We start from the raw sequence: 71,239 nt of genomic DNA on the forward strand, positions 1-71,239 counted from the left end.
GGTTATGCCAGCATTTATCCAATATTGGCAAGCCATTGGCTTTCACAGTCCAATATTGGACAGCTTATTCCAGTGCATCACCAATATTGGAAAAACATTGGCTATGATAGTCCATTATTGGCCCAGGTAATTCCAATATTGGTAAACACATGGCTCAGTTGGGCCATTGTTGAGCCATTCTTTGTCCCATCAATTCCAATGTTGGCCCAATATCGTGTGCTGCCTGGGATGTGCTGTTCAGGCAGAGCTCTTGTAGTCAGCAGGTCTCGTCAACCGATAGGCACGTTCTCTTCGGGAGTTTTTCGTCTGCCGAGAGAGCACTTCTTGCAGTAGATATCGCCAATGGCAACGGGATGCTGGTGAACAAAGACACCACGTCTAAGGAGACGAGGCTCTCGTCGTCACGTAGCTCTAAATCGGAAACAAGCTCTATGAAGTTACTAGAGCTCTGCACGTACGTTGGAGTCTTTCCGGTGAGGGGTGAGAGAAGCCTGTGGAGGTAGTTGGAAACGGCGCGCAAAGGTGACGTTGTGAAGTCCACAATAGGTCGAAGTGGTACACCGGCCTTGTGCATCTTGGGGAGACCGTACAACGCCGGGATGGATCCGTTCCTGCAGATGAGCCTTATGTAAAGCCTGCAGAAGTCAGGGTATTTCTGGAAGATGATTGCCAGTGTTTTGTTGAGCGTTTCTTGCACTTTTCTTGTGGGATCTCTTGGCAAGGAAGTGTAGGCACTGCTGCCAAGGAGCTCAAGCAGCTTTTGGTCGTACTTCACCATGGCCATAATGACGGTGGCGTTTCCCTTGTCTGCCCGCAACACTACGATGTCTGTGTCTTCCTTGAGGCGACGCAAGGCCTGGTTTTCCTCTGCCGAAATGTTGAGAGGTTTCCGCTGAACTGCCTGAGATATGACGCCGATTGCTTTCAAGCGAGCCTCCTCGCGAGTAGGCGGGTCCAACCCACGAAGACCGTCTTCGATGGACGCAACCATAGAGGAAAGGGGGAGCTTGCGAGTGGTTAAGTTAAAACCCTGGCCTCTTGCCAGTACCGATGTCTCTGAAGGGGAGAGCCCTCCCAAAGAAAAATTGCAGACGAACCTTGTGTCGACACCGCGGAGGCTGGAGGCTGAGTTGTTCGGCTAAAGTGCAGCCAGCTTCTTTGCATGCACCTGTTCTTTGGTCCGAGAGCACGTGGAAGCGGTGTCCCTGGCGAAAGCATTCAGGGCCTGGAACAACCTCAGGTACTTGATGTTCCAGCTGTCGTCGCATGAAGAAGAGTTCCATGTCTTTCCTTTTGATGGTGTCATGGCATTCGTTGATCCGGGCACACGAAAGGCGGCGTTCTGCCTGGTCGATGACGCGATGTCCCTCAGCGGTGTGGACAAAAGTTTGAGGCGGAGGCTCTTGGGCACAAAGCCGAGGTCTTTGCACTTCTTGTTGAACGTAAGATGAGACTTGAAGGTGGTGACGGAACACGTAAGATGTACATACCGCCTTGCAAGCTGACACGTGTCTGGACCGTAGTCATCGAATATTGAATTGAAGGTAAACGTTTGCCAGCCGTCTGCCTGGTTAGAAATAGACATGAAAATAAATAGGGACTCTAACCAAAAATTTAATTTAATAAACATTTACCCGACGTTTCGAGACCAGTTCGGTCCCTTTTTCACGGGTGAGTGACGAAAAGAAAAGACACGCGTCGCCTAAATGCACATACGGATGTAGGGGGATTCGCTCACATCGCGCAGTCCCAAGACATAGCTGCTGGGGAGGGAGCCGGAAGAACGATTCACGTTCCCCTTTGTGTGCTGGATAAACCAAGACTCAACGAAGATCCGCTTTCGCCAATTCCTCTCTAATGCCAGCACGGTGCTTCCTCCGAAGTCGACTGTGTGGCCGGCTGCCACTGCGTGCTCCGCGAGGGCGCTTGCTTCCACATCCTTCTTCCGGACATCATATTCGCGTCGCGAGAGTCTCTCTGCGAAGTTCTTAATTTTGCCAACGTATGAGGCCGGGCAATCACCACCCTCCTTCCTCCCTCTCTACCTCCCCGACGCCCCCGTCGAACTTCAGGTGGCGAAAGTCAAGCCAGTAAACGTTTCGTTGAAAGCGAACGTCTGTCTTGCCTGTTTGTCTTCGATGTCCCTCTTTCCAAATGGTAAACATCAACGGTGTTGTTCTTGTATTTTCAGTTTACTTCGAAAGCTTATTAATAGAAATCAAAATTTAACATTTAGCTTACAACCTCTACTTGGCGCTTTCTACCGCTATAGTACTTTTGATGACAGTCCATTAATACGGAGAGTAACCATAGGCAGCCGGCAATGTTTTGTTATTGGTAACCGTGTAGCGCAGTGCACGCCACCGACCACCAACTGTTCACCAATCTGCTATGCGGCGCTAATCATCCGCGTCTATAAGATGTACCTTTACCACACCCCTATTCAACTTTTATCTTGGTCACAGTCTTTCCAAAAAATTGTAGAGCCCTTCCACTTCACGTGTAGACGAAAAACCAGCCAAGCTTTTATCTTTACTAGAGCTTTACTACAACTTTACGACATCTATACGACTTACATATGATTGCAATGGAGACTCGTTCACGTCTTCGTCGTTTAATTGTCTTTATTTATTTCTTAGTGACTGAAGTGATCATTGCCTTATGGTTACTTATGGGCAAGTTCTAAACCCAATGTTTCCAGGAACACCTCGAGGACAGTTTTTTTTCGATGGAATTTAAGTCTTTTCATCAGCATCGCGGAAGCGAAAAAAAAAAGTTAGATCGGCACGTTCTGCCCTCAGTCTCGTCACAGCGTACCCTTAGCTGAGATAAGTCGCTGACCGTAGATAACAAGGTATCAGGACCTCACTATCTGCTAATGCCAAGGAAGGCGGCTGATTCACGCGGGTTGCACTCTCTTGTTATTTATACTTGCCACGACCGATAGGAACGAAGGAGCGCCGTTTAGACGGGAGTTTTAGGGCGCAGCTCTTAGGCGCCCGTTTCCGGCTTGAGCGGCGTCGGCGTCGCCGTCGGCGTAACCAAGGTCACCCCAAGGTCACGTGAACCCCCAAAGTCAACCCAAGGTCAGGTGATCCCCGAGGTCACGTGACCCCTCCCAAGGTCACGTGACCCCTCCCAAGGTCACCCAAGGTCACCTCAACGTCACGTGACCCCAAGGTGACCACCACGTGAGCCCCCGAGGTCATGTGGCCCCCCTCCCCCTCCCTCCCACCCGAGGTCACGTGACCCCCTCCCCCCGATTTCAGGTGACCCCCCGGAACATATTAAAGAATGAGGGGAGGAGGAGGAGGAGGGGTCTACCCTCCCCTCCAGTACCCTTCCCTCCTCCTCCTCAAGAGCTGCGCTCCAATTTGGCGTTACAGGGAGTTGTAAACGGCTTTCATTTTTTTTTGTTGACATCTATGAATGTATTGTTTTCCAGATCCTAGCCTCGCTGTAAGAAGATTCCATTTCAATACCTGCATTGTACATCGATATACCGAAATGAGATACATCGTCATGCTATCCCAAAACAGATATTTTTTAAATCCATCTTATCATTGTTTAGACTCACTTTGTCGATTACTTGCTTCCCCTCTCAGTCACCGACGAAAGAATAAAGTACGCCACGAGCAGTTCAAGTTATATTTGTGATACTTGAAAGGATATCGGCGCAAGAGACAACGTTAAAGAGCTTCTGCTTTATTGTTATCTCTCGGCAGTTTTATTGCTTTCATTTCTGTCATTTCAACCAACGGAAGTGTGTATATTTCAATAGTAGTTACTTATTTATGTATTAGACTACTCAACAACACAAGAACTCAAGTATTCCCAATCCCACCTTTCCAGATTTTTCGCTTCGAAACGTCATATGTCGTATAGTAATTCACAGCTAAAAAAATAAAACATTTCATTTATGAAAATACTGTCTATGTTTATTTTTTTAATTTATTGGCATTTATGTTTATTGTTACTCTCACTGAATTTATAGTTATAATTTTATTTATAGTACACGTATCCATCTTTATTTCTTCATGTCATATATTGTTCACTAAAAAACATTAAAACAAATGACCGCATCTCCACGCGGTGAATGATGTTGATTGAGGCGAAGCTCTGGTGGTGCTGATGATACTGATTTTGTTCATGGGTAGTCCTGATGGTGCTGATTTTTTTTTATTGCTCATAGGTAGTGCTGAGTTCCGGGTTGCGTTTCGATTTCATTATTACTGCTTTATGGTCGGTGAAATGCAGAGCCAGAGGTTCTTCTAGCGGATCAGCAGGGATCCGCTAGAAGCCGTGGGAGCGCATCTCACCCGCTTCCATGTCTGAAAGAGAATGTGTGGTATGGAACGTGGTTATATACGCATTTGAGCATTTCGCCGCAGCGCTTTCTCGTCTATAAACGTTGAGTCAATGCATGCAAAGTTTAACGCGATTATATACGCATTTGACCGCAGCGCCCCCTCCTGTATTGACATTGAATGACTACATGCAAAGTTCCATCCATGACATCCCCAGCTCTTGAGTTACTACCACATCTCAGAGCCCCCTACTTGTCCCGCAGTTGTGGCCGAGTGGTTAAGGCGATGGACTTAAAATCCATTGGGGTCTCCCTGCACAGATTCCAATCCTGTCGACTGCGCAAAGATTTTTTTCTTTTTTAAAAAACATAGATAAGACTGATGGGATGGCAATCGATGTGAGCACGGACGCCGGACAAGGCTAGACCTTGAGGAGCTTCGCCCCTAATAATAATCAAGCACCGTTCAGCTACTCCACTCACGGAAATAACAAGCAATCATATGGTCTGGCGCCGGTTCGGGCCGTCAACGTTCATCCAAGCCCCGCTCACACATGGCCGAAGCACACAGCGCCTGCTTTGATCCAGCCGTTTTGCAAATGTCCTTGTCATAGTGATTGATCACAAGCGCACTTTCAGAATCTTGACGGGGACCTGAGCTTACGGAGCCGCAAGCTGAACGATGACACAGTACTTCTGTCAAGTTTGTGAACTACATCTGGTGATGACTTGGCTAACCTTAGAGCGGAGCTGTCACCATTTGGTAAAACAGAATTGTCACCATAATGTCAAAAATGCCTAAAAAAAAGTTTTTTCTTTTTTTTAAGTAGGGTATTAGGTTTTATGCCTAGTTCTTATATTTCGTTTGCTGGTGTCGCACCTTAAGATAAAATTAAAAATGACCTAGAAGCGTTTCGCTCTAATTTAAAGAAAAAGAAAGTGCAGATAAGAAAGGTGTTGTTCACCCCAGTGTCATTGGAGCCATGCCCCTATCCTGTTGGCTGTCCTTTGATAAGTTGAGATAATCGGTGTCAGCCATGTTCTATCGCTATTAAGCACAACCGTACCGTCACATGTACGGATACAACGCGGGTGACATGTGTCGGCAACAATTCAGGATGGCTGTACTTGTTTTTCATGACGAGCTCAGCGAAACCTCTGTTAGTACGTTGTATGGGCTTTTATCATTAAGGCTTCATCACACAAGCTTTGCCGCGCCGTTGCAATTCATGAGCCGCCCCAATCAATAGTGCAAAGGTATTCCGAGAGATGTTACTTGCTGGCATGCAGCGAACGACGATGCAGTCGGATGCCCTCATAAAACCGATGGCTTTGGGGGGGTGGTGGATTTCTTGCCATTCAGGGTCCTAATTGTGGCACATTAAAATATTATTAGCTTATATCCGCTTCTTTACATATTCACCGCTGCATCAATGGATTTCGCAAGAATGGGATTCGCTCTATTCCAATGACACCCACAACTACAGCCAGACTAGTTCCTTCGCCTAGACCTACCCCAACCACCACAACAGCTCATCCGACCGCACCTACCCGAAGGAAAAATTCATCAATGTAACCCTGTTTGGCAGTCAATGTTTTCTAGTGGACCGCTGACTGTGCCTGACTGTACGTCAAGCATGTCTGATTGGCCAACAAGTTACTCTGATCATAATGTAGAAAACCCGAGACTGTGGTAAAAGCAAGTCTCGGGTTTTCTACATTATGATCAACATCCACCAGCTCGCCTGCGCACTCACAGTTTTTTCATAAGTTACTCTGACCGACAGTCAAACTCCAGTCAGACTCCAATTGTCGGCTTTCTGATGGTTTCCTGGTGGCAGTCGGCCGCCGCGAAATGCCATCAAGATGTCTTGATGGCGATTCTGATTGTACATCGATTGGCTCTGACTGTGCGTCAAAAAGCTTTGACGTGCAGACAGACGTACGGTCAAAGGACGTAAAGTTCGTTCGGATACCACTATTTCGTCAAATTTATGAATACGAAAAATAATCTATGCACAAGAAAACGATTTCGGGACGTGAGCCCATAAAACCGCTGATAGAGATATGACACGCAGTCGACCAACAACATTGATCAGAAGCCCGTCGAACACGCCACTTCGCTGACTTCGCTTCGCCGATAGAGGCTTCGCCGAGCTTTCATGAACGACCGCTCTCGACTCGTTTTGTTTGCCCGCTTGCTCCAACCTGTCGATCCTGCCCGGGCTCTACAGTGGCTTATGTTTTAGTAGAATTTCTACTCGACAAGACCCAGCCTGCTGTGAGTTCCGACGATGTAAGGGACTTTAGCGGTGTAGTTGAAGACGACAAGGTGTACCAGGTCTACTGGGCCGGAGGCTCGCGAACAAAAGGATCGTTCTACGGCGCGAAAGTACTCTACATGGCAGGTGAGTAGAACTGGAGTACGGCGAGTGATGTACGAGTGCTTTGCGTAACATGCTGAAGGCTTAACTGCATTTGCAGCCGAAGCATCTCGTATAAAACAGATGGTCAAATCGAGTTTCCTAAGCGGTGGCATAGCATAGGGGTTATGGTGTCCGATTTGTACGCAAGTGGTCGCGGGTTCGATCAACGGTAACCCTGGTGTTTTTTTTTTTGTTTTTTTTTTCTCGAACATTTTGTTTTATCGAGGCATTTGGCGATATTTATGAGTGCGTATAGCTTTATTCTTATATACATGCTGCCCTTGTCGATGAAATTCTCTTGGCAGTAGCAGTCAGACGCCATCTGATGGTCCATCCCGTTCCACCAAGGCTGTTGACTGGCAGTCAGTGTCCCAAATTACGTATCTTGATGGAATTTTCAATAGGGTACCTTAACATCCGCAACATCTATTCCGACGACACCCTCCCCAACCAACTCAACAGCTCCTCCCACCACACGCACCTCAACTACGACAGCAGCTTCACCGACCGAATCCCTACAAACCACCACAACAGGTCTTCCGACCACAGCCATCCCTAACACCGTCCACAGGTCCAACAACCAAACTCAATCCAATCACCACGACAGCTCCTCCAGTCAAATTCACTCCGATCACTACAACAACACCGAGCAAACCGACCACAACACCTCCTCATACCTAGGGTAACTTTATAGACAACAGTGCTGTACTTGCGGAGCAGAGTAGCAGAGGGGTCTCTTCTTTTTTTTTTCTTTGGTCTAACGTTAACGTGTTTGTGTTAGCTCTACCTGTGGTGCTTCGGCGGTAACCGTCATTCTCAGAAGCGCGTGTGCGTGCGCTGCATAACGTGTGGGGTCGTTATCTAACCATTCTTGGATTATGTTTGGCATGTGATGCTTTCTTCATCAATGACGAATTTGAGGTAAGAGAAAAGTAAATGCGCTACTTTGTTACCGCTGTTTAGTTACTCTACTCCGTCCAAAGAAACCTCTACAGCTAATCTCCCCCCAGACCACCTCCGTTTCGGATTCGAACCGCCCCTACACCGAAACAAATCTGCTCATTTATACTCAAACAACCCTGACCCCAATTGCGAACACGTCATGATGAGCCATTGCCACCACGGTCATTTAAACTTTGTGACCCGACCACAGACCACTATTGTGCAACATTGAGTAGCGTCAGTCATGGCATGACCATGGAAAAAACCAGAAGCTGGCTTCATGATGTTCAACATTCCAGGATCTCGAAAAAGCCACAGATTCAAAAAAAAAATATGTAAACATCAAATGAAAACACAATACGTTTTTGAAAAAGAACATATCGAAGGTGGATGTACAGTTTTCATAGCAATATTTGAAATATTAATGCAACGCAGGCACCAAATCTTAATGAATTTCAGCACCTAAAAAAACGGTGAGTTTGAAGAAGATTGCAATCACAGTGTGCCGGACGCACGACATGCCCAGCTCTAATTCTGGTCCATCAATTTGTGTCACACTCATTAAGCTGTAGATATCGGGCCGAGAAAATTCCCAAACCGTCTTTACGCTCGATGTAATATATAGGCGAATGAGAAGGCGGTGGGCATGTAGGTATGTTGGGGCTGGCAAATGTACATTAAATGACTCAGGGATCTTTGACTAGCGTTCGCCACCCTGTTTGCTGATAAAAGTTTTACAAAACATGGCGGTGAATGAAACTCTAGCGCACGCATAATGAAGTTCAGTAACCGCGTAAAAAAAATTGAGGGAAGTGGTGTCTGGATGGTTTCTATTCTGGCGTTCAATACTGTGAGGTGGATACCAAACATTGGCTTACCATTTCAAAGTATCTGCGTGTGACGTAACGTACAAGGAATACAGGGAGAAGCTTGTAACCACAAGGACGTTTTCTTGCTGTTTTCGTTTTACAGCGTTAACCAAACATTTAGACCCTGGAGAGAAACTCTCATATAAGCATTTGGAAACAACATGTCAAAGAAGACTTCCCTTGCTTTGTTTACACTGTGACTGACCTTCATTGTGTGAGTGCCTGAGTTTTAAGGCAATCTTTCATTCACAGCGTTCGCAACTGCCAGCAGCAGTGGCATCCGCCGACACTCCTTATGCCCGAGTCCTACTAGAGCGACAAGCAGAAACAAACGACAGCGACAAGCCCCAAACCAGAGTCTTCCGCGGTTTGACAGGCTTTGTAGAATAAATGAGGCCATGCTCAACCACGAGCATCATGCAACGCGAGGGTATCTTGGGCAGGCTCGCAATAACTCGTGCCTATTTCACGAGCACCGAACGACTAAACGCCTACAAAGGGTATCATCGCGAGCATGCCATCTGTGTTTCAGGCTTATCACTCTCGTCTGTTTCTGGTTGTCGCTCGAGTGGGACTCTGGCATTTTAAGATAAGAAAGAGGTTGGGGGGGGGGGGGGGGGGGGGGCAGTATGACTTTCTGAGAAGTCAACGCACGCAAACGAGCTGGTTAGGAAACATCACAATCTAAAACCCTGAGATTAGAAAGCTGGGCCGTTCTCGTAGTCTTGGCGGAGATTATTTTTGCGCATGAACATGGTTAGAAATGTGTCTAGTGTTGTTAAAATTTAGCCCCTCAAGCCACGTCTGGTCGAATTTTCGCAAGGCATGTTTTTTTATCTTTTCTTGTTTTGGTGTGATTAAATAAACTCAGCTATTCCTAAGATTTTATGTCGTGTTGTTCGTTTTTTTTTTAATTCTTTCTAGCCTAATGGTTTAAAGTTATGACGATTTTCTACGATCAGCAATAGAGCATGCTATCTGAACAGATTTTGTTGGTTCTCGAGATTATCTCTTTGAAGACGGCGTCGTGAAGCTAGCTCAGTTTGAGTGAAGGTCTGTTGTCGTTTTTCTATATTGGAAGTGCTGTGCTACTCAATATGTTGCCACCACAAATTGGTTCAAGTTACTGCAAGGAGTTAAGGAGGGTTTAAAAGAAATCAAAAGACGTCGTTTCTTTTGTTTTGTTTTCAATTGGCATAAAGTATTTCTTCTATAGAGAAATGGCACATTTTTGCAATAATAACAAAAGTACAATAATCGCTAAGCATATATTGTTGATATATACGTAAGCTGCATTTTAAGATGCACACTTCGATATATTTTGCTACGTTTTGCATTAAGTTGTTTGTTGGTAAATAATTTGTGTATAGGCCTCTAAAACGTGTTTTTTACCTGTTTCGTAATTAAAAATAATCGTAATTTTTATTATTTGCTTTGCATCTTGTAAATTGTCTATAAAATAAATTAAACAAAAATAAAGACGTTTACAATTCCTTGTAATGCCGAGTTAGATCGCAGCTCTTGAGGAGGAGGAGGAGATGTTACGGAGGGGAGGGTACGCCCCTCCTTCCCCTCTTCTGGTCCCCTCCCATTTAGCGGGAAATTGTCGGCTAAATTTAGTAGGGACTATATTCAGATAAACATTTTTCCCTCCAAATTTAAAGGGAAAAATGTTTCGTTATATTTTGCGGGGAATTTTTACCGCGAATTTTTACCCAGAAATTTGTTCAGCTAAATTTAGCGGGGAAGTTTTTTTAACTAAATTTAGCGGGGAATTTTTTCGGCTATTTTTTGTGGGGAATCTTGTCCGCTAGACTTAGCGGGAAAATTTTTCCGCTACACTAAGCGGGGGAAATATTTTGGCTCAATTTAGTGGGGAATTTATTTCGCTAAATTTAACAAGAAATTTGTTCGCTGAATTTAGGGGGGAAAATGTTCCGCGGGGATAGAGTTCCACTGTCCTACTATTCTGCAGCGTTTTAAAAGCCCTCAGATGTTGTCCCGTGTTTCTTGAAGTGATGCGTGGCAAATTTGTTCTATTTTTACTAATTGCTCAACATTTATACATTCCAGAATCTCGTCGTGTCTATCATAGGTCATTTATGCGCTTGCGCTTCTTCAACAATTTTTATATATATTTTAGCAGACCGATGTCACCCGATGTTTCATTGCACCGATGTTTCATTGCACAACCACTGCCGGCATGTATCAGGGGAACTGTAGTCCTGCACGCGCGACAACCCCTCTGCGGTTTAGCATGAGCAGAGCATGAGACGGCACGAGCTGCCTCGTGAACTGTCGCCTGCCCCCTCTGAACTACAATTATAGAGGCGTCACGCATGCGTGGAACGTTTAGTGAGATCGGCCTATAGGGGGTATTCATTGGATGCCATACTGGAGGGCGATGTTTCGAGCGCACGTTCAGAGCGAGCTCGCATTAATACCCTGCTAAGACCGGATGCACGTTGCTAAAGAACTGCGGAAGCTGGCCATCAGCACGTGCTCAGCAGCCCCGCACACAGCTATGGCCGCAGTGAATACCCCCTATTGGCTTTTGTGTGTGCACACCTCCCCGTTACACCAGGAGCAACGGGCACCATGCCGTATCGACGGGCCCCAGAAGGTAAGTGAACGTGAAGTTATTTTACTTGAATATATTGTATCATCGTGGTCACTTGAAGCATAGTATTCTGTCTCCTTTACGGCATATTTGCTGAAGTTTGGTTGTGCGAAACGTGTTATAAAATATTGCTGCCGTTTTATAATTTAGCTCTTACTCGTGGACCCAACGGGTGTACTTCTTCCCCTCCTCAAGCGCCTAAAGCGCAATATGGCATTGATGGTGGCATGCTGCTCGCACCGCTCACTCTACATCAGGCAGACCATGATCTGAAGGGGGCGGTAAAAATAATAATTTTGTTGCGAGCATGTTTAGGCGGCCGGAAGTTTGCAAGCCTCAATGAGCGTCAGGTACGATGCAGATGTAGCTGCCGATGAGAAATTTGGACAGTGCAGTTTTATTACTAGCCTGGGGTCTTTCACGCGCACCACGCAGTAATGACACGCGACCGCATGTTCGTAAGATGTTCATCTAAATCGAACCAGGCAGGGGTGTGGATTAAAGACAGCACCGCTGGGCTCAGCAGCAGCACGAGCTTTCACTACATCCGAACCCAGCGGTGGCGCGATAACACATACGGCCACCGATCCCCTTGAGCGATATAACTACGTAACGAAGATTCCTACCAGGAAACCGAGGCCACCTACACAGTTAGCGTCGATGTGAGGAAGTTTATCGAGCTTTTCTCTGTCAATATGTACATTCTCATATTACTCAAACAGCATTCACCTCTATGGAACTAAAAATAAACCATGTTTCCAACCAATTTGTTTTTTTGTGCAGCGGTTTCTGTGTCGGCTTTGGCGTGACCGCGCGCGTTGCATTATAGGACGTCAGTTTCCCCGCTGAATGTAGAGGGGGAACTGAATTGGTGTTGAGGTAACATGACGTCAACTTCCCCGCTAAATTTAGCGGGAAAATTCGGTCTAAATTTTCGCGCAAAATTTTGAGGGAAAGTTTTCGCTAGAAAGAGAGGAGAGAGGGGTGCGTAGCCTCCCCTCCTCTTCCTCCTCAAGGGTTGCACTCTAATTTCATCTTACAGGGAATTCTAAACATATTCAATTTTTTAAATATTGATAAATTAATTCAATCATAAAAATTGCAACATTGAAACTATTCTCTAACCTAATTTGAGAGATGTATATATTCACCCATCCCCTTTACAGTCCGTGACAACCGAAACAACGCAGAGTGCGCCAGGTTCCAGGGGCCGCTTGCTCGAAAGAGTTGAGACACAACTTGAGACAGTCTCAGCCGAGACCGAACGTGAGCCACTTGCTCGAAACGAAACTTAGTCTGGACTTGAGACTGAAACCGAGTCTCTGACTCAAGTCGTGTCTCAAGCCGGGAGACAGCCCCGTAGCAAATTAGCTGGCGGCCGATTTAAGACCCAAACTGAGACCCAAACGGAGACCCAAACTGAGACAGTCTCAGAGGTTAGCCACTTGCTCGAAACGAAGCTTAGTCTGGACTGGAGACCAAAACCGAGTCTCTGACTCAACTCTAGTCTCAGATCGTGAGACAGCCACGGAGAAGGCTCACTGGCGGTCTCAGAGTGAACAAAATGTCGGACGTGGCTACGACAAGTCGGGTCCAAGCCATCTTTGCCGCGTGGATGCTGTCGCGGGACCGTGTATTCCGCGACCGCTTTCACCCCTTCGACGTTTTCGACGAAGAGGGCCTCCAGCGTCGTTTTCGGTTTGGCCGCGATGGGATCATGTACATCGCCGACGTCTTGGCCAGCGACCTCATACGACCAACGAGACGCAGCCATGCAACCCCCGTCGTGATTCAAGTGCTCCTAGCGCTGAAATTCTTCGCTACCGGCACCTTCTTGATCACGGCGGGGGACTTTCTGCATCTGCATGAATCTACAGCGTCACGGTGCGTGCGACGAGTGGCCCTGGCTCTGGCAAAGCAAGCGCCGCACTTCATACGGTGAGAAAAAAAGAAGTCCTAACACTAGCGTTTCTTTTTGCCGGTGGGCCAGTCAGCTGCAACGTAATTTTGGATTTCGGGGAACAGAGACTTATTCAACTTGTTTCGTGAGAGAAAAGACTTCTTCAACTTGTTTTCGTTAAAGAAAACCTTTTTTTTTTTCACTAACATGCAGCGCCATTATTTAGCCCTCGATATGCGTGCTCAAAGCGATGTCTGGTTATTACTACGGTCCGTAATGGTGTGGTCCTCGGCACCCTCGGCACTATCTTTGTATTGTGGCGTGTTTCTCATTACGAAAAAACAACGTGTTTCACAACATGTTAGCGGAAGTAGCTGGTGGATACTGAAGAACGTTTCGGAAAGGAGGGTGCGTTTCAAAACAGTAGCGAATAATACGTACTGATTCACACTCGATCGTGACAAGCTTTATGCGAACGGTCCGACTACGTCCTAATCGAACATGTGCTAGATTCAACCAACGTTATAATTTAGGTTTCAACTGACAGTGTAAATCACATTTTCTACTTCAGGTGGCCAACAGCAGCGGAAGTCCCCGAACTGCAGCGGCAGTTCTACGCCGTGGACGGCTTTCCGGGCGTCGTAGGAGCCACCGACGGCACCCACGTTCGGATCCAAGGGCCACCGCTGCACGAGGAAGTGTTCGTGAACCGACACTTCTACCATTCCGTCAACGTGCAGCTGGTGGTCGACGCGCGCTCAAGGATTCTCAACGTGGTTGCCAAGTGGCCCGGAAGCGTCCACGACTCGTACGTGCTGTCGCAGAGCAGTGTCGGGGAGAACTTCGCAACGGGCGCGTACGGCGGCCTCCTCATCGGCGACAGCGGCTACCCGTGCAGGCCTTGGTTGATGGCGCCTTTTCGATCGCCGACCACGCCGGCCGAGTGTGCGTACAACCAGACGCACGCAACGACTCGGTCCGTGGTCGAAAGGTAGGCTTTAGAGCTAGCTGCTCTCAGAGAAGATTAAGGCTATACGCACGACGTCGTGCACCTCGACCAGAGAATGGTAAACGCACGACGTAAAACGGTTTGGTTCTCGTAGAAAAACACCACTGTCACAACGAGATTTTCAAAGTTACCATCGTGGCATTGCAGAGAGGGGCTACAGAGCCCAAGCACGCCGTTTCACTGCACAGCTAAATATAGTTCACCTAAAATAATTTGCTGGGTATACTTTCACGAGTAAAGCTATACACACTCCGGAGTGCACTTCAGACGGAAATGGCTATACGCACTCCGCTAAACTCGTATAAAACGAATGATCACGAGTTTTCTTAGCGATAGCATAGCATAGGGGTTAAGGTGTCTGCTTTGTATGCAAGTGGACGCGGGTTCGATCCGCAGTAGGTCTACTTTTGTTTTTCTTTTTTTCTTGAACATTTTGTTTTGTCGAGGCATTTGGCGATATTTACGACATTTCTTTCTTGCGATGATCACTAAGAAAACCGAATGTTGTCGACGAAACTTCGCAGAACTAAATGGTATGGGACCCCCTTTCCGGAGGTGCGATCGGGGACGGCGGGGCTTGGTTTGCAGACTGGACGCCGCGAAGTGGCATGTACTGGCTATGTTTTGTAATTAGCAACCGCACACTGTTGCCGCGAAGCGGCGTGAATGCAGGCAGGGGGCTGGCTTAACACGCTCCCCAGTGATACCGCGCCGTTAGAAAAGGGTGGCCCGATCGGCATGAGCTCTCTGCGGAGTGAGTATAGCCATTCCTTCCGAAATGCACTCCGGAGTGCATATAGCTTCACTCTACTTTCACCACCAAGTTAAAATTGTTCTTTTTAGCTTTCATTCCACAATGTTACTATAATATTAGTCAGGGTGGGCCAGACTTGTAGCATTTCTTTTTAGCTCCTTCGGGGTTTCTTGTTTTAAATTTGCCGCAGGTTTTCTTGTTCCCTGCAGAACAAACATGGCATCTTTCTCACGTACATTGGGCAGGGGTGGGAATTGAGCCACGACTTTTGAGCCCAGAATCTCTGGGTTCTGCAGCATGCGCTTTCGCTATATATTTTCAGGGCTGTGGTGCACCACCGAATCCCCCTAGGGCCAGCAGTAATTGAATGCGATCCGAATGGGATTTGACTTTGCGCCTTTGCTTGGGAATGTTCCTATTTCGGTATATTGCGTAAGCGCTATGATTTTTCAGCACCAGAAGAGTTAGCGTATCGATAACCTCAAAACTGCAGCACGGATGAACTTCATGGCATTTCTTAAATTGATGCCCCATATTCATGTCGGTCGCAAGACGCATATAATTCTACGAGATTGAAACCTGTGTAATTTACCTTGCAAGTCGGTCCGGGTGCTTCAGTCAAAGCGTTCGCTTGTGTTTAGAAACGGGTGAAATGTAGGAAAATATCTCGGCTGTTGCAGTTCAGTGCCCCCAACCGCAATTCTCATACGAAGGAGTGAACTGCAGGAAGTGCATGTCTGTTAATCCAGAACTTAACAGAACTGCTTGGTGTAATAACACAGAGCCGTTAGCTCCGCCCCTTTAGATTTCTCTTCATTGCACAGAAAGTTTATCCTAAGTATAGGAAGTCTTGTCAATAAAGAGATGCAAAATGAGTGCGGTACCTGATACAAACACTGATGACAGCTCAGCCCCAGTGCTTGTTTGTGGAGAACATTCTTTTTACCCACAGCCTATAGTGCGTGCTTGATGCCACGAGGGATGCACGTCTTGTTAGAAGATGTGAGTTGCTGTACATGTTGCAAGCCTAACTTGATTTTTTATTTATGTGGCACCCTCTTTCCACTGTCTGCTTAGAAAACACGGTGCAGCAAACACATTCAGGTGATGCACCTTGATTTGATGGAGTGTCCAGATTATGTTCGGCGTGCCTGGCAGTTTTATAAATGCGGATAGCTGGTGCCCGAATCAAGGGGTCCATCTATCCACTTCTTCTCCATTAAACCAGCATAAAGAGTTTTTTGAGAGGTCTGTTCACCTTCGCGGCATCACCGCACCATTCGCAAACTTGAGCCTCTCCTCCCTCTTTTTCTATTTAACTGTAGTCCTCTTGGATGGAGTGCCCTCTCTGTCGAAATGAACCAGTTCTCTTTCAAGGCTAGTTCAGAACACAATCTCTCCGTGCCTCCCCCTTCCTGGCGATAACGAGTGGCATCACTTAACTGTGTTTCTTGCAGTGTGGTACAGGAGAAGGTTGGCAGTTAAGCCTGCCTTAGGTTATATAAAATGTGCCAAGGGCCCAATGAAGTTTTTCAATCGCAGGACGATCGGGCAGCTGAAGCGCCGCTTCCACTGCCTGCACGCCGAGCTGAGGATGCTGCCAGAGCGCTGCTGCACCATCGCTGTGGCGTGCTGTGTGATGCACAACATTGCACAGCACTACACGTGCAGGGAAGGTGACTGTGACCTTCCACCAGAGGTTCCCGTGCCTCCATCGCCACCCGAAGCAGACGATGGGGTTGCGCGCCGACATGCGATTGTGCACCAACACTTTCGTGGTGAGATTTAAGCCTACAAACACAAGTTTATCCCTTATAAACTCGTGTAAGAGCAGCACTTTTTGTTACAAGATATCTTTTCAAGGTATTGGCCACATGGGATTTAAAAAATATATATATTTGTGCATCCAACACTTAATGTACTTGCAATCAAAATTATTGGTCTAATACACCTCCATTTCGAACCGGGAAAGAACAGAAGCATTTTAACAGACCTGGACTGCCATACATGTGCAAGCTTGTCACAATGTCTGTGGGCCCCTTTGTTGATTAATAGAAATAACGTAAAAAAGACACAGTCCACAGCTCACATAGGAAGAAAAGAAAAAAAAAAAGATGATTCAACTGGTCGACATACAAAACGGGCCACTCATGGTGTAAACGTGAGCAGGAAAGCGATGACAGGGTAGAGGGTGAAAATCAAAAGATATTTACTGCCTTCACCAAGATGGCAAAAACAGCTCACGCAAAAAAACTAGGCGATGCGCAGCACACGGTTGTGAGCAGACAAACAGAAAACCCAACAGTAGCTGAATACATAGCCACAGCCTCAAAGCGAACGGGCGCAGTACAGGTAAAAATGAGTCTTATCTGCCATCGACGCTGATCTAGGGGGCATGAATGCCTTTTTCATGGTTTTGGTCCAGTCAGTCGGACGATTTCATCTGGTGCACTTCCTCACCCACCTACGCCGCAACACAGGGACCAACAGAACTCGATGGGGAACAATGACTTTCCAGCGGCAGGCTCAACTCATTGCGTCTTCACGACCGCAGGACAGGAGAGCAGAGTCTCCGACTGCTCTCTGGATTCTGGCCTTTTTTCCTGCCAGTCCACTTCTATATACAAGAGCTAGCAGCATTCTGGAGACACTTGCTTTGACGAATCAGAAACAAGCTTCTTCGCTCCAATCAAAACTCAATTTTGTGGTTTTCAGAAAAACAACAAACACAACGCTACTTTCACACTTCATCCAGCTGGAACAGCGTCATTGGGCGGTGGTGTACGCGGTCAGCCAACATTCTCCGTTCAGCGCATACAAAAAGTTGCCTTTCCGCTAACGAGCTGTGCCCCTACCGTTTCCCTTTGGCTTCCCCACATGGTTGAACCGAACACAAGTCAAACACAAACAAAACAAACCTTTGATTCTGGGTGGTACACATACACAAGGCGGCCTTAACATAAACAAGCCAGACCGCAGGAAGTTTCTCTTAGATATATTCGGCGTGGCACAACAGAACATACACACAAAAAGCAATCGGTTCTCGGTAGGATGCGTACAGTACACAGTACACAAGGCGGAGTTGAGATAAGAGAGCAAGGACGTTTAAATAGGGCAGGACCTGGCATGACGTCGTACCCAGTGACGCCGGAAAAAGAACCCAAGCCCAGACCGCCTCGCGCACCGACGCGCTCTCATCCAAACTAAATTCAACCAGGCTCCCATCGTCTGCTCTCCGCTCGGTCGTTAGGCTTGGGCTATGTCTGCTCCGTGCCTGCGGTCTGCTTCGTCTGCTCGCTGTCGCGGCTGGCTTTCGATTCGATCGGCGCACCAAAAGATGTTTCGTTGCGAACGCGCATTCTCATATGGCGGAGTGAAACCAACATCTTCAGGAAGCAGGGTTTGTTTGGCTTTCTCAACCCGCGATGCCATTCTCAACGTTTTTGTGTACGACGACTGACACGCGATCGCTTGCCAAAGCCGCGCTACGACGGCTCGTTCTAGACGACGCTCCAGGCACGGTCGCGGGGTGTCGAGAGCGTGCGCTACACACCCACTTCCTACTGGTCAGGCAACTGTTGGGTACCAAATCTCGCCTGTTCGACACCGATTCAGTGGACGCTGCCATCGCTGTCTTGAAATATTGGGGCAAACAACAGCGTTGCCACGGAAATGCCATGGCGACGAGGCTTGTTTGCCCCAAAAATCAATTTGACGAGCTCCCCATTGGGTGAGAAGAGTTCATGGTCACGCCTACTTCCGTTACACTTCGCTCCATGTATGGAGAATACGGGCGCCACCTCCTGCCCCTTATAACCTCCTTGTAAGCGAGCCAGTCCCCGGTCGCTTCTTTTTGGGATTCACGGCCTGTTTTGACAGACCACTCCCACTAAAGAAATGTAGCAACAACAAAACAAAACAAAAAAATAAAAATCGAAGGGATTCGTTACACTGAATCGCAATCTTGGTTTTGAAATGTGCCTTTCTTGCAGTATCTCTTGTTCTGTGGAAGCACATTCCTGAGTGGCAGTCTTGCGTAAAGGCCCATACAGGCAATAGACCGATCTCACCAGCCAGTTTGACTACACCACCACTGCTGCAATGCATCAAGGGAACTTCAGTCTTTCTGCTTGTGTAAGCACGAGATGGTACGAGTCCTCTCGTGCATTGTCCTGGCACCGCCGTCTGCCTCCTCTGAACTAAAGTTATGGTGGCGCCACGCATGTGCCGAATTCTCAGTCAGATCAGTCTGTTGCGTTAGACTGCGTTGCGACTGCAGGTAACAAGGAAATATATCCTTTGTATGCCGCGTGATAAGCAAATTAGGTGCTTCGTTTTATGTGAACTACAGACAATCCGCCGACTCATGCCTACTTTTCGATGTAATGCAGTCAAACACACTAAAACGCAACTGCGTGTATGAGCGTTTACGACGTTGCACTGCCATTTTGCAGCTGCATTTTGTACTTTCTTTCATTCTCACTCCCACTCAGCTTTGACATCAGCAAATGGTGGATGCATTTGTCGTCTTCTTGAAATGCAAAAAGAAGACAAATGTGCTGGGATTTTGGCTCAAAGTACCTCAAGGAACTTTGACAAAAGGCAGCAAGAAGGGAAAGATTGTAACGAGTCCAAAGAGAAGAAAAGCATTGACGCTAACTGCATGGGGTGACATTGCACAAGGCTGTACAAATGCGGTGGTGTGGAAGGCAAACATTTTTCTTGAAGTGGGGCCCTTGCATGTGTTTATACAGTAATGATGTTCGCTTTTACTTGGCTGAGTGTGTAAAAGTTGCTGCATACCTTTTATGAAGCCATCATTTCTTTAGTTCTGCAGGCTGCCAAACGAGATAATGCAGTGGAAGATTTGTGCATGCTAGATACTAAAGGTGGAGACATCGACAAGCACTAACCAGAAAACATATGCTTATTATATCTACAATCCCCTCCTTTAGGGCCTTCTTCTTAAGCAGCTAGTCCAAGCAGGGCAAAAACAGTCTTGCACCATTCTCTAAACAAATAGGGTCGCATTCTGCGTCTCTTTTGATGCTTTGCGCTCTGCCTGTGCCGTTCTGAGCTCTTCAAGGGCTGTATTTTGCCAAACAAGGACGCATTGCTGCTTGAGTGGCACGTTTTCTGGCTTGTGCGAGCAGGTCTTTATAATACTGCCTGTCTGCAGCCCGTGTGCCGGCTGCCGCACCTGCAGGCGGTGTGCTGGGGCTTCAGGCTGGTCGTGGACGAGGGGGTCCCGGCCGTCGTCGGCCCGGTGGTACTGGTCGCCCTTCAGCAGCAGCAGCTGCTGCCTCAGGCTCAGGTGGTCCCTCCGCCATTGGCAGAGGCCTTTCCCGGCGTGGCAGAGGCCTTTCCCGGCGTGGCAGAAGCCCTTCCCGGCGTAGCAGAGGCCCTTCCCGGCGTGGCAGAGCAGCTGCTGCACCAGACTCCAGGGACGTCTTGTCCTCTTCCAGCAACCAGTCCGAAGGCTGGTAGTCTCGTTCCCTCAAACTCCGGCACCTCGAGGAAAATGACCCCGGAGTCCACATCGACCTTGTGGCTGAAAGCCCAACTTCTGGCCCAGCCTCATCAGTTGCTAGCCGCACATTGGCTGGGGCTGTGTTGACCCTGAGGACAATCCGCAAGGTTGTGTGTCATGTCACCCCTGTACATATTTTGCAAGCACTCTTATTTATTTATTTATTTTTGTTTCAGGAAATCTTTTTGTGTGCTTGTGGATCAAGCTTGATCCCTCAGGTCTTGGCCGTTGTGGCTATTGTAAAAGTAGCTAGGCTCGAGCAGAGCCAAAATACGTTGTGCAGGTCAAGCCCAATATTAGCTGTCGTGGCTATCAGTTGTGAATGCAGCTGGCTTCAAGTGGAGCCAGTGTGCAGTGTTGATGCTGATATGTTGTGTTCTAGTAGGAATGTCAGAAAGACACGTTGGTTGCGAAGGTAAGAGCGTGGCATTGCTGCATGGCCGCGTGGCTAGCTCTAATGGGGCTGGCCTTTTATTGGGAATGTATGCGACAGCATAGATGGCGTTAGGAACCATACAAAACAAGTCGTAACAGGTCCAAGCCACCCAATTTTCTGGTTGCTTGTCCCTGTGTTTCTTTCCAATGGTGAAAAGACTACTATGCTAAGTCTCAGATGTGCTTGTGGTGATGCAAATTTAGGGGGTATGCTTGTCAGTGCTCATTGGACACCATATTCAAGCTTACGGCTCAGGATGACTTCTTATTGATATACCAAAAAAGACATTCTTCGTGTGGGCAATGTGCGTGTTGCAATTGTTGTGGAAGCTTGCCGTCGGCATTTGCTCAGCAGCAACGAGCTCAGCTATGGCCACCAGTTGTCAAGGATCTTTTTCAGTCAAGAATTAAATAGTCCGAGCAGTAAATGTCGTACCGTTTAATCGGCCGTTCTTATAGTTCAAGGTATACAACAAAAAAACCTCCTGCCTCCTCCGCTGCTGCGTTGTTTGGAGCCTTGTATGAAACTTGTCTGTAGTATTGCACCACAATGTCATGAGGCATCGATGTGATGAGGATATCGCAAAGCATGGCCGCGAAACTTCCGGTCGGCACGTTTAGTGAGTTGAGAGCTCGAATGTTCAGCTGCATAGTGTCGTACAAGTTCCTCAGACCCATGGTGTCTGTAGAAGATCGAACACGGGGAAGATTTCGAAGGGCCGCCAGGTGTACTTGCTCTATCCTCTTTTGATCACCAAAACGTTGCTTTAGTAGTTGAATGGCATCAGCATAGCACGCTTCCGTTGTGGGTAGCCCTGCTATTGCAGCTGCTGCGTCTCCAGTCAAGTAGCGGCGCAAATAATGAAATTTATCCATCGTTGACAACGTGCGATTTGAGTGATTTGTTCCTTCATACTGTTCCCAAAACGTCTGCCACTGGGTGACGTCCCCTCTGAAAGTAGTGATGTCCAGTTTTGGTAGTCTGGATCCACTCATCCTGAAGACTGTGTCATGCGCATTGGGCGTAGTCGTTGCTGTCGCCTGAACCATGGGGCGTCTACTGTTCTCCAGTTCCGCAATCTTGAAGCCAAGCTGCGCAATAAGCATGACGGCATGGCCTTGACATTCGGCAGCAGCAGCGTACTCGTCCTCCAACTCTGCTGATAGCAGCGGCTCTAACTCCTCGTTAATTCTATCAAGCTCCGCGTTGCTCGTAGTCAGGCGTTCTTTGAATCCGATGAGCCTGCTCAGGTCTATATCAGGGCTGTTCAGCAGTGTGGTAGCGTCGTTTATCATCCTGGTATTTTGGGCTTGTCAAGTGGTACGCTTCGCCTTCAGTCTGTCCATTGCGATTCGTTAGAGTCGATTGGCTTTCGCTTGGTTGGCAGGAATCCCTCTTGAAAGATCTTCGCGTTACAATCCCGATGATTTGCCTCCGTCGTTAAAGTCTCAGAGTTCCACTGTTAGGGTTAGCAACGAAAGTCCTGGTACATTTGCAGCTTCGTCTGGGCTCGGAGGTGATGTCGTGAAGCAGTTTCCCGGGTTTCGGCTCCAAAATGTCGAGGATCCTTCTCAGTTAAGAATTAAATAGTCCGAGCAGTAAATGTCGTACCGTTTAATCGGCCGTTCTTATGGTTCAAGGTATACAACAAAAAAAACCTCCTGCCTCCTCGTTGTCTTCCAAGTATCGCTGTCGTTTTCACTTCATCCTTCTCGATTTTCCGCACCAGTAAACATTAACTGTTAAATGAGTGAGATAGGCCAATCTTATACATATTCGTGGCAGACTCTCAGCTTTGTCTTTGCATTGATTTAACTTGGCATCTCAATACAATGAACCCAAAGAAAAGTAGTTCGAAGTGTTGTGTTTGTGACCTTCGTATCTACCCAGATGTAGTTTTCGATACAAAACAAATTTGTGTTGCTGCTTGTCATGTTTCGGCTTCACTTCGCAAAACTTCTAGCCTGTGTATTTTGTAATGATGGTGTGGTGGAAACACAATCACCTTTGTATCGTTAGCATTGCATAACTCTTGGAAAATGTGCCCTCTAGCATTTCAACAGTGTAGCAGACTAAGTCTGCTATCCATAAGTGCAGTGGCCTTTCACTGGAATGCCGACCTTGAATTTTAACTTGAGTAACATGGCTCTAAGTTTTAGTGTTCTTGGATGTGCATGGATTCTTCTTGCTCTGGATGGAACATGCCGGAATGTTTCCTCCATTGGGCTTAGTATTTACTACTGCATACCCAAGATATGATTATAAATACAATGTTAGCTTTGCTAGTAGAACCGCTATTTGTGTAAACCTGAAGGCTCTAGACTTGACTGCATCAAATGGCACATCATGAATTCAAGTGTAACCGTAGAAACAGCAGTAACATGACAGCTCGCTAATTGGTGTCGCTGCCCCCTTCTATGCCAGCAAAGGTTTGGGCTTGTACTGACGACTGCCAGCGCAGCTTCAGCCAGTGGTGCGAGTTGGTGGTTGTTGCGCCCTGTGCCTGTGGAAGACAAGGCTCTTTTTATATTTTGTTGATGCATTGGATCTCGGCTGATTGCGGCAAGCGCATTCATTGTTTTAACTTGATTGTATTAAATGGTTGAAATACACAACTCTTGACTGCTTCTATAATTTATTTTGGGGAATGAGAAGTGAATAAAATTTCCTTCAGCACAGAATTTTGCTTGATTGTGGTAAAATCCAGAACTCTTCATTACTTATATAATTTAGCCGGGAAAATAAGAAGCAAACAAAATTCCTTCAGCACAAAGAATGTTTCATTTTTATGTGCAGTAAGACGTATAACTCGCTGGTCGTGGAGTGTGCCTTCGTAGAAACTGTCAACTCTGCAGCTGCAAAATGCATGTTTTGGGCATGTAGTGCCCACTTCTTTCGTCGTTAAATAAAAACGTTTCAAAGGAAGCATTATGCAAAGCGTCAATGGATGCCGCGAGTTTTCTCCTGACATTCTTTCTTAGCAACTTATGTAATCTTGTAAAATATCTCTCGAATTACGCGTTTTCGTTTCTCCATTTCCTTCACCCATTGAAACTTTTCATCTACGTACCAAATTACTTTCTTCTTTACCTTGGAAGGGATTCGTGATGGACCGGCGACGTACAGAGCTATTCCTTTTTCTTAAAAAAATGGGGCACCTTAGCTCGAGCAAACATTTTGTAGACACCTTTATTCGGCGTATGCGCTGGATGGTGGTGACAGACGACACGTTCAGAACCGCGGCTCGCTGTCGCTTTTCGCATGTAAGCGAGGTTTGCACGAAATACATGACGCAGTTAAGGCTGAACCGCATGTAAGCGATGCGTCGCTCGATTTTTGGATTTCTAGAGAGGCCACGTCGCTCATCACCTTCGTCGCTTGCCCACGCCGCTTTGATGCGGTTTGCCTTGTCGCGAGAGTGACCGAGCAACAGCAAAAGGGGTTGCCGTCGTTTGTCTCGTCACTCGCCAAATGGCTTACATCGCTTAAACGAGTGTCGTCGTTCGTCGCTGCCCACCCAGGCGAAAATCAGTCCACTTCCAGCTGGATTATGGAACTGGAAATGAGGCAGTCAAGCTGGATTCCAGCTGGACCCAGCTGGACCCAGCTGGAATCCAGCTGGACTGCCCCATTTCCAGTTCCATAATCCAGCTGGAGGTAGACTGATTTTCGCCTGGGCAAAACGATCGCGGCGTAGCTGAAGCAGACGACCCCGTGTCGCCATCCACGTCTGTATTCTTCGTTTTCCCCTGTTTTCCCCAGATTCCCTCTCGAGGTACTGCTCACTCCGTTGTAGGTACCGAACTCAAGTTCTGACTTGGCTGAGACGGTTCCGATTTCGTTTCGAGCAAGCGGCTCAACCGGCGTCTTACGCTGGGTCTCAGCTGAGACCCAAGATGAGACCACACGAGAAAACAAAATGTCGGACGTGGCTACCACCAGCCACTACGCACCGGCTACAAGTCATTTTTACCGGGTGAATGCTTTCGTTAAAGCGAGTTTAGACTACTTCTACGCCATCGACGTCTTCGACAGGAAAGTGAGGAAAGCCTGCCACGACTGTTTCGTTTTCGGTTTGGTGGTTTCGCAATCGCTTGTTTTCCTGTGAGCTTGACTGGTCACCCACGTCCTGGTGCAAGTGCTCAGGTAAGAAATAATATCAATAACACCACTGTTTAATTGTGCTGTTTCGTAAAGGCAAATGTGAATAAGTTTGGCATAATTATAACTTATTTTTGCGGTTCAGTTCCTGACACAAATGCAGCGCCATCCATTCAAGAAGGAACGGAAAGCAAGACGTAGTACGTAGTCTTATTGTTCAGACGATTTTCAACCCGAGGAAGACGGAGTTTGCCGAGGTACAGTTCCGAGGCAATCCTTTCTTTGTAAAATGATGTGTTTCGTGTTTAAAAACAGTCGGAAAAGCAAACAGTTTCTCAAAATGTCAGCGTCAACTCCCGACGGACGTCATGTTCCAAAACATTTTGGAAGATAGCGAGTAGCTTGATACGTTATAGCAGTGTTTATGAACCTTCGCTAGGAATTGTTATGGCGTGGCTATATATATTTGATTCGAAACTGCGCTAGAATTTTTATTGTCTGTCATGAACGAATCTCAGACATATTTCTCCACTTCAGGTGGTCACCAGCAGCGAAGCTCCTCGGAACCAACGCCGGACAAGTAGGTAGTCCTCTTGGTGTTCGGCATATGCTCACAGATGGTGAGGTGGTCGCCAAGTGGCAAGGAAGCACCCATGACCTCCACATGCTATCGCAGAGCTGTATCAGAGACAACTTCGGAGGAGGGGGTCCATATCACAAGAGCGAATGACATTTTAGCGAACGGCGACGTTTGAGCGAATGGTCGTTTTAGCGAATAACGGGGGCGCGCGTTAACCCATCCGTCGCGCTGCGCTTTACGCCGCTTCGCGGCGACAGTCTGCGGCAACTCATTACAAAAGTATGAACTCACTTGGCCCACCCGAAAACGCCGCTTCGCGGCGTCCGACTATTCGCTAAACTGTCGTTCGATGAAACGTGGGCGTTCGCTAAAACGTCATTCGATCAAGTGAGTGCCTCCCCCGCTGGGTAGACACGCCAGCGGAGTGCGCATACAACCAGGTGCACAGAAAACTGGAAAAAAAAAAGTAAGGGTTAGAGGTAAGGGTTGTTTTTGAATTAGTTAGGTACAAGTACTAATCATGCTGTCTACGAATATCTCGGGGCCAACTTTTTTTAAACGGTCTGATCATACTGTGCCTGAAATAATGAGGCCGTAACTAACAAACTTTTTTCAGTACACTTCAAGTATAGTCACTGCTAGATCCTGGCCGGTAGATGACGACAAGATACAATTAACTATTTATTAACTCAAGATACAAAGGCTACATGACAACGTGACAGGTTTGTTGACTGGTGTAGGCCGTTGACTGCATGCTTTGCAATGTTCGCGCGGTGTGGCATGGTCTTCTAGGTTTGGCATCTGTTTCCAGATGGTACCACCACTCAATACACAACACTCCTTCCCCCTAAGTGAACTCTTTCTCGAAGAGCTCGAGCCCCGTCTGATCTCTTCTGCCTGGCCACATCCACATCTTGCACTGGGCCCATCACCAACGTTTGCACTGCGCTGCCTGTATCCGGGTGCCCGGGTGGTTTAGGACGAGCAGCTTGCCGTTCTCCATGGCTGATGCTGTCTGTTGTAACTCTCAATGCACCGCTCCTACACACCGTGTCGACAGAACGTCGCATGATAATGCTCTCCTGGGTGCGGGTTTTGTAGGAAACTGGACCCGTCATTTCAACCACTGTCGCCAGTATCCATGAAGGGCCACTGCTGTAGCTGCATATAAATACTGGGTCTTCTGTTCGAAACATTCGTGACTTCGGTTGGGCTCCTTCGCTGGAATTTTCATCAGCTCCCTTCCTCATGCTCTCAGTCAGGTCTGGGTGCAGTCGGTCAAGTAATGTCTTCGACCTCCTGTTCATCAGCATATCCACTGGGCTCTTGCCTGTCATCATGCATGGTGTTACATGCTCCTGTAGCAGAAAACTGGTCAGATGCTGCCCTCATGTTCCCTTTTACAATATGCTGTAGCGAATCTTTCGTTGTGTGCACCATGCGCTCTGCTTGTCCGTTAGTTGACGGGTGGAAGGGTGCTGACGTGATGTGTCTGATGAGACCGGCTTTCAAGAATGTGCGGAATTCTTCGGAGGTGAACTGAGCCCCGTCATCCGAGACCACGGTGCTGGAGTTGCATTTCATGCGTCTACTGAGGCACGAGGAGGTGCAGGTCGTGACTCTTGGCATGCCATGCACTTCATCACATGCTCTTCTATGCTTCTGTCCATCTTGGGCCACCACACATAGCTGCGAGCCAGAGCCTTCATTTGGTCGATGCCAGGATGTCCGACATGGAGGGCCTCCAGCAACACCTTCCTGCCTTCTGGGGGAATTACGACCCTGTTCCCCCAAAGTATACATCCTTTGTGAACCGGCATCTCATGTTGTCGAATCTTGAATGGCTGGAAATTTGCCTCAAGGCCGCCTGGCAGCTAACCCTTCAGAGCCCAGTTGAGAACCCTTCAAACGGTGTTCTTTGCTGTCATTTGTGCGCCGTCCTTGGCGTGGAGCGGTGGATTGGATGTGTTCTCCAGAAACAAAACTTCTAGAGGAGGTGGCACCACAAACTCTGGAATGGTAAGTGAGAGGAAACTAAATGCATCGGCATGTTGTATGTCCTTCCGAGGTCAATGATCCAAACTGTAGTTATAAGCATTCTGTAGGATCGTCCAACGCAACATTCGTGGAGACAAGATGTATGGCATTTGCTTTGCAGGTGTGAACAGTCCCAAAGGTGGTTTGTGGTGTTATGATCTCGAAGGCAATACGTGTAGTCATGGAACTTCTTTACGCTTGCCAGCACTGCAAAGGCTTCTTTGTTGATTTGAACATAGTTTGGCTTGGTAGATGTCAATGTGCGGGAGTAAAATGCGACGGGGACCTCTTTGTCATCTTCCGGTCGACGGCCAAGTACAGCTTTAATGTATGTCTTATGGCGAGGCATCACAAGTGTGCACAAAGGGCTTTGTTTCATCATAATGGTGCAGCACACTTGCTGAGGACAGCAGCTGCTTGCGTTCGTTGAAAACTTGTTCATGAAGAGGCGTCCACTCCCACCGTGCCTCTTTGTCAAGTAGCTGACGTAGTGGCTCGGCCACTGCTGCCTTTTTCGTAGAAAGATGCAATAGAAGTTTAGCAGTCTTAGGAAAGCCTGTAGCTCCTGTTTGCTTGTTGGTACTGGTGCCTCATGAATCGCCTTCACCTTTTCTTTTGTTGGGTGCACACCCGTCTCGTCAATAAGAAATCCCAGGAACTCGAGCTGCGACACTTCAAAATGGCACTTTTCACTTCTTACCCTGAGTCCAGCATCAGCAAGACGGTGCAGGACTTCCTCGAGGTGGCCTGCCAACTCTTCTTTGGTGCTTGCAGCAATTAGAACGTTATCGAATTATGACACAACCCCGGTGATCCCCTTCAGGAGGTCGTCCATGAAGCTCTGAAAGATCCCAAGAGCAACATTTACTCCAAACCGTAGCCACTTCACTCGAAATGCTCCTTGATGGGTTGTGATCGTTTGTGCCTCCGCCGCTTCTTCATCAACCACCAGCTGCTGGTAAGCTTCTGCCAAATCCAGTTTTTCAAACAGCCTCCCCCCCCCCGAGAGTGATGTCAGGAGGTGCTGTACCATGGGGATCAGGTACGGGTGTTGAGCCAGTGCCTTGTTGAAAGTGCACTTGTAGGCGCCGCATATTCTAATGTTTCCAGTTGCCTTCATGGGCGTCACAATCGGGGTCTCCCACTTTGGTTGCATGACCGGCTCGAAAATGCCTTGTTCAATAAAGCAATCAAGTTCAGCGTCAATTTTAAGCGTGAGCGCATTTGCTAGGGTTTCATGCGGATTGGCATCATTGTAAAGTCAAGGTGCTGCGATACTGGGGGTCCCTCAAACTTCTCAATCTTTTACCCAAAAACGCCATCATACTTTGCAAGCACACCTTCAATAGACAGCCCTGTGACCTTATTTACCCCTAGCAGCCTGATTCCCAATGGTTTAAACCAGTCCATGCCAAGGAGGGTTGTCCACTGTCCCTGTGTTACTGGCAGTTTCTGGTCTCCTTCGAAACTGCTGTGCTTGACATGGACCTTATACACCCCCTTGATCTGCACCGTATTGCAATGGAAATCTGACTTGCGATTGAAATGGCTCACCCGGTGCAGCATCTTCTTCATGACCTCATTTGTTTGTTCTGGGATGATCAATAACTCTGACCCCTAGTCAACTTCCATCATTGCCGACGTCCGGTGCTTACGTGTCTGCGATGCCTGTGGCGGGGCCAGTTGGTTAGTATCGTACACATCATCAGATTGTGTGTTCAAGTTCAGAATGTTCGCCATGGTTTTGGATCCTCTTGTTCCCATGGCCCGCTCTGCGCTCAATGTTTCATGCGACACACACAGTCGATGCGGCCGATTTTTCTGCATAAGTGACTCTGGGCATCCTTAAATTGACAATACTCCCGTGCGTGAGCTCCTCTGCACCCATTGCAAGGCTTTGTTTTCCCGTGGTATACTGTTTCCTTGTCGGTTGCCTAAGCGTGTTTTCTCCTTCCTCTTAGTCCTGATGTATGGCAACGTTGGTTGCCACAGTTGGTTCTCCTCCCCTCACATCGTGGTGCTTTGAGCCGCCGCTTCAGCTGCCAGCACTTCTTCCTGAGCGATCTTGAACGAGAGTTTTTTTTTTGCGAAAAGTCGAGCTTCAAGAGTTTCATCCCTCAGGTCACACACGAGTAGATCTCACAGTGTTTCCGTGAGATTTGGAAAGTTGCAGTTTTGTGACAACTGCCGTAGTTCCACAATGAATAAGGCCACAGACTTCTCGGGACCCTGATTCCGCCGGTAAAGGCATTCTGGCGTACAATCTCCGACGGTTGCCTGAAGGTCTTCGTTTTGGGAGTTGCCAACGCGAGTATACTATAGTGACTGTACTAAGTCAAAAGTGGCAGCACTGCAAACGCTAAAAAAAAAAAGCACGTTTTCTGGTTGGGTTGGTGATATCGTTTGCCTCGAGGTGGAAGTTCAATCTTGCCTCGTAGGCGTCCCACTTCTCCGGAAACGCAGGGTTGAATTCTCCTATCTGTCCCAGGGTCGCCATTTCTTGTCGAGGGTACAAGGGGGGTACCCGAACAAAGGGCGATGTTCACAAACCTTCTGCCTCACCTGTACGTTCCAATGTGGGGCCGTAGAGTGCGGCAGTCTCTATGCAATCTTATCCTCATCACCACATGATAGATCCTGGCCAGTAGATGATGACCGGATAACATGAACTATTTATTGACTCAAGATACAAAGGCTACGTAATGAAGACATGATAGGTTCACTGGCTGGCGTTGGCCGTTGACTGCGTGCGTTGCATTTTTTCCGCGGTGTGGCGTAATCTTCTAGGATTGCGGTCCGTGTCCCCGATGGTGCCACCACTCTACACACAACAGTCACCATGAACAGTCTGTTGAAACTGTGGCTATTGCCAGAAACTTTCGAATAGGACACTGAAGTAAAAGTTTTTGTCAGAAAAAATGGGTGATTACAAGCACAGAGACATCAGGACCATTCAGCAGATGGGGAGGGCGACAGTGGTGGGGGGCAAGGGCAAGTTTGCACTCCTCCCCCATATCTTTTCCATTAAATTTCTGACCTGTCGGGGGGGCAGTCTCTCCCCCGCCCCCCTATTTCGTTTCGACGCCACTGTACAAGCAGAATGTGATTACAACCATCATGTCTGTAGTCGACTGTATACTGTTGGTTGAGGCGACGGCCATTTGCAGCGAGAGCTATGGTAAAATGCGCCTGATTCAGCTGTAGCACTTGCTATGTATCGCGGCGATAGTTTCATTGAGTCGCCCCGCAACAGAGTAACCGTCAAAGAAAAGAAAGTCCGAGTGGCAGAGGAGGGCTGCGGCTGCACAGTTGGCAGGACTCTTCGTGGCGGTGCATTGACAACACTTTTTAACATTTATGTTCACACACTCTTTGCATCAGCCTTGCCTGTTCGTGATAACGATGCCCTTTGCCTTTATCTTCATGATGTAGTTTCCATGTTTTGAGCGCACCTTCGGGGCCTCCTCGCCGAGTACGGGAAGCATGCCTCGCCGCGAGCTCGGCCAGGCAGTGATCAGTCGGCAGTGGCCCCCAAATGCATGCTCGCTGAAACGCTGCCACCGAAACATCGGCCTTTGCGGTCCATGACATATGGATCCTTGCATTGTTTATCAATACTTCACTAACTCATAACTTTACTATGAGTGGCGTCTAGAGCCGCTGGTCAAATAATTGCAGGATTCCAGTTATGCCTTGAACCGCATATTTAAATTTGTTCTTCCGACACAATAGCCTTTCGCATCAAAACTTTGTCGGTGGCATATTGGAACTTTCTGCTCGTAGCACACTTTACCAACGCCGAAATATCCCGTACAGGCTGGTTGAATGTCGTCATCGTAAGTTTGGCACAGTTTTTCAAGTTCGCATGCCAAAAACCAGATAGTTTTGTAGAAAGTATGGTGCACATCAGTGCATGTCCGGGCAATTTGTGGCATCCTATGCCTTGGTAAGTGCTTCCATGTGGTGGGAAGTCAATCACCAGCATGGTGCGGGGCCCCCGTTTGTTTGCCGTCTGATAAGCAAGTTAGTTGCTTTGTTTTATATGAACCACAGGCAGCCCAAGGAGTTGTGGCTACTTTTCGATACAGTGCAGTCAAACGCACTGAAACGAAACTGTGTGTATGGGCCTTTACGCCGCTGCGCTTCCATTTTGGACCTGCAGTTTTTACTTTCTTTCGTTGTCGCTCCCACTCGGCTTTGACGTCCGTGGATCATAGATGAAGGTTGCTCAAACATAAAAAGGGAGATGAATAGTTAGGTGTTTTGGCTGAATATGCCTTAAGCAACTTCGACAAAGGCAGCAAGAAGGGAGATGATTGTAAGGATTGCAAAGGAAAAAAAAGCTTTGATGCTGACTGCATGCCACGTCGGCGGTGACATCGCTCAGGCCTGTACAAATGCAATGGTGCGCAAGGCAAACATTTTTTTTTGCGGGTGCGGTCTTTACGCGTGTTTATTACACTAATGACTTTCACTTTTACTTAGCTGAGTGTGTAAAAGTCGTTGCATTTTTTTATGATGCATCATTTCTTTAGTTTTTCATGTTGCTAAATAAAATACATAATGCAGTGGAATTTTTTTGCATACTTGGAACCAAAAAGACATTGAAGAGAACTAACCAGAAAAAAACTGTTTATTGTATTTACAAAGTAAAGCTAAAACGGCAGTGCCTCTTTGCCAAACTGAAGGCCCCTCCTCCCCTTTAAGGGTCTTGTTGTAGGGCCTTCCCAAGTAACATGAAAATTTTTTCTCCCTGTTCAATATAAAAGTTTGCAGCCTTTTTCATCATTTCGGCAGCCTCGCAGGCTGCCCTTGCTGCCCTTGCCTGCTCTTCCGTCGCCTTCAGTTTGGCAAGGAGGCACTGCCGTTCTAACTTTACGTTCTCGTGTTGTTGCTCCATGATGTCCTTATAAAACTGTTTGTCTGCAGCCCGTGTGCTGGCTGCCGAGCCTGCGGGTGGTGCGCTGGGCCTCCAGACCGGTCGTGAACGAGGTGGTCCCTGCCGGCCCAGTGGTGCCGGTCGCCCTTCAGCAGCAGCTGCTGCCTCAGGCGGTCCCCCTGCCACAGGAGGAGGCCCCTCCCGACGTAGCAGCGCAGCTGCTGCACCGGGCTCCACGGGTGGCTCATCCTCGTCCATCGGCCAGTCCGGAGGCTCGTAGTCCTGCGTTTCTTCAGACTCCGGCACCTCGAGGAATGCGACCCCGGGGTCCACTTCAACTTCGTAGTTCAGGACTCTGTCCTCTCCAACCTCCTCATCAGTAATTGGCTGCACGCTGACTGGTGCTGTGCTGGCCCTAAGGAAAATACACCAGAATGTCAGTCTTGTCACCCTTGTACATAATTTGAAACACTCTTATTTGTATTTCATTCATGCTTTTTGTGTGCATGTGGATCAAGCTCGACTCCTCAGCTCTCGGCCATTGCTGCTATTAGTTGTGAAAGTATGTGGGCTTTAGTAAAGCCAGCCTACAGTGTGCAGGTCAAGCCCGATCTTGACTGTTGCGGCTATTAGTTGTGAAAACAGCTGGCTTCATGGAGATCCAGTGTGCAGTGTTGATGCCGGCCAGATATTTCTGGTTGCTTGTCCCTACAATTCTGTTTTATGTCAAAGACTACCATGTTGAGCAACAGATCTGCTCAGGGTGATTCCAAATTTAGTGGTAGTGTCTACTGGTCGGTGCTTAATAAATTGTACTCACTGTACACCATATTTGAACTGACTGCTCAGGATTACTTCTGATTTCTTTTATTTATCAATACTGTTCACCCTTTCAAGGTGGTTTTATTTCAGAAAAGACATTCCTCATGGTATGCAATGTGCATGTTGGAAGTGTTGCAAGAGCTTGACGTCAGCATATGCTCAGCAGCAGCGAACTCAGCTGTGACAGTGAATGCTACCTACGAAATGAGCGAGATTTCAGAGCACTAATCTCGCACAAATATGTTTATGCAACAGACTGTCTCAGCTTTGTGCCTTCATTCATTTGACTTGCCACCTCAATACAACGGACCTGAAGCAAATGAGGTCCAAGCTTTGTGTTTGTGACCTTTGGGTCTACGTAGCAGTAGAATTTTCAACAAAACAATATATATTTTTGCTGTTTGTCATAGTTCAGCTTGACTTCATAAAAGTCTAGCCTGTATACGGTAGTCTTGCGATAATTCAAACTCGGATATTATACTTCTGGTTAATTCAAACAAATTTCCTAAGTTTGGTTGTCTCGCTATGTTCTTAGTGTATCCATATGCCACCTAAACCGAATTCCGTTTTCCTGTAATTCATATTTTTTGTTCTTGCAGCCCTTTTGTTGAGTGTGCTTCTTTCCGAGCACCGGTACACTGCAGAGGGAACACCCATGGAGCTGTTGCTTCTTTGCAATGCACCGGTGCTCGGTGATAAGCGCACTCAACGGGGCTCATGCGGAAATTTCTGCAGCAACTTGCGCAGACGCTGTGATCTGGTAGCATGGCGTACACCGAGCGCTGGCACATTGCGGAGAAGCAACAGATCCATGGGTGTTCCCTCTGCAGTGCACCGATGCTTGGAAAGAAGTGTACTAAACAAAAGGGCTGCAAGAACAAAAAATATGAATTACAGGACAACGGCATTGAATTTAAGTGGCATAGCATGGGCAAGTCACAACGTCCTCACAAGTTGCTATGAAAACTGTGGTGCAGTGCCCGCTTTTATTGTTCACGTGTCCCCCGTTTAATAGTTCACACTAGACAACTTCTTGACCCGATGAACAAACTGAATTTCATTTTGAGTTGTCATGTGCTCTTTGAACAGCCCACAACAATGAACATTTTTGAGGGATAAATAAACTTTTGTCTTACATTTCACGAATTTTTCATGTGTAGCATACCTGGTTATGATCAGTAGGCCTATCTAAAGGAAAGCATGAAATATCTTCTGTGTATGTGAAGCCACTCGTAAGGCAAATCATATATTTATCTTGCATCATTATTTAGATAAATTTCTGATAAATCAAACAAAATTCATGGCTTCCTGGAGTTTGAAATCATGAGAGTATAATGTATTTTGTAATGGTAGTGTAGTAGAAACACAATCCCCTTTGTCTTGTTCGGATTGCATGATACCTTTTTAAGATATACCTTCTACCATGTCAGCAGTGTACCAGCCTAAGTCTGCTATCATTTTTCTTTCCCAAACTTTCAAGACTCGGCCAACGGCGCTTGCGATGTTCAGAAGACTGCGTCGTCCTCCCCATGTACATGTCGGCTCATAATCACCATCATTTTAATCTTGCATCTCACAAGATTAGGTCGTGATCTTACATCATCACATAATCACCATCAGAAGATGTGGCATTGCGGGCGTACTTTGCACGGGCTGCTGCTTTTCTGCAGTGCCGTGGCTCTCCTAATCCAATAATTACTATTATTATTATTGTTGTTTATATTATTTTTATGATCATCATTGATGAGCGCAGTGGTCTTTCATTGACATGCCTAGCTCGACTTTAAATTTAGGTAACATGGCTCGAAGTTTTAGAGTTCTTGGATGTGCACGGTTCTTTCTTGCTCTGGAGAGAACACACCAGAACATTTCTTTGAGTGGCCCAGTATTTAGTACTTGCGAACTTCAGATATGATTATGAATACAATATTAGCTTTGCTAGTAGAACCCCCAATCGTGTGAATCTCGAAAGGCTAGACTTCGTAGAAATAGCAGTAACATGACAGCTCACTCGTCGGTGTCTACGCCTCCTTCGATACCCAGAAGGTTGGGGCTTGTGGAACCGATGACCGCCAGCACAGCCTCAGCCAGCGGTGTCAGCGTGTGGTCGTTGCGCCCTGCGCCTGTGGAAGACAAGGTTCTCTCTATATTTTGTTTGAGCATTAAATTTTATCTGATTGCAGCAAGCACATTCATTGTTTTGATTTTATTGTATTAATAGCTTGATATCTTAATTTCTTCTATAATTTAGCCAAGAAAATGAGAAAGTGGATAAAAAACTTCTTTAGCCAACAGAATGTGTGCTTCATTTTTATGTGTAGTAAAAACATGTATAGTAAACTCACCGGTCGTGGAGTGTGCTTTCTTCGAGAGGGTCAGTTCCGCGCGGCTGCGAGATTTGAGGTTCTGCCACTGCTTTTTGAGTTGCGGCACAGTGCGCAGCGTCGATGGATGCCGCGAATTCATCACGGATGCGATCTCCTGCCACACTTTTCTTTTAGCAGCTTTTGTAATATTGTTGTTAAATTTGTTCTTAATTATACGTTTTCGTTTCTCGATTTCGTAAACCAATTGAAACTTATCATCTTCGGACCAATTTGATTTCTTTACCTTGGGAGGCATCCGTGATGGACCGGCAACATCCATGTCTGCGTGCAGCAAACTCAGACGGTCGTCTGCTAACTTAATGATCGAAACATAATTATCAACTTTTATTGCAAATGCTTCCGAGAAAATACGTCCAGCGCATTTTTTTTTCTTAAAAAATTGGGCGTTAAGGACACGCAGGCAGTTATGTAAACAACTTTATTCGGCGTACGCACTGGACGTCGACGACGGTGGTGACAGACGATCGCGATACGAAGCAATATGACAGCGTTGGTGCGCACTAAACTCTACCCAAAACCGCGCATCGCTGACTCTTTTTTTTTTCTTTCTTCTATTTTGCACGGAACCACGGTATGTACGAGACATGTGTCGCAGTTTTGCGACTGTCGTCGTTTCTCTTTGCCCAAACCGATCGCAGCGTAGCAGAAGCAGACGATCTCTCGCTTGCCGCCTCGCGTCGCCGGCGCTTTCTTATTGGACAGGAGGTCACAACTCGTCACTTCCACGTCCGGAATCTTCGGCCGTGTTCCAAAATTTACTCGGTCTCACTCTAGGGTAAAGGTTTTGTACCTTTGCGATCGAAAACCTACCCGAATCCGGCATTACTCGATTTTTGTTGTCACGTGACATGATCTGCCAGGGTAACTCGGATCCACTCGAGTAGATTTGGAACGCACCCTCTGTTTTCTCCGGTATTTCTTCAGTTTTCCCTAGATTCCCTCTCTAGGTACTGCTCACTCCGTTCTTGGCGGTCTGGGTGCCAGACTCAAGTCCGGACTTGAGTCAAGACCGCGCCGGATACCGTGCTGGATCCGTCTTGGTCTCAGTCACGGTCTCAGCCGAGACCGCCAGGCGCCTGAGTCAAGACTTGAGCCAAGACTTCAGTCAAGACTTTCTAGCAAGCGGCCCCAGATATCTTATCGTCGCTGGGCAGCTCGTAAAATGGCGGCATAAGTCGAAGACCGAAAAAAAAATCACGAAACAAAAAGCATGAACATAATAAACCATACTTTGAACTTTTAAGTTGTCAGCGACTGTTGGTGACTTCAGCGATATTGAAGGCACCTAGCGGTTAGAACAGTAAGTTATGGCGACAGCCTTCTCGATCGAATCAGATATTCACAGCACCTGGCGGTGAAAACACGAAGCCGTGAAAGTGGGTTCAAAAACCAAGGATAAAATCCCTCACTAGGACGTAGAGCTCAATCTTCGGCGTCACCTAGAGAAAAAAGGCTAAATCAGAGACCGGATTAATACGTCGGCGTTCGGGTGGAACCCGTGTCCAATCAATGCGAACACGAGTCACGGCCGTCCACTGATGAAGACCTCGCGTCCAATCTGCATCCAGTCTTATCGCTCTTTAGATGCCGCCAAACACTTGTGGCTACATCTCTGCCATCTAGAAGATGTTGGTAGGTTGCTTCGTAGCAATCATATTGCCTAGCCTTTGTCACGTATGTACTGGCTACTCACTCGCTGACCATACTTCTGGTATCACCGAATGGTACTGCGATTGCATTGCGGCGATGTCTGCAAGGCAGCCTTAAGGATGAAAATAAAACGACGAAATAATAATTCTCACTTCATCAGAAGTTCAGTTTAATTGCGAACGTCATAAAAACTCCTAAATTACCGTTGGATGCGTTTTTGTTTGTATATTCCAAAAAAGGCCACTGATTAGAAGTGTTTGTAAGCCTAAAATCGCTTTTTTTTTAATTAAATATGTCTCCAAGTCGGCACACTTACCGCGTTTTGAAGACAAATAACAAAAAAATACTTGGGAATAAACGTTAATTTTTGAAATGCTTGCACATTAAGACTGCATTGTCTAAAATTCGAGATGAGTAAGGCCTGCACAGTCATACTTACAAAAGCCCGAAACAAAGGAAAAAGACAACAAAGAAGAAAAAAAAGACAGCACAACTACGTCACATTTTTCCTTCTTGTCTACTGGATTTATAAGTTTCACCGTTTACCATCCTATCCTGCACTATATTACCCTATTTTCAGAAAGTCTGGAAGCTTTTATATTTACTTTGAGGTATCGAAAAAGCACTACAATTTTTTTCTAGAAGCCTCACACACGCTTGCTCCATTTAAGACAAGCCATACATCTCATTTAGGACAGGTTTTAGTTTCGGCATTCATGTTTTAATGCGAAAGCAATAACTGCCCCATGAAACGCAGCCGGCGCTGACTGTGACCACAAAAAAACGGCTACCAATTTTCCTCCCACACGGCCGTTCAAAGAGAAGATTGAGCGCGCTAAATTCCCTTTTAAACGGCAGTTAAAATGGCTGCGATGCTTATTCCAAAGAACCATACTGGCGAGAGCGCAAAGTTCCTTCCCAGACGGCGAATAAGATAGCTGGAATGCAGCCACCATGGCCCCCTAGATCGCGAAGCGCGCGTGTTCACGTGCTTCGCTATCCGCGTGGTGGCCATGCCGCCACGCGGATAGTTCCAAAGAACGCCACCCACAGAGGAGCCCTCTTCATGGCGTTACGGCCCGAACACAGGAAACGGGTGAGGGTTGCCGGGCTCAGCGCGGCGCGCAGCTTCTACGAATTCGCTACGTTTACATTACCTAAACGCTTGTTCTATTCCTTCCAAACTTTTAATTTCAGCTCATACCAGCTTAATGCTGGTTTCTCTCAAAAGGGCGATGCAACAATTTTTGTACTTTGCGCAAATACCGCTTAGAACGGATCCCTGACATTAATGGCCCATGAAACACGTGTTCGTTTTTCACCCCACGCAATAGAAGTACCAGAAAAAAAAATTAAAGAAAACCGATCACCGTTCACCCCCTCAACTCGCAGCCAGAACAAACAGCCACGTGATCTGGAGCCGATTATACGCTGCCAACGTTGGTCAGAGCCACGCGCTGGGCTTGGCAAAGCACAGGACACGCGCTGAGCTCCAGACATTGCGATTGCTCGGCTATTGTGGTCGTTGCAACGATCGTTGCAGCGATGCATGCCGAGGCATCGATTGTCACGAGCTGAGATCGAATGCAGAACCGGTCTTTGCGTCCACTGTGTGCGCAGTATTTAAATATTGTCACCGAAGAGCTCGATGACGCCTTCCCGGGGATCGTTCTGTTGCCATTGTCCCCACAGCCCCGTCATCAAATTTCGCGAAGGAGCAAAAGGCGGCTTTCGAAGGAGAGACTGAAAGAAAAGCTCCGCTTTCATCCTTTGAATTCCGCCACGACGAAGACGCTTCTTGGTCAGTAATGTTGCGTTCGAGTATTCTTCGGTCCCACTAGTGCCAGGAAGCTGGAGTAAGGCAACAAAATATTCCCACCCAATGTCGTTGGACAGCCTCTCCAAATGACAGCACACGACGTGTGCTTCATGTTATACAAGGTGATTGATTACCCAAGGAAAGTTGCTCGATTGGCATCCTAACACGATCTGTCACAAAGCTGATTTTCAAAAAAAAAATGGTTGTAAAGACGTTCTTACTTCCAAGCACAATTAAAACATTTCTGTATGTAGGCCTATTCACCGTAATGTATGATAGTATTTTTGTGTGTTTTTATTTACATAAAAACCAGAGCAATAATCTTAATTTTTTTGCGAAATGGGATATGTTTCCGTACCTTTTACAAGTATTTCTTATTTTTTATTTTTATATCTGTTGGATATATTAGTCGAAATTACGCCTTGTGGACGCAAGTGCTCTAAAGTTAGCAAAAATCTAAATAGATGACGTCATAACCATACCCTTCTGTAAGCAAACTTATTTTGTATGAAAATATATATAACCTCAATTGCAAAGGCATAAACAAAAGAAGTCAACTATTATTTGCAAGACCTTTTCACAAAAAATTCAACATTTATAAAAATGTTAGCGAAAAAAGCATAATTTCCAACAGATACATTTTGTTTAACTGGAAAGCGATATTTAGAAATCGTTCGTTATCTTAAGTAACAATTGTTTTACCTCAAATCTGCCCGGGTTATTTAGGAGTGCCAACTTTTCCAATGGACTAAGAACTTCCCCACAGGCAAAACCTTCAGTTCACAAAAAATTGCTATCTCACATCACGTTCTTACGCTTGTACCCCCAAAAAACTGTTTATATTTCAAAATCTAAAAACCATAAACAGTCAAACCAGACCAATATTTCGTCTTTAGATAACCGAGGCTAGCTGACGGTGTGAACTGCTATTTGGTTGTATTTCACTGCACTTCTTAACACTTCGCCTGCTAGAAAAATATGCAACAGGAGTTGCAGTTTCAATGTCCGATCCCCATCATTGTTTTAGAACCTCCTTATTTTTACACTACAATTCTTCCTCTCTAATAGTACAAATTTCTGTTCTTAGTAATAACAAAAGTAACACCTAAATAAAAATATTATGCAATCGTATTTCTGAACGTGCACACGCTCAACCGCAAGCAGTCTGAACTTTTAAACAAATGTTGGCGAATCAACACATAATCAATAATAGGTTTAACTGCGTGGCACATAGCCAAGGCACTTTCTTCAAGATCCTGCAGACATGCTGTCCGCATATTACATTTCGCTTCCATTCGTCAGATAAAAAACACGCGTCAAAGCCAGGCAACGTGTAGGCGATGATTAACGTGATTAACGTCAAGCGTCAAAACCAGGCAACGTGTAGGCGATGATTAAGTGATTAATATCAACCAGAATGAGCTTTCGCGTCACGTGCTTCACGTCAGCTCGCTTCTGAAAATGTCATTCCAGTCCACTATATAAAAGAAGTCTCCGAAACATCCGTTTGTACACTACACCTGTAGTCTAACTCCAAGCGCCAAGATGGTGTCCAGTTTCACCGTCGTCGTCCTTGGGGTGTTCATTGCTGGTAAGTTATGTAGACCACCTTCGATAGACGAAGTGACAGTTTATTTCGCCCTGCTTATTGATATAGCTTCAGCACAAGTGGTCTACATTTCAGAAGTTACTGCTACCAAAATATTTCTAAATATTGACCGAGTTATGCAGCACAGAAGACAAAGACGAACGAAGGCTAGATCACAACACTTGTTAATTGCACCCTCATTGGTATGCCCCAGGTGATACTTTCACAGTGTTCTGTGCATGTATCCCACGCACGCTAACTGCGAACCCAGCGGAATCAGTACGTCTTAACATTTTGTATATGCTGGACTAGACTTAAAAAAGAGGAGTCTACAAAATGTATTTTTCGGATTTACAGATTTCTGTTTTTAGTCGGCTCTACTGTAGCAAATATTGTCTGTATTTTTTTTTCTAACTCTTACAATCAATGATTGAAACCGTTCCCGAGAGAGTATCACAAATGCATCTACTGCGAAATCAGTATTAACACCACTGTGATAGCCTATCGTTTTTTATGTATTCTTGAAGTGTCGTGGGGAGATGTTCCTATTTTGCTCTGTGTTCTGTTTACCTTTCTTTTTGTATGCTCACCCTTGACTTGCCTACCAAATGGTGGCTAGTAGTGTTTTTAAAGAAAAAAGAACAGCTACACTAATGGTCAATCTGGTCTTTGCAGGTGAATTATAAGGTTTGGGAGACGTAATAAAGTTTCAATTGCCCGATAAGTATAATAACCAACTAAAAGTAGTTTGTTATTTTTTTTATTTAGTGTAAAAAATTATATGCTTTTAGTTAGAACCTTGCTGAGCACAATTGAAAACCACTAAATAAGTACATTTTAGAAATATTTGCGGTACATGGTAAGCACAGTGGAGCGTTAAATTGATTAATCCTGCAACGGGCCCAATGCTGGCAGGGGAAATCGCGGGTGATAAGAGACGAAAAAACAGCAACATTTCTACTCCCTTCCTGTACCAGCAAAATCAAAATTGTTCCGTTATTTGCTTTGTACGATATGTAGCGACGAGAAGAAAAAAGTACTTACTGCATCGCACTTAAGTTTAGAGAAATCGACCCCGAGGTGAGCAATGGAGATGCAGAAACAAAAGCACACAACTAACGCACACACGTCGAAACCGAAATCGAAACTACCCGTTGAAAGTCTACTGCTCCCACAGTGCACCTGAATTGCTAGGTGCGCTACAATTTTGAATATTGGACATTACAGCACTTACATGTCGTTTTAGCTGGAGGTTGTGAATACACACACAATGTGTTTTCGACCGAGCGAATCGATTAGGAGGATAAAATGGGCGAACGAGGGTTTTTGTCACGATGCAGAGCAAAGTGCCGCTGGCGCTACCTGCCACCTCCTTTCGCTCCTAAATGTTCATTCTAGGACTGTGTGATAAGCATATGTGAAATAAAACGGTAATATTTAAATATGATTTTCCTACCTGTTAACCAAAAAATTAAGCCTGCTTTTTTATTAACCAGAAAAAATTAACCAAAAATTAAACCTGTTAACCAAAAAATCACAAATAAGCAATGTGCACGAAAAGCACAGGTTATGTTTTTAAAATAAAAATATCATCTACGAAATTAATTGATAAGTGTTCCAAATTCCACCTTTATTGCACTCCCAAATTTTGCAAGTAAAAAACAAAACTTGAGTTCATCTTTTTCAGTGTAACTTTCTTAGTGATTACTTCTCATCATAATTTATTTTCTTTGCGGGCCTGTGGGGCATTATACAAAGGGTGGCAAGAAAACAAAACATAGAAATGGAAACCCAAATATAACACTTTAAGCTAGTTAGCTATATTAGATTGAAGGAGGGAAATAAATTAAAACAATTTACTAGTATCATTTATAGAAACGATGCTGCGACTTCCAATCCTTGATAGCCAAAGGTAGAGTGCGTAATCTGTTAGAAACAGTTGATTTTCGAATTGGAATTTACATGGGTGATCTAAACAAGGGGAAATACGGTGGGGCGGGGATTGTAAAAATATTCTGAGGTGAGAACTGTGATAAACAAATCGATGAAGGGAGAGAGGCGTGACACTACACGGCGAAAGAAAAGTGAATGATAATTAGCTTGTTATCATTATTATCATGGTTCAAGATGCATTGCTTTATCCTATTGTTCAGGATAATCAGTGTGATGAAATTTTCCGGTTTACCTGTTTTTGTTTGAAGTTATTCTTTGAAGCGAAAATGTTGCTCACAAAATTTTGTCAGTGTAGGCAAACCACGTTATATGTGTAACACGGCGTAGATATTTTGGTATACAAATGGGAAAATTATTTGCCGTGGCAAAGAAATCAATCAAGCGCTTCATTGAAAAACGTCTCAACCTCTTCAGAAAAAGCAGCAACGTGTTATTATAAACCCGCCTCTTCAAGAGTTGGCGCTAATTTACTCTGATGTTAAAAATAATTTCAAGTCAGTCGTTTCGCCAGTACGACTTTGTACCTCCAGTCACTGCTTTACCTCGCTTAATGCTAAAAACATATTCATTTTTTTCTTGTAGTATTGGCCGCTGCAGAAATAGGTTCCAGCTTTCCGGACAACATAGAATCGCAGGTAAGGCTTGCATATCATCCCATAACTTCCAGAAATGTTACATTTGTATTCTTGACAATGCGTAATACTATTTGTATGTACAGCGCTCTCCAGATTACAGTTCAACATTTCACGAATCGAAAAATGTGTAGTTAAACCAAAACACAAAAGTAAATGACTTTCATGAACTATTCACATGAATAAACTTAAAGCTGTTTCGTTCTGAGTCAGCAGTACCAACAATAAATTACTTATATGTCTATATACATATACATATATATATATATATATATATATATATATATATATATATATATATATATATATATATATATATATATAACTGAGAAGAAAGACCCTTAGTGGAAAAACAACAACGTGACGAAGGCCGGACTCCGGCCGAAACGTCGAAGTATAAATCGTCCGCTGTTGCTGTTTTCACTAAGGGTTTTTTCTTCTCAGTTATATACCCACGCCTTCGGCCTCCCGCCACCATGGCCGTTGTATATATGTATATATATATATATATATATATATATATATATATATATATATATATATATATATATATATATATATATATATATATATATATATATATTCACCAGCATAACAAAAAAAAGTAAATATTTGACATATTCCTTCAAGTTATGCTGCGGAGGCTTATAACAGTCAATTCAATTTTCCAATAAGAGTATAGTGGACTGCACAACAGAATTTTATGTACTAAAAAAATATTTGAACGTGTTACTTAAAATTCAGCTACCGAACCTATATCCCCCAAATGTGACAAATATCATATGCCCAGGGCACATGCAATAAAAGAATTACAGCGAACACATGAACACGAACTCAACGTACACCGGTCAAACAAACGGATGAAAGCGCATAGGTTTAGTGCAGATACGAATTAAAGAATGACAGCTCTAAACAGCCTCTGACAGGCAAAGTGTGACATTTCAAATAATTGCAGCATTAAACAGTACCGATAGTCAAAACCCTGGTTTACACAAAACACGATATTGTAAGCAGTGATAGAGTCCAGGCGAGCTGGTAATTAATCGGCATCTTGTACACCCTGAGACGGGGAACGATATTCCTGTTTGTAGTAGTTTAGCATTTTTATTACTTATGCACGATGTTAATTAGGTAATCAGCAGTGATTATTTCCGAAAGTTTTGGGGTCGCCCATTTTAGACATATTTTTATTGTTTGTTGTCAATGCTACAGCCTTGTTTCAAATGTCTTGCGTGATCGTCGTAAAGGTTTATGTAATCGTGCTATATATCTGTTTTGTATCATTTTACCGAGGCATAACCCCAAACTACTCACTTTTTATTCAAATAATATTTAAGCAATTGCACTATACATTTAGTATATCTGAGGTAGAGATCCGTAAAATATTGTCCTTATGAAACCAGATGTGACCAGATATAAACGTAACATATATCCTAACGCATGACTCAATGCTCTATATAATTCTACGAGAAACGTGCACATATATTTTTAACATAGTTTGTAATCAAAGCCACTTTCATGCTTTTAATATAGTTTTTTATTTAAGATTTTGAAAAAATGTCTTATCAACATGATGGAGTTTATAGCTGCATGATTTAATTTCTAGACGTTAACCTGGCATCCACTCAGTGCCATGCTATTACTCATCGGTTCTCATAAAAGGGGGGGGGGGGGTGGGGGGGGGGGGCTCTCTAGCTATTTTTGTAAAAGCTTGTTTTTATTGCACAATGTTTGTTGAGCTTCAGTCAATAAATATTATCAGTTCTAAATGGTAAGACACCTCAGTATACTCGCAGCGATTGAAATACACGGGCACTACTTTTCTGTTGGGAGTGGGTGACTTTTTGTGTGCTCTACCACTTCTATAAAATTTGACCAATTAAAACAGTAATTGCGCGCATATTCTGACCGATTCTAATATTGATAATTTTACGCACGTCGCGCATTATATTTTAATAACAACTTAAAATCTTTGAGTGTAAGAGACGTAATACCGCAATTATTGTTTAAAAACTCCTTGCGACGGCCCCTTCAGGTGTCTGACCCAAGACTCAGAAAAAGGGGCCTGTCACATACATTAGAATTTTTAATGAAAACAATTGGCCGCCCATGAGTGTAATTTTAAATTTGTTGAATAGTCCTAGAGCCCGTAGATTGAGTTGGCATCATTAATAGATGATTTCAGGATCCACTTGAATGCTCCTTTTAAGAGTCGCGTTTCTCATCACCAACTCAACTGCATGTTGATTTTAGTGGTGTTATTCGTATGTCTTATTTTCTCAAAAGTTAAAATTCTAAAATAGATCACAACACTTTATTCCCCTCTCAAATTTGATTTCAGAACGTTAGAGAAAAATCGTTTCTTCAACCTCGTACCTATGTGAAATACTGTACCTATGGACGTTGGAGGTGGCCAGACGGAACTCTTTGCAAGGTAAGTGTATCTACATCTGCCGACATTCATAGCCAAAGCTACATTAACACGATTCATCGAAACGTTTCAGCAGCTCAAATAATCTCCTTGGACTACTCCAAAGGCATACACACCGAATTCAAATAAAAAATGCAATGTTCTTCAAACTTCATACTGTAAAACTGTTATTTATCTATCTCAACTCTAAACTGATGTCAAAGCAAACAATTGTAGTGTAAAGGTTCAACCACATGTTTTCATTAGTAAATTTTAAGACAACAGACTGGGCTGAATATGCAAAAATAGCAAAATACTCGTACAATGAATTCCACAAAGTAGACTAGACGCCTCGAAGCAGCAACCATTGCTCTGCACAGAGATTTATATAAGCAATATTTCTTTTCGCGAATCGCCGGTAGTTCTTCAACCCGGTAATTTTGGAATATAAATTAGTTTCATAGGAACAAATTAATGCAATTACCTGCTTAAACCTTTAGATAAACACGAATAGAAAAACACAAATGGTCTCAACCCTTTTGCACTGACATGTGATTTTAATCTCTGCAGAAGAGGGGGAGAACGATACTTGTTAAGTTTTTCATTATTGCTCCTTGTAGCAAAAACGTTGTAAAGCGTTTTGTATTACAATGCAACAAAAATTACATATCAATTTGTGGCTATCTCATAAATGTGGGACGTCTCTCGGAAAACGATTTTTGTACACCGTTATTCCAAACAAATAACTCAGTTGTGAGTGATCGACAGACATAATCGTCTTATAAACTGCGTATTCGTTTCTATATACAGCAGTGAAAATATGCTTTGTAGTTGCTGAGCTTTCAACATTCTATAATCCTCGTATATTTTCGTATTGATTGCAGAGTAAGTGACGAATCCCAGCAATTATAATACCGACTCTAGTTTGAAATATTTCTTCCTGAAAGCAAACTTTTAAGCTCAAGGCTTGAACATTTACTTGTACACACACTTTCAAAACGCAAATGAACTAACGGAAGGAGCACCCTATTGACAAATTACGTATACTTTAAGGGTCCCACATGCGGCACATTAAAATTATATTAGCTCATTTGCGCTTCTTTACAGATTCGCCACTGGGTCTATGGATATTGCAAGAATGGGGTTTGCTCTATTCCGACGCCATCCACAACTACAGCCAGACCAGTTCCTCCGCCTGGACCTACCCCAACCCCACGCACCCCAACTACGACAGCAGGTTGAGCAGCCAAACTCAATCCAATCACCACAACAGCTCCTCCGGTCAAATCCACTACGATCCTCAAAACCACTCCGATTAAAACCACCACAACAGCTTTTAATACCTACGGTAACTGTATAGACCGTTGTGCTACTCTCCTGCGCTTGCGGAGCAGAGTAGTAGAATGGTCTCTTTTTTTTCGTCTTTTTTTTTTTTCTTTTGTCCAAAATCAACGTGGCAGCGTAAGTCCTACAGGTGGTGCTTCGGCGGTAACTGTCATCCTCAAAATCCTGTTTGCGTACGCTGCCTAATGTGTGTGGTCGTTGTCTGCTCAACCTTGGATTATTTTTGGCACGTGATAATTTCTTCACCAATGAAGGGTTTGCGGTAAGAATAAAAGAAATGCACTACTTTGTTACTGTTATTTAGTTACTCTACTCCAACCGAAGACACCGCTACACCTCCTGTCCCCCAAACCATCTCCGTATCGAATTGGAGCCACACCCATACCGAAGCAAATCCGATCATCTATTCCAAAACAACCCTGACTCCAAATCCAAATAATGAAACATTGCCACCAAAGTTTTATAAAAGCTTTGTGACGCGGCCAGAAACCACTATTGTGCAACATCGAGTAGCGTCAGTCACGGCGCGACCACGGGGGAAAAGCAGCATCTGGCTTCACGACGTACAGCAGTCCAGGATCTCAAGTCTCTTGCACCACACTGAAAAACAGAAGGCACAGATGAAAAATAAAATTGTAAGCATTAACAGAAAACACTTTTTTCCAAAGGATATATCAAAATTACATGTAGAGTTTTTATAGCAATGTTCGAAATCTTAATGCAACGCAGGTACCAAATCTTTATAGATTTGAGCACCTAAGAGAATGGTGAATTTGAAGGAGACTGCAATCATAGTGTGCAGGACGCATGACATCAGGCACGTAGCTAAGGGGGATAGAAAGATGAGGCCCGCCCCCCCCCCCCCCCTGGAATCTTCGATTTTGCTGGGGCCCGGTCCCCCCTCCCCCACCCCCTCATACAGCATTTTGTCACGTGCGGGCCCCCCCCCCCTCCCCCCCCCCCCCCCCCCCGAATCAAAATCCTGGCTTCGTGCCTGCATGACATATCCGGAATACAGTTAGAAGCTTGTAACCACAAGGATGTTTTCTTGCTGTTTTCGTTTCACAACGCTAATTACACATTTATTCATAGCCTGGAGAGAGGCCTTCAGAAACTCTCTTATAAGGATTTGGAAAGAACATGTCAAAAAAATTTCCCTCGCTTTGTTTATGCAGTGACTGACCTTCCTTGTGTGTGCGATTGAGTCATCAAGGCAATTTTTCATTCATACTGTTCGCAACTACAAGCCGCAGTGGCATCCGCCGACACTCCTTATGTCAGAGTCCTACTAGAGCGACAAGCTGAAACAAACGACAGCGACAATCCTCAAACCAGAGTCTTTCGCGATTTGAAAGGCTTTGTAGAATAAAGGAGGTTATGTTCAAACACGAGCATCATGCAAATCGAGGGTATCTTTGGCAGGCTTGCACGAGCACCGAATGTCTAAACGCCTGCCATAGGTATCATCGCGAGCATGCTCCACGTGTTTGAGGCTTATCACTCGCGTTTGTTTCCTTTTGTCGCTGTAGTGTGACTCGGCCATTTGAAACTGATACCCCTGTCAGAGGGGCTAGTTTAGTGTCACAACAAGCGTGTGCACTTCAACCCGTTGAAACACACTCCAAGTGTGTTGGTGCTACACGAGAAAACTTAGTATCACTCCAAAATGATGGCAATAACGATGGGTAAGTAGTGGGCACGCAACATGTTACAGTGCATACGCATTTTTTCATAAATAACTTCGTCGTCTTATTAGAAACACGTTACCACATATTGTTGCGCTCAGTCCCGAGTTCTAATCCAAATTTAAATCCAATTTGATCATTACGATCAGCCATTACAAGCCAGTGATACGCGTCCGGACGCCGGTACGATACTGATGTACCGCAGAAAAGGCTACAAGCGCGAGCTCCTTGCTCTAGGGCACATCAAGGCGGCACAAGCGGTCGTGCGTTAAGAGTAGCTCCCAACGCTATGAGCTCGCGCATCTAGCCTTGTCAGCGGTACAACATAAGGTGAAACGGAGTATAAATCCAAACGAGCAGGAAGTAGGGATTGAACCCAGGATTCCTGGGTTCTGCAGCGCGAGCTTTCGCTCCGCGTGCCCCGAGCTTGGTGTGTGCGAGCCCACCCGGCCACTCGTCACTCACCACAATGAAACATCATGGAGTGTGTGGAGGACGAGCTGGAGGGCGATATCCGCGATGTTGGACAGTGGAAGCACGTGGTTTGTGCACCTTTCTCCGTGAGAGCCCAACGCTTTTCAGATAAGAGGCAGCTGGATCTGGATGCCGACGCACAGGCAAGAATATCAAGTGACATCGATCAGCAGCTGCAGGCCAATGCCCTCACCATAGCCGCTCTCATGACCGACAACCTACCAGTGATCAGTCGAGAACGGTGGACTTTCCAGAGGAACGAACGGTGGTTCGAAGACACCTTGCTCCATTTGGGCGAGTTCGATTTCAAGCAAGCCTTTCGCATCTCTCCTGCCACCTTCAGATTCCTGATGGAGTTTTGCAGGTGCATCCTGGCGGTCGCTGGCCGTCCCGCAGGGGCCAAGGCTGGAAACTAAATTAACCGCTTGTTTTTCTACAATTCACTACTTTCCTGCCAACAGGAAACTAGTGCGCATCTAATATTACTCCTATCAAAATAATACTAATCTTACGCAGCGTTAATTTCTTCTATTATTTTTACTCCTTGAACACTGCTATCGAGATTACACACTCGGTCTACCGGAGTGAGCGTAGTGTGCTCCCCGAACTCACTTCTTTGGAAGTGTCTTCTTCGGGCAGAGCTGGGGATTGAGCTCAAGATCGCTGGGTTCTGCAGCGCGAGTTTTCTCTCCACGTACTCCGATCAGGTGGGTGCTAGCACACTCAACCACCGATACTCCTTAATAAAGACACGTTAAAAAATTAGACGTTTACAATTCTCTGTAATGCCGAATTAGAGCGCAGCTCTTGAGGAGGAGGGAGGAAGGGTACGAAGGGGAGGGTATGCCAGCTGCTCCCCCTCCGTACCATCCTCTCCTGTTCCCATCCCACTTAGCGTAAACATTTTGCTAAATTTGCCGGTAAATTTAGCCGGGAAATTTTCCCACTGAATTGACGTGTGACGTCACATGACGCGTCATATAAAATTTTAAGTGTGACGTCACCTGACGTCACACGCGTAAAATTTTCCTCTAAATTTAGCGGAAGATGTTCCGCCAAACATAGCAAAAACTTTTACAGCAAAATTTAGCGGGAAAATTTTACCCTCGTGACGTCACACGTGACGACACACGTGACGTCACGTGTGACTTCATTTTGGGAAACAGCCCTTAATGCAACGCGCGGTTACGCCGACGCCGCTCAACCCAGAAACGGGTGCCTAGGAGCTGTGCTCTAAAACAACGTTACATTAATGAACGATTTTTATGCCAATTGGATGATTCTGATCGATCATCGCAAGCCAATATAAAGAACGAAGCATATCCAACTTTGGCGTTCCGCTTCGTTCCACGGAAGTCTACGAGGAGGCCTTGACACTGCCTAATCAGATCATAATTATCGTGTTGTCTCGATTAGTTACATGCTGAAACAAAAGTATGTTCTATCATTTTTTGCTAACCAAGATAGCCATGAATGACTGACTTCGTCGTCGTCTTTTATCAATTCAGCGCTCCGCTAATCTTGATTCAGATCAGCCTAAACTCGGCCTAAAATTGATTCAAATCAGTCTAAAAGTCCACCCCACAATTTTTTTTTTTTTTTTTTTTTTTGCAATGCAACTTTTTTACATGTCGTCTCTTTCACGGATTTCTTTTTCTTTATAAAATAAAACTTACGCCACGCTTTTGGTTTCTGTGTTGTTATGTTTTACTGTTGAAATACTCCTATTGATGCCACGCACTCGATCGAGCGAAGTGAGTTCGTCAAACTCACTCCAAGCTAAGTGTGTTCCTGAGGAAGGAGCCGTGTGGCACACTACAGAAATGACACTAAGGGCGAAGTGCACTCGCTTGTAGTGACACTAAACTAGCCCGTCTGACAGGGGTAGAAGAAGTTGGAGGGAGGGGAGGACGGGGGGGTGGGGGGAGTTCTTAGGAGGGACCACAAGGAAACACAGAGATGAAACAAAGCTTAGGCCAGCGTGACTTTCTGAGAAGTGAACGCACGCAAACGAGATGTTTAAGAAACTTTAAAATCTAATACCCCTGTCAGACGGGCTAGTTTAGTGTCACTACAAGCGAGTGCACTTCGCCCTTAGTGTCATTTCTGTAGTGTGCCACACGGCTCCTTCCTCAGGAACACACTTAGCTTGGAGTGAGTTTGACGAACTCACTTCGCTCGATCGAATGTGTGGAACCAATGGGAGTGTTTCAACAGTAAAACATAACAACACGGACACCAAAAGCGTGGCGTAAGTTTTATTTTTCAAAGAAAAAGAAATTCGTGAAAGCGACGACATGTAGAAGAGTGACATTGCAAGAAAAAAATAGTGGGGTGGACTTGGAGTTTAGGCTGTATCTGAATCAAGATTAGCGGAGCGCTGAATTGATAAAAGACGACGACAACGTCAGTCATTCATGGCTATCTTGGTTAGCAGCGAATTGCAGTGTACAGCGAATGATAGAGCCTACTTTTGTTTCAGCATGTAACTATTCGAGAAAACACGATAATTATGATCTGAATAGGCAGTGTCAGGGCCTCCTCGTAGACTTCCGTGGAACGAAGCGGAACGCCAAAGTTGGATATGCTTCGTTCTTTATATTGGCTTGCGATGATCGATCAGAATCATCCAATTGGCATAAAAATCGTTCATTAATGTAACGTTGTTTTAGAGCACAGCTCCTAGGCACCCGTTTCTGGGTTGAGCGGCGTCGGCGTAACCGCGCGTTGCATTAAGGGCTGTTTCCCAAAATGACGTCACGTGTGTCGTCACGTGTGACGTCACGAGGGTAATATTTTCCCGCTAAATTTTGTGGTAAAAGTTTCTGCTAAGTTTGGCGGAAAATTTTTCCGCTAAACTTAGGAAAACTTTTACCCGTGTGACGTCACGTGACGTCACTCTTAAAATTTTAGACGACCTGTCATCTAAAATTTTCACGCTAAATTTTGCGGTAAAAGTTTTTGCTAAGTTTGGCGGAAATTTTTTCCGCTAAATATAGAGGAAACATTTTACCTGTGTGACGTCACGTGACGTCACACTTACAATTTTAGATGACGTGTCATGTGACGTCACACGTCAATTCAGCGGGAAAATTTCCCGACTAAATTTAGCGGGAAATTTAGCGAAATTTTTACGCTAAGTGGGATGGGAACAGGAGAGGAGGATGGGAGGGTACGGAGGGGGAGCAGCTGGCATACCCTCCCCTTCGTACCCTTCCTCCCTCCTCCTCAACAGCTGCACTTCAATTCGGCATTACAGAGAACTGTAAACGTCGACTTTTTTAATGTGTCTTTATTAAGGTGTATCGAAGCCGAGTGGGCTAGCGCCCACCTGATCGGAGTACTTGGAGAGAAGGAGAACCCAGTGATCCTGAGCTCAATCCCCAGCCCTGCCCGAAGAACACACTTCCAATGAAGTGGATTCGGGGAGCACACTACGCTCGCTCCGGTAGACCAAGTGTGTAATCTCGATAGCAGTGTTCAAGGAGTTAAAAAATAGAAGAAATTAACGCTGCGAAAAATTAGTATTATTTTGATAGGACTAATATTAGATGCGCACTTGTTTTCTGTTGGCAGGAAAGTAGTGCATTGTAGAAAAACAAGCGGCTGATCTAGTTTCCAGCATTGGCCCCTGCGCGACGGCCGACGACGGCCAGGAGGCACCTGCACGACTCCACCAGAAATCTGAAGGTGGCAGGAGAGACGCGAAAGGCTTGCTTGAAATAGAACTCGCCCAAATGGGCAAGGTGTCTTCGAACCACCGTTCGTTCCTCTGGAAAGTCCACCGTTGTCGACTGATCACGGGTAGGTTGTCGGTCATGAGAGCGGCTATGGTGAGGGCATTGGCCTGCAGCTGCTGATTGATGTCACTTGAAATTCTTTTCTGCGCGTCGGCATCAAGGTCCAGCTGCTTCTTAACTGAAAGGCGTTGGGCTCTCGCGGAAAAAAGTGCCCCAACCATGCGCTTCCACTGTCCAACATCGCGGATATCGCCCTCCAGCTCGTCCTCCACACACTCCATGACGTTTCATTGTGGCGAGTGGCGAGTGGTCGAGTGGGCTCGCGCACACCAGCTCGGAGCACACGGAGCGAAAGCTCGCGCTGCAGAACCCAGGAATCCTGGGTTCAATCTACGTTCAATCCCTACTTCCGCTCGTTTCGATCTGTATACTCCGTTTCACCTTATGTTGTACCGCAGACAAGGCTAGATGCGCGAGCTCATAGCGTTGGGAGCTACTCTTAACGTACGAGAGCTTGTGCCGCCTTGATGTGCCCTAGAGCAAGGAGCTTGCGCTTGTAGCCTTTTCTGCGGTACATCATAAGGTGAAACAAAGTATCGTACCGGCGTGCGGACTTGTATCACTGGCTTGTAATGGTTGACCGTAATAATCAAATTGGATTTAAATTTGGATTAAAACTCGTGACTTAGCTCAACAATGTGTGGTAACGTGTTTCTAATAAGACGACGAAATTATTTATGAAAAAATGCGTATGCACTGTAATACGTTGCGTGCCCATTACTTACCCATCGTTATTGCCATCATTTGGAGTGACACTAAGTTTTCCCGTGTAGCACCAACACACTTCGAGTGTGTTTCGACGGGTTGAAGTGCACTCGCTTGTAGTGACACTAAACTAGCCCGTCTGACAGGGGTATAAGAAGTTGGAGGGAGGGGAGGACGGGGGGGGGGGGGGGGGGGAGTTCTAAGTCCCTGAGGGAACACAAGGAAACAGAGAGATGAAACAAAGCTTAGGACAGCGTGACTTTCTGAGAAGTGAACGCACGCAAACGAGATGTTTAAGAAACTTTAAAATCTAAGACCTTGAGATTAGAAAGTTGGTCGGTTCTCGCAGTCTTGGCGGAGATTATCTTTGCGGATGCACGCTGTCGGAAGCGTGTCTAGTGTTGTAAGGATATAGCGGGTCAAGCCCTGTGTTGTAAGGAACGGCGTTCCTGGAACGCGTTCCTTTTAGGAGGAACGAAGGAACGCCGCCGTTCCATTTGGCATCAGTGGAACTGGAAAGGGAACTCGTTACTTTTTTACGGGAACGGAAAAAAGAACGGCGTTCCTTTTTCTCTCCCACTGGGGTAATTTTTATTTTATCTCTAAGAGGAAAATTTTAAAAGTATAAAAACAATATCTTTACGAACAGCAGAATCTCGTTAACGTTTTGGTTGCTTCTATTTGGGTTCCTTTTGTGTGTTCCTCGCTTGGTAACAGTTGGGGACCCACAGTTACAACAAAAGAACAGGTTACCAGACATCAAACGCACTCTTCCATTCCGAACATTAGTCACTTAAAAAAAAACAGAAACAAAAAATGTATTGTTATTACTTCTCCCCTTGTCCCTCACCTTCAAACTGACAACGAATCCAACCTTCGCGAAGAAGGACTTCTAGTTTTCGAGACTGACATCCCACAAGTCCTACCCTCTTCTTCAATTGCTCGTCTTACAGACAGCAACATCAAGAAGCAACTGTTGTTAAGTTCGAACACGGGACTTTGTTAGATTGAAACGTGCGAGGTTGTTGTAAAACGCACGTGCAATGCAACAGTACATTTGGCGCGCCTGCATAGCTTACCACAAGCATGAATATAGTTAAACGCTGAGATCTTCAATGGTTAATATATCATGAAATAAATCTCTGCTTCCGCCGGGATAGATAAAAAAATATAAAACTTGGCTCGATCCAACTCAATATGGGAATCAGCAAAATGCAAGCGTAAGGTATATGTAACGGTACTTTCCATTTTTTTAACTGTAACAGGAACGAGTTCCTCTTTTAGATATGGAACTTATAACGGGAACGCATTCCAAATATAAGAAGGAACGAGAAACGACCTTTCGTTCCTTTTTTTTTTTTTTTGAGGAACGTGTACAACAGGCCCCGTCTGGTCAATCTTGGCAATGTCATGTTCTGTTGTTGTTGTTGTTTCTTATCTTTTCTTGTTATGGTGGGGTCCAATAAACTCAGCTATAGTTGGTTGCAAGCTAAGAAAAAACCGGAAATGCCTCTCAGACGAAAATGTAATCCTACACCGAGAAACGCCAGCCAATCGTTTTCATGACGTCACGATTCCGTGTACCAATCGCGATCCTTCTTAAAAAAAAGAAAAGAAGCTCAACATGGCTGATGGCCTTAGCAACGCGACGCTAGTTTCTCGTGACAATTATTCTGCTTTTTTGCACCGTGTTTTACGTGCCAGAGGTTACGCCACGAAATCTTAATGGTATCGGCTTGCGTTTGCAGCAGTTTTTGCGCAAAAACGTGAGAATCCAGCGACGCTATCGCCAACAAAAATTTCGAAGCGGGCGCGAGGCTTAGCACTGCTGAGAGGTATGTTAGACGGTATGTCAGACAGTATCTTGGACAGAAAATGAATTGGGAAGACGGTACATTGAACATGACTTTCTTTCTTTACTAAACAGCTATTTCGTCGACAAAAACGTATTCTAACTTATTTAAATGTCCTGAATGAATTAAATAAATATTGTAGTAGTTTAAGACACGTTTCCTGGAGGAAGAAAAATCAACGTTGCTAGCGAACTACTTTCTCGACGGCGGAGGCACTTCACATGGGCGCAATGCGCTTGTGGGTGGAGCTAAAAGATTGTTCTTAGGTTGCATCCGACTATAGCTGTTCTTAAGATTTCACTTTGAGTTGTTCGTTTCTTTTTCTTTCTAGTTCCATGGTTTTAAGTTATGACGACTTTCTACGCTCTCCACCGCTGAACATAGTCTGCCCGTTCTTGAGATTATCTCCTTGGAGCCGACGTCGTGCGGCAAATCTGCTATAAGTAAGACAAGCTACCTCAATTTAAGTGAAGATTTGTTGTCGCGTTTCTCAGATAGAAGTGATAGACTACTCAGTATGTTGCCAGCTTGCCATCACAAGTTAGCTCGAGTTACTGCAAGGAGTTAAGAAGAGTTCAAAAAAGATACAGAATGTAGTTTCTTTTTTTTTAATACTGACGTACGATTTTGCTACTTTAGAGAAATGACACGTTTCTGCAATAATAACAAAACTACAATAATTGATGAGCAAATATTTTTATACAGTCGTAAGCTTCCTTTAAGACGCCCATTTCGATATATCTTTCTACGTTTTCCATAAAGTAGACTGACTGAAAAAAAAACTGCATTGCTAGCCAAATTTGAATAAAAACAAGATACCCTACGTTTAGGGACCACCTCGGTCTCTTGGTCAAGGGCGACTATGGATTGGGAGAATCTTCTTCGTCGCCTTCATCTATATCATCTTGATAATCTTAAACTTCATCTTCATCAAGAATAACCAGAGCTCGAACCCGGTTCGAAATGTTGCACCCGTGTTTTTCCTTAAAGCGACAAAGAATTGACCCTTTTCAGAGATCACTGGGCGCATGCGCCGACTCTGAGAAAGAGGACGAAAGGGAAAGGCGCCATTTTTGGGGGCTCTCTCGTCCGCTCGGTCGCTCAGACAGTGCTAGTTAGGCTCGACTCCTCCGCTATTCTCGCGGCTTGGCTTCATAGTCGTCGCGCCTCACAACCGCGCAGCTGTAGGTTGTCCAAATAGCAGAAAAGATGGTTCAAATGCAAGGCTTTATAGAGTTTCAGCAGCATTTTACGGATGGTTCACGAAAGCACTCGATGTCAAACACCCCGCCCTTTTTGCTCTGCTTTCAAAAGCCTATGACGCGAATCCTCCGTGTCAGGTGGCCGGGTCATCAATGTCACGGCGGGACATTCTGCTTTTAACTAAAAGACAGTAAATGTGAACATGATGGTAAACCGGAAACTGGGGTAGGAGAACGAAAACGCAAAAGGAGACAAAAAAGAAAAGAACAGGGAACGTCTCTTGAGACGTTGCCTGTTTTTCCTTTGCGTTTTCCATTTCCTACCCCAGTCTCAGGTTTAATAATTGAAAACGGGCGACTTGGTGAATAGATACGAATACATGAAAGGATAAACATTGAAGGAAACGGGACTTCTTGAAAAAAGTCCTCTTTCCGTCCCTGTCCTCGATGTTTTATGCTTTCATGTATTCGTATATCAAGTTTACCATCATGTTCAACTTACCCCAGCTCGCCTACACTCTGGCTATTTTTCGTTAATAGTAAATGTGAAGCGAGGTTGTGTGACGTAAGCATGCCGTACACGGTACTCAAGTAAAGAATAACGGGATAAAGCTTTTCGTCCTTGAGGCGTGCGCTATACACATTCGCGTCTTGCCACGTTAAAAGAGCAGAAAAACATGAAAAATATATCAGTCACTGGCAAAACATTTAAAGCGTGCGAAACAAATTTAAGTCTTACAGAAACAGAACCCTGGTGGAATGCCTTGGCAACCAACTGTTAGCTCCCCTGTTTGCTGGGCTCACTTTGTTGAACGTTCGCAACGTGCCGAATTTAAATAGAGATTGTTTCTAATATACCGTTCCTTATTTTTGACGGTGCAGGCAAGCCCTCGCGATATCAAGACCGCCCGGATTTCACACCTTCCAAGTTTGTTTACACAATCCCGTGCGTTCGCGCGGTACACAGGACGGCGAAGTGACGGACACAATAAGCTTGAATAACAACTGATCAAGGAGAAAAATCAGCTGTTTGTAGTGGCCGAGTTTTATAAACGATACTCACAAGCTCCGCACAAGTTGGATGTTTGGGTCGGTATCGAAACTGTTCACCATTACTTTCCTTACATAACACTCTGCGGCTCTACCTTCAAAGGTGACCCTTTTTTTAGTTGCTTCTAAGACGCGACACCTAAGTGACGATTAAGTGACTCCGAGTCGATAATAGGAACGATGCACCGTCGGCGGTCTGTCCATCCTTGAAGGTATAAAAACGAACGAGGTCCTCTGTATCTTAGACAGCGGCTTTTATTAATTTTTCAGGGTCGTCCTCAGCCACTTCGAAGAAAGTATGAGCGCGAAACGACGACGGAAAGACACTTACAGAATGGTGAAAGACGGAACAACGCCACCAGAGAACACACGTAAACAAACACATAGACCGGGAGATATGCCACCCCTGCCGCGGACGGCGGAGAGACGGTCCCGGAGCCTCCAAAAGTGTTTCGAGCGATTCCCGCGAGGGCGCACCACGATCGTGGCCAAACTATGAAAAAGGTAAATTGAGACATACATGCTTTGGGAGAGCGTCCCATGATCTTTTGACGTTTTCTTTTGTTGTTTGGATATACCAGGATTCCAGGTGCAGACACCTACGCCAGTGTTTTTCCGCGCCCAGAATCTCGCTTTTGTCGAAGGATACGTTGTGACCCAATTTTTCGGCGTGTTCAGCGTGATAACTGGCTTGGACGTCGTTCTTCTTCACGTCGTATTTGTGGCGCGGATGCGTTCCGGGAAGTTCTTTGTTTCTCCCACGTAGGCAGCAGCAGTCCGCGCATGGCATGCGGTAGACGAGACCTTGAGCCTTTCCCCTTCCCTGTCTGTCTTTGGCAAGGGGGAGTCGGTGACGAGTGGTTGTCACTGGTCTGTGAGTGACCGCGATTCCATATTTGCGAAGTGTGCGAAAGGCCGTGGAGAGACGGGGACAGTGCAGTTTCTTGTATGCTCGGTTGATAAAGCTTATAGTGTAGCCGTTGTTTTGAAGATCGGCCTTGATCTTGCACACCTCCATTCGGAGAGACTCTGCCGTCGATCATACAGATATGTCACGCCTGAAAACGGCAATAACCGCCGATATTTCGTGTGTTGTGGGATGGTAAGATTTGAAGTTCAGGTACCTGCCGGTGTGCGTAGGCTTCCTGTACACCCAGAAAGTAAGCTTATCTAAATTATTCTGCACACTGACGTCCAAAAATGGAAGAGCTCCTTCCGTTTTTGTAGAGGTCAATCGAGTGTCATTCTTAGACTTCGTCTCGCCAATTGCCGATCAGCGTGGGCAGGTGGATTCCGTATACTTTAATCTGTCAAAGGCGCTTAACTTGGTGAATCATTCAATTATTGTACATGAATTTGGGACATATAAAGTAAATAACCAGCTTTGCAGTTTTTTTTTTTTTTTTGCAAATTATCTGATGGAAATAAAAAACATCATTCGAATATTAGGACATCATTCTAGACCTTGTGTCTTTTTCTGGTGCACCACAGGGGTCCATACTAGGGCCAATTCTATTTAATGTTTTTATAAATGATCTGGGTTCTTGTGTCCGCCATTCAGATATTTCGCAATATGCTGACGACTTCAAATTGTTTAGACAGGTATCATCCAACTATGACTGTGAAATACTACTCGAGGATGTTGATGCTGTGCACCATTGGTGTTGTGGGAATTTGTTAACACTAAATCCTAACAAAACTGTAGTTCTCTCCCTTTCTAAGAAATTGGAAATCATAAGTTTTTGCTATTGCCTTAAGAACCTACCTCTGCGTAGGGTTGAATGCACAAGAGATTTAGGAATAAATATGTATTATTCGTCATTGTCATTCAAAGAACATGTTTCAAGCACCACAAATGCTGCCTGTCGGACGCTAGGTGTTATTTCGAGAATAACGCGTGAATCTCCTTCGTCAGCCTGTGTATTCACTTCGTATTTTTCATTTGTGCGTAGCGAGCTTTAATTTAGTTCGGTTGTTTGGAATTGCACTGGTAGTGCAAACCAGGCAAAAATCGAAACTGTGCAGAGATGTTTCTTTCGTATTATTTATGATCGCTACACTGGCCGCGGTGTTTATTATGAGTATAACAGGCTTTTAAGACCATGTGGTTGTAAAACACTCAGCTCGAGAATACCTGAGCGCGATTTAATATTCTGTATAAATGAGTTGATGGTCGCATTGATTGTTCAACCCTCACATCATCTATAAGTATATATGTACCGCGGGTGCCTTTGAGGGTAAATCCCACTTTCTCAGTTACAGAAATTAACCTTCCCAGTACCATGAACCGCATGCAACATTCTTATAACACGTTCAGTACAACCACCATCGACATCTTCAAATCAAGTGTTCAATGGTTTAGGCGTTCAATGGCTGATATTTAACTGTTACCCATTTCCTCTTCCCCCATAATAGATATTACTTGTTGCAAGTGCCGAAGGTTTCTTCTGTGTACTCCGTTCGACTATGTGCATCATTACTCAGGCTATTCGACCCCCATGAGCACGGAAAATAAATGAATGAATGAATGAATCATTTTCTTTATTTAGTTCTCAGTGACTAAAGTGATAATTGCCTTATGGTCCCTTATGGGCAGGTTCTAAACCGAATGTTTCGGGGAACATCTTGAGGACAGGTTTTTTTTATATTCGATGGAGCCTAAGCCTCCTTATCAGCATTGCGGAAGTGGAAGAAAAGAAGGTTAGATCGGCACGTTCTGCCCTCAGCCTCCTCACACCGCACTCTTAGCTGAGATAAGTCGGTGACCATAGATCATAACAGGGGATCAGAACCTCAGTATCTAATAATGCCAAGGAAAACTGACCCACGCGGGTTGCCCTCTCTTTTTGTTTATACGTGCCACGACCAATCGGAACGAAAGAGAACCGTTTAAACGAGAGTTCTTTGTTAAGACTCACGGACGTATTTTTTTCCAGATCCTAACACATAACAACTTTGCTGTAAAAAGATTCCACCTCAATGCATGCATTGTGCGCCAATATACCGAAATGGGATACATCGTCATGCTGTCCCAAAACAGATATTCTTTCATATCCGTCTGATAATTCTTTATAGTTCGTCTCATCCTACGATGGACTAAAGGCCAAAGCCACGGGCCGCCAGGTCCAATCACGTTCCACGCTAAACTATGACACGCTTAGCGTTGGTTAGGTTTGGACGAATGATGCTCCGAATACAAAAACGCTGCGTCATTTTTATAACATCGACACTACAAAGAGCCATTAAGCCGTGGCTTTCTTCGCAATGTAAAATTGCTGAGTTACTCATTGCTCGATCCGAACCACTGTCAGCCCATTCCCATCGGTGATCCGAGGTGCGGGCACCGATACGTGCTTCGAAGCAAAATGCCACACAATGTCTAAGTGGCTCGTGATTGGATCTGGCGGTACGTAGCTTCTGCCTTTAGTTCATCGCAGGGTGAGACGAAGTATAGACTCCCTTTGTCGATTGCTTGCTTTCCCTCTTACTCACCGACAAAGCAATAACGTACGACACGTGCAGTTCAAGCTATATTTGTGAAACTCGAAAGGATAACGGCGCCAAGAGACAACGTTGAAGAGTCAGACAGCCCGAGTGCTTTTTCATTCTTCTGCTTTATGGTTATCTCTTGGCACTGTTATTGCTTTTATTTCTGTCATTCCAACCAGCCGAAGTGTGTATCTTTCAATAGAAGCTACTCAATTTTGTATTAGAGTTAGGTTAAAACATCACAAAAACTCAAGTAATCCCAATCCCACCTTGGCAGATTTATCGCTTCGAAACGTCGTAATGTCGCGAAATTGTGATAACGCATTTTGTCTAGCTTCACTTTATGACTTTACCTTCTTTGAGAGTTTGTTCGTCTCCACGGAACGGCTCATGTATCCTACCGGAGTCGGGGGGCCCCAAAGGGTGGCGAACGTGAAGGCTGTAGCGCTACACTTAGTTTATAGAACCCCGCGTCAGATATGTTTTGTTTCGTGCATGTCTGCTTTTGGGATCTCCACTTCGGAGGTGGTTTTGCTTCGTGCAAAGCTTCTCTGCCTTCGTACGTGCTTTGTCTTGCCTTAACTGATATCTTGAACTTCGCCTGAAATGTGTTTTGTCTTGTGTATGCGCTTGTTTTTGTCCTGCGGATGTTTGCTTTGGTCTCCGTGCCTTTTGACTGGCTCTAAGAAAATCTTCTGTGATTGGTTGACAAAGTGGCTGAACCCAATATAAGCAGCCGCCAAAGGCCCGCAGAGAACTTGGCTCCCGGATACCGAGCTCTGGACATCACCCTTCTCCTGGAGGCCAACCTGCACTTTCAACCCCCCTTCAGCTGTGGAGTCTTCCGCCCGCTCATTTGTAAACTTGGGATTCCTTACGGCTGTGGAGGAGTTCGGCTCGCCCGCCTTTATGTGGATCCTCTTTTGTCGAGTTTGGTTGTGGTCGGGGCACCCGCTCAAGGTGTAGTCGAAAATCACGGCAGGGGACGTCGCCAGGAGGTAAGGAGTAGTATCTCCAAAAGCTTAATCTCACATTATATAATGTGCAAAGTGATGCAAAAAGTAACCTGTATATATTCCGTAAATAAACAGTTGTGTTCGTTAAAGACATAATCGTCATCAACGGAGAATAGGATTCCTATTTTTCTCCGTGAAAGTATGTCGTATAGTAATTCATAGCTAAAAAGACCAATAAAACTTTATTTATAAAAATATGTCCATGTTTGTTTGTTTTTAATTTCTCAGCATTCAGGGATATTGTTACTGGCACTGAATTTACAGTTGTAATTTTACTTATAGTATACGCATACATTTTTATTTCTTCATTCCATAATTGTTTCCTAGAGAACATTAAAAAAAAAATCAAACACCGTTCAGCACCTCTACTCGCGGCAATAACAAGCATTCAGATGGTCTGGCGCCGGTCCGGGCCGTCAACGTTCATCCAAGCCCCGCTCACAGATGGGCAAAGCGCAGAGCGCCTGCTGTGTTCCAGACGTTTTGCAATGGACCTTTTCCGAGAAGCGTTCTGCGCACGCGCGAGCGCCCGATACCGAGCAGCGGATGTCGGCACGAAAAATCGAGGAAATTGGGAAGGCGGCTGCGGATCAGCGAGTAAAATACGTAATTGCAGCATATATATAATTCTGTTACACAAGAAAAGAAAGTGGACGGAAAGGAAAACACGACTTTTAGGTGGAAGCCACGCATACCCCTTTTTAAAGTCGCGTTGGGCACGCGCTGCAGCTCACAGAGCAAAGAAACCGGTAGCGTAGCTCCCATTATCGACTGGTAGCGCAGGCAGGTCACTTCCTCGATTTTTAGTTCGCGCAGCCACCGCCTGGTGCCGTCGGTATGTGGAAAAGGTCCATTGTCCTTGTGGTAGTGACTGATCACGAGCGCGCTTTCGGAATCTTGACGGGGCCCTGAGCTTACGGGGCCACAAGCTAAACGATGACACGGTACTTCTGTCAAATTTGTGAACCACATCTGGCAATGATTTGGCTAACCTAAGAGCGGAAGTGTCACCATATGGAAAACCAGACGCGTCACGATAATGTCCAAAAAGCTTCAAAATAAAAAAAAATCGTTTTTTTTTGTCTTCTACTTTTTTTCAGCGGGTATCAGGCTTCTAACTTAGTTCTTATATTTCGACGAGCTCGTGTCGTACCTTAAGATAAAATTAAAAATTGCTTAGAAGCAATTCACTTTAATTTAAAGAACAACAAAGTGCGGATAATAACGACGTTGTTCACCCCATTGTCATTCAGACCATGCCCCTATTCTGTTTGCTGGGCTTTAATAAGTTGAGGAAATCGGTGTCAGTCACGTTCTGTCGCTATTAAGCACAACTGTACACTCACATGTACGGATACAACGCGGGTGACGTGTCCCGGTAGCAGTTCAGGTGCCTGCACTTGTTCTTTATGAGGAGCTCAACATAACCTCTTTTAGCACGTTGTAGGGGCCTCTATCACTAAGGCTCTATCACACAAGCTTCGTCTCGCGGTTGCGATTCATGAGTCGCCCCAATTGTGCAAAGATATGCCGAGAGATGTTATTCGCTGGTATGCAGCAAACGACGATGCAGCCGGATGATTTCATAATACTGATAACCATGTGGGGTGGGGAATTTCTTACTATCCCCAGAGTGCAAAAAAGAAAAAAGAAAAAAAAAACGCCGAGGATTTTAAGACTGCTTTCGTGTGGAAATGCTAAATCATTGCAGTCCCACGGGTGAAATGTTTTTAAGTAATGTTTCTACGTGTATTCAAGTGTTCCTGCCGGCACTTTATTCGGTGTGCCGCCGCAGGGGCAGACGCTGCTGCCGATGTCGAGGCCGTAGATGGAGACGCGGTCGCCTCACAGTCCATCGCACGAAGCACACAACGAGCACAGATGAAGTCCGAAGCGAAACTGACACGCTGGAGGAATGGCGTCACGCCTTCCTTTTGCAAGCGGCGTTCCGGCGGGGACATCACGCCCCCACTGAGGAGGCGCGCCGTACCTGCCGGCTTCACGGCTTCCGTGACTAAACGTACGCGTTCGTGTGCTTTTATTTGTGTATTATTTCTGAGGCGCGTCCGCTTTTTCTTTGAGCGGCGCGTGTTTCATGACGTATATTTATGGCCATCTGTGGGGCACAACGCCGACGCTGCCCTTTCTCGTCATGGGACATATAAGGCTTTCCCCTTAAAACGTAGCAGGGTTACGCAAAAAGTGGTGGAGCGGCCTGGCTAATGATGGACGGTCATTGTGCAGAACATTTGAATAACATGACCCTTCAAAGCATCATTTCGTCTTAAACATTAAAGGTGGGAAGACAGCGTTATTAGGCAGGCGAGCTGTTGTTAATCGAAAGACTAAAACCTGAGATGTGCGCAAAAAAGGGCAAAACACAACGTTTCAATGAAGACTTTGTGCTTCGCCCCTTTTTGCCTTCTCGGGTTTAAATAAGGCGAATAAAATGCGGCTTCAATTGGCAGAGTCCACTCATTGACCACGTGCATTATAAAAAGTTCATAGGAAAGTAATTTTTAAACAAATAAAATCACGCCGATTCAAGTTTTCACGTAAGCTTTGCAAAAAACCACATGCCAAATGGCTGACATCCGGCAAAGTAACAAATTCAGCTTTTTATTTTTATGGCTTCCATGAATTGTGACTCATGCACATCTGTGGCACATGATCAGAAGTGAACACGCTCATGTATATAAGAGACGTATTGTTTCAGTTAACTTAATTGCGAATTCTGCTCTTTCATTCAGTTTTACCTTTTCAGTCTACACAGACAACAGGTAAGAAATTCAGTCATTGCTCTTATCCTGCGTGGAGTTAATACAAGAATTTGACACAATTTTGAATTTTCCGACAAAAAGTTGTTTGTTCTGCCTGGCTTAAAAAAAGGTTTCCAATTGCACTTTATTATAAAGTCACTAACACTGCACACTTCTAATTTGCGACTTAGACCCTGACCACACGTGGTATTAACTTTACTCTCAGTAACGTTAAAAGAACATGGGTCTGAATATTGTGCTTGCATGATGTATTCTACTACTTGTGATCTCCAAGCATCTGAATTCGGAAGAGAAATAACCCCACCTTAGATGCAGTAAACAGTTTATTTATAACAATTTACTGTATAACCAGCGCAGGTTTAGCAATGCAAAGTGATGAGAATCTTGTATGGGCATTCACACAGTCAACCTATACCATTGAACAATGAGCATTCTAATAAACAGGCATCATTAAAACCTCAAGTCTATCGACTGCTTGTAAAAAATTGGTAACAAGTAGAATAGACCTCTCGGGCAAAGTAATCTGGCCATTGCTGAGAGTTTAACCAACTGAGAATAGACAATTTTATAACATCACCAATGTTGATTCATTCATCAAAGATATATCAACATACTTAAATCTGGCCGAATAATTTTGTGCAATCTAAAGGTCGAGAACTAAACAAAACAAACCTGTTACCCTACGAACCACACCTGCTAAATATCCTACTTACACTAATGTCTAAAACCCTTTACGAAAAAAAATATACTTTTTTTAGCAAAAATTGCAATCTTAAACTTTCTGTTTGCTCTTTCGTTGACTTGTGTGTAGGCCGCGAGCTTCGAATACAAGTTAGTTGCTGCATTTTATATTTCAAGGCGCCAGGACTCAAAGATAAGATAAATGAGTTATGTCCCGATTTATTGAAAATAAATAATTATGCAGGTAAAGGTAATTAGGTATATTATGTATAATATGTGAGCTCTGATACACCGGGGCACATTTATGATCTTGTCAATTAATCAGTATAATTGTTACAGAAGTCAGAACAGCACGATGCCGGCGTTAAAACATACAATTCTGAATTTATTAATAAATAATTATATCATTTCAGAAAAAAAAATGAAGTGTATAACAAGCGTCATCAAAGGGCTTTTGCTGATATCGGCAATTCTTGGTGAGTCTAACATTACTGACACGTTTTTTAACTACATTGCTGCCTTTCCCGTTTTGGGGTAAAGTTTTCATCCGTAATTCCTATGAATTAGTATTGAGTAACGCACATTTGTAAAACTATCCTTTTTATGTTCTGGGAAATAAACGGTTTGCAAACTTCTGGGCGATATAGTCGCTCAAATGGCGGTCTAAGATTTACCATAGTAATGGTGGTTGAAAGTATATTATTATACGAACCACCATCACTTTCGTGTGTCAATGACAACAAAAAAGTGTTCTTCACCAACCTTTTTTTTATGAACCCTTTTGGGTTACATACGATTGTGGCAATTAAACAACTGCTTTTTTTAAGGAATACTGACCTGTGTAAAGCCCTCGACTACATCAGTGTGTGTAGGCCACAGTGTGCGACAACACATTTATCGAACCCCTTTTTCAAATGAACGCTAAATCAACGCTTATAATCTATTCTGACATGCATTTTGCTAACATCTATTGGCGCATACCTTCAACTGTATTCTTCATCAAAGAGAGAAAGACGACCATTAGTACGCTACATGTTCCACACACATTAGATAGTATTAAATTTCGCCGCGTCTAATTTAAAAGATGTATATTGCAACAGTGTAAATACACTTTATTATACTCATTTCAGCTTATCAGAACTTGAACTTTTGTATAAATATTCTAGTGAATTAAAATACAATTAAACTCTTCCATGCAGTATTTAGCCTGCCCTTGATAACCAAGAACCCGGTGAACCCTACAAAATAACCAGCTTCTTCCAAGTTAGCAGGAAGTGCTGAGCCCTCAGATCAAAACAAAACGGATAAAACAGTGCAAGAGTCGGCTCTAAGCTATTTGTCTGGCGACATAAAATTAAATTCCTACGAATTCATACGTCATGTAACCGACATGCAATGGCATAATGGTGTCTACTCATATTATATTTATGTAGATGTCTAGAACGTTTTATAATTTCATTTTTTATTATTTTAGTTCAAAGGTGGATAGCTATGGATAGCATTAGTGTGAAAGCAAGAAAGAGCGAGAAGTCGTGTCATATATGGGTGGTTTTTCTCTCAACTGAGGCACGGTTTTAGGGTTGAAGTTTTAAGTCTGAAAAAATATTACGTATAGCGTAAAACGCTTTTTATGAGGTTGTTACCATACTACACCATGGAAAAACACAAAAAAAAACGCGATGCATGAAATTCTCGACAAATAAAAGAACATATCAAAGGGCAAAAGTAAAAATAACACTACAAAAAGTAGTGACTGTTATACACGACTATAATAGGTAATCACACATAATTTTGACAGTCACACTTTACGAGAGTTCCCAAAACTTGGAATAACCTTCCTAATGATGTAGTTTTGCAGCCATCATTGACATTATTTGCCTCCCACCTTAGTTAATATTGTTTTGTCTCGTGTGTTTTTTTTTATTTCTTTATGTTACATTTTGTATTTTTGTCCTTTCGTGCCAGCTATGTGTATGTGTTTTCACATTGTAAGCCCACCCTGCTAAAATCCCTGCTAGGGGATTGCAGTATTCATAAATAAATAAATAAGTAATAACTTACAATTACTAAGTAAGTGTTTGCACTCTGGGAACTGCCGTTTATATGATCAAAGTATTGTATTTTATTTATATGTAGGTATGTTTAGTAACGAAGTTCGATGTTCACAACTTATGCTCGTCTCGTTACCAGAAAATTGGAGAAACATTACTTATTCACTGTATAAAACACACATTAAAACTGGATTCTAAAGTTTTGCACACAGCCAATAAACACAAAAATCTCAAAGGTAAAAAAAAAGATATTTTGGCCAAATTACTTTATCCGTCAAGTTAAAGAAGTTACCGTTTGGAAGAGATTGTGGCAGATTTACTTGGTTTAAGTTGACAAAAAAAAATAGCGTTGAAATTGACCTGCAAAAAATAAAGCCAGTAAATCTTCAAAAAGTAAATTGAAAAGCTTGACACATCGTAGAAATACTACAGAATTGTACAACTGTGTCGAAGTGTTTTCAAAGCACGCAATGCGGAATCATCGACACAAACCATGTTTTACTGTCCGCGTTCGAGTCCTCATGGCTCTATCTAAGTTCGTGTTCAAGTGCGTTTTTGAGAAACCACACATGGGACAGAACGGAAGCGGTACACAGCACGGGACTGACGCTTCTTTGTAATATGAAAATGTGAGTAAAGAAACAGTCAAAACACACACTATATTTAAAGAAGGTTATTTGTAGGAAGCACGTTATAGTTACTAGTTCAATGCAATACAAATTAGAGCAAACGGGTTTTATCACCTGCCACCAGCCTCACACAAAAAAGGGTGAACGGCCTGCATTTTAATGTTATAATGATAATGCGATTAAATGCAAAGTGCAAGCGCGATGAACAAGAATGACGAAAAAATCCCTAACGAAGGAGAACAAGGGGGGCGAAGGACAAACACAAATCTCCAAACACAGCTATAGGTGACTGATGCGCGACCGAATAATCCGCCCGGTCCTGGTATCGAACCAGGAGCCTCTCCATTTCCAGAGGAGCGCGGTTAGCGAGTAGACTTCGAGGCAGCTTGCTTTGTTGCTTTGAGGTATGTGCCCACTATCCCTCAACCAGAGCCAATCAGAGCTTGGCGTTGTGACGTCACCGCAACCGCCGCAAAAGAAGCAGACGAACTTGCGCTCCGCATTGGCCCCATTGGCTCGTAGAGCTCTGACTAACAATAAAAAGGAGTATAACAAACATTATTTTTTTATTCGGGGGGGGGGGGGGGGGGGGGGGTGAGTGCTCAAGAGACATCAAGATAGGAATGTGATGACTTGTCAATTGACATTATATCCTTTATTTGCAGCTTTAACGTCAAACCTGCAAGACGCCAGTGCTTATGTCATTGATAGAGAATGCTACGTTGTCCTGGTAAGCCCATCACTACCATAAGGGTGACTACCCGATGTACGATAGTTTTGTAAATATTACATATAGAACTATAAACTTTAAAGTACTTTCAAGATACGTAGGCGTTCTAAACATTTCTTCGCTGATATGTGTACTTCCATGTGCCGAGCCTTCGAGCAAACTTTCCTTAACGAATGCATTTATATTAGTGCGCATATGAGTAGTTTCGTGCTGACTCTCAAAACTCACCAATAAAGCACAGTTAACCAACAATGTTTTGACTAAACTGCGAATTAAAGCACAGCATCAGTCGATAAAAAAACAGGCGGTATGCCGATCCGACGAGTGTTCAAAATAAAGTTAGATAGAGGCACCTTTTTTTTTTAATTGTTATTATTACTATTACTATGTACGTTCTCATACTTAGATGTATAGGGTGTCACAAATCCCGTAGCCAACTCTAAAGCCGGCCAGAAAAATAACGCCTGCATGGGGCGACCTCAAATTTTCACAAAAGGAATTTTCGGGGTTTTACCTGGCTGCGTACATCCAGACCTCTCTGGAGTTCGCCACCAGAGGGAGCCTGGACTGAGGCCCCCTGCTCATATTTTTTGGGCCTAATAAAGTTTCATCTCTCTCTCTCTCGGGGTGGACTATATACCTTGTGAAATTTCAAGTTGTTGCTTCGTTCTTGTGAAAAATGAGAACACCTTTGCAACGGACAACGACGGATGCCGACGCAGACGACGGAGTTGTGTTTATAGTGATCTTCATTTTTCTCTTGTTGATTTCGTCGTCTGGCGCAGTTTTCATAGTCTTTTTTTTTAGGATTTGCGAGGTTGATGTAAAACTCAATTGCATATAAATACGTTGTGTTAACCCGCAGAGTCAATAAAATTTTCAGATTGTGTAATAAGCTTATAGTAACCCTGTTTAGTGTATATTGCTTGTGTCATTTTTTATGAGAATGTTATGTAATAGTGTTTAATGAACTTCTGTCCTCACACATAAACACGAAAGGGGTTTCGTGAGACAAGATGCACGGTAGGATTTTTTGAGTCCGCATTAAACTTTAATATTATATTAATATTTATTATTATTTAATATTTATATTTATATTTATTAATATTTATTATTATAACTTTATTATTATTATTACTTTATCCTAAGGTAGTGCTTCTGGCGCCATCTATCAATAGGCACGCCAAGCATACGACGACAACGTCTGTTTTCGACCGAGTCCCGCCGTCCGCATGATGCGCGTATCAGGAAATGCGTCAAAATTTCAACCTTCTGTAAATTGGGTCGTCCTCGCCAGCCTCAGCCAATAACCATCGGAGAGATTTACTTTTATTTCTTTCTCAGAAACGTCGCTATACCTTCAAATTTCACGAAGAAAAATCAACCAGTAGATCACGCTTATTGAGAAATTTTTAGATGGCTACGTGCAGATTGCCAGTTTTTCCAGCCTATTTTAGAGCGATTCCTGGGATTTGTAACACACTATATTATTGCATTACGTTTTAGAATGTCGGGTCTCTCTTGCAATATCGACGTCATGAAATCATCTTCAAAAGTTAATTTATTAATATTATTAGGCTATAATTTTTCAAAGCCAACAAAATTACTTGCTTTTGCATCTTCAACTCTGAGCTCAGCGTTGTCTCTTGTAGTTATGTCATTTTAACTGTCAAATATATTTTAGAAAAATATTTTTATTGTGCGTACTGACAATAGTTAAGGCATTTTTCACAGGGGGAATGAATAAAATTAAAAAATGTATTTAAATCAATGTTTTTGGTGTAACAGTATTGGAGTATCTGACATTTTCTTCGATATACAAAAAAAACTGTTTCTTTACACAGTATATTTTAATATTCATGTTCTTATAATATACCGTACTTCACAATTCAACCGCCACATCACGTGCAAAAAAGGTGATAGATTCGTAAAAAGTACTTCTTGAACGTGTTCTTCAAGTAATGCGCCAATCCCCGAATTGATTATATTTCGTTTTTCCGCGACCACTAGTGCGACTGAAGCCCTTATAACAGCTTGACGACCATAGTTGTCTCGACAGCACAGCACTAAAAACTCCCTCTAAAGGGTTTTGGACGTAGG

The 71,239-nt window shown here is 44.7% G+C and overlaps 4 protein-coding genes, 1 long non-coding RNA gene and 1 other non-coding gene across 6 annotated transcripts; 4 read left to right on the forward strand and 2 right to left on the reverse strand.

Moving 5' to 3' along the window:
* Positions 1-4,566: 4,566 nt before the first annotated feature.
* On the forward strand, positions 4,567-4,648 carry Trnas-uga. The gene has a single exon. It is a non-coding gene; the product is annotated as a tRNA-Leu (tRNA).
* An 8,232-nt stretch (positions 4,649-12,880) lies between these two features.
* LOC121836111 (putative nuclease HARBI1) lies at positions 12,881-20,443 on the forward strand. The gene is made up of 4 exons (XM_042290848.1): positions 12,881-13,101; positions 13,635-14,054; positions 16,369-16,604; positions 19,980-20,443. The coding sequence occupies exons 1-4, from the start codon at positions 12,881-12,883 to the stop codon at positions 20,441-20,443; spliced, it is 1,341 nt and encodes a 446-aa protein (XP_042146782.1).
* An 801-nt stretch (positions 20,444-21,244) lies between these two features.
* LOC121836112 lies at positions 21,245-22,087 on the reverse strand. The gene has a single exon (XM_042290851.1). It carries the CDS (start codon positions 22,085-22,087, stop codon positions 21,245-21,247), a length of 843 nt encoding a protein of 280 aa, XP_042146785.1.
* Positions 22,088-25,135: 3,048 nt separating this feature from the next.
* LOC121836017 lies at positions 25,136-32,623 on the forward strand. Its single transcript, XR_006077755.1, has 3 exons — positions 25,136-25,150; positions 25,431-25,473; positions 32,440-32,623. It is a non-coding gene; the product is annotated as an uncharacterized LOC121836017 (long non-coding RNA).
* A 2,595-nt stretch (positions 32,624-35,218) lies between these two features.
* LOC121836113 (nuclear apoptosis-inducing factor 1-like) lies at positions 35,219-35,857 on the reverse strand. Its single transcript, XM_042290852.1, has 2 exons — positions 35,557-35,857; positions 35,219-35,334 (listed from the first exon to the last, which is right to left on the reverse strand). The coding sequence occupies exons 1-2, from the start codon at positions 35,855-35,857 to the stop codon at positions 35,219-35,221; spliced, it is 417 nt and encodes a 138-aa protein (XP_042146786.1).
* Positions 35,858-40,612: 4,755 nt separating this feature from the next.
* On the forward strand, positions 40,613-46,966 carry LOC121836018. The gene is made up of 4 exons (XM_042290637.1): positions 40,613-40,658; positions 43,191-43,243; positions 45,582-45,674; positions 46,758-46,966. The coding sequence occupies exons 1-4, from the start codon at positions 40,613-40,615 to the stop codon at positions 46,890-46,892; spliced, it is 327 nt and encodes a 108-aa protein (XP_042146571.1). The 3' UTR covers positions 46,893-46,966.
* Positions 46,967-71,239: the final 24,273 nt, after the last annotated feature.

The sequence above is a fragment of the Ixodes scapularis genome, unplaced genomic scaffold, assembly GCF_016920785.2.
Source record: "Ixodes scapularis isolate PalLabHiFi unplaced genomic scaffold, ASM1692078v2 PGA_scaffold1__304_contigs__length_218370807, whole genome shotgun sequence".
Taxonomy (NCBI): Eukaryota; Metazoa; Arthropoda; class Arachnida; order Ixodida; family Ixodidae; genus Ixodes; species Ixodes scapularis.

What these genes read in the sequence shown, in the direction of transcription:
- LOC121836111 (XM_042290848.1), top strand. Translation starts at nt 12,881, where the DNA reads ATGTACATCGCCGACGTCTTGGCCAGCGACCTCATACGACCAACGAGA. An exon ending in CAAGCGCCGCACTTCATACG is followed by an intron (nt 13,102 to 13,634) that starts GTGAGAAAAAAA and finishes TTTCTACTTCAG; the next exon opens with GTGGCCAACAGCAGCGGAAG. An exon ending in ACTCGGTCCGTGGTCGAAAG is followed by an intron (nt 14,055 to 16,368) that starts GTAGGCTTTAGA and finishes TTTCAATCGCAG; the next exon opens with GACGATCGGGCAGCTGAAGC.
- LOC121836112 (XM_042290851.1), bottom strand. Translation starts at nt 22,087, where the DNA reads ATGATAAACGACGCTACCACACTGCTGAACAGCCCTGATATAGACCTG.
- LOC121836113 (XM_042290852.1), bottom strand. Translation starts at nt 35,857, where the DNA reads ATGGATGTTGCCGGTCCATCACGGATGCCTCCCAAGGTAAAGAAATCA. An exon ending in GAAAGCACACTCCACGACCG is followed by an intron (nt 35,335 to 35,556) that starts GTGAGTTTACTA and finishes TGTCTTCCACAG; the next exon opens with GCGCAGGGCGCAACGACCAC.
- LOC121836018 (XM_042290637.1), top strand. Translation starts at nt 40,613, where the DNA reads ATGGTGTCCAGTTTCACCGTCGTCGTCCTTGGGGTGTTCATTGCTG. An exon ending in CCTTGGGGTGTTCATTGCTG is followed by an intron (nt 40,659 to 43,190) that starts GTAAGTTATGTA and finishes TTTTTCTTGTAG; the next exon opens with TATTGGCCGCTGCAGAAATA. An exon ending in CGGACAACATAGAATCGCAG is followed by an intron (nt 43,244 to 45,581) that starts GTAAGGCTTGCA and finishes ATTTGATTTCAG; the next exon opens with AACGTTAGAGAAAAATCGTT.